The sequence below is a fragment of the Arachis hypogaea genome, chromosome 14 (genome assembly GCF_003086295.3).
Source record: "Arachis hypogaea cultivar Tifrunner chromosome 14, arahy.Tifrunner.gnm2.J5K5, whole genome shotgun sequence".
Taxonomy (NCBI): domain Eukaryota; kingdom Viridiplantae; phylum Streptophyta; class Magnoliopsida; order Fabales; family Fabaceae; genus Arachis; species Arachis hypogaea.
This window is the reverse complement of record NC_092049.1, coordinates 138,856,630-138,920,354: the sequence shown is the minus strand read 5'-3', so window position 1 is coordinate 138,920,354 and position 63,725 is coordinate 138,856,630. Positions and strand designations below refer to the sequence as shown.

At 31.6% G+C, this 63,725-nt stretch overlaps 7 protein-coding genes across 9 annotated transcripts; 3 read left to right on the top strand and 4 right to left on the bottom strand.

The window, feature by feature from the left end:
• Window positions 1-3,495: 3,495 nt before the first annotated feature.
• On the top strand, window positions 3,496-5,830 carry LOC112743370 (uncharacterized FCP1 homology domain-containing protein C1271.03c-like). The gene is made up of 6 exons (XM_025792582.1): window positions 3,496-3,688; window positions 3,909-3,990; window positions 4,190-4,256; window positions 4,750-4,935; window positions 5,027-5,087; window positions 5,658-5,830. Exons 1-6 carry the CDS (start codon window positions 3,496-3,498, stop codon window positions 5,828-5,830), a joined length of 762 nt encoding a protein of 253 aa, XP_025648367.1.
• Window positions 5,831-15,726: 9,896 nt separating this feature from the next.
• LOC112744593 (protein LONGIFOLIA 1) lies at window positions 15,727-20,889 on the top strand. 2 transcript variants are annotated; one of them, XM_025794264.3, is made up of 5 exons: window positions 15,727-16,506; window positions 17,517-17,575; window positions 17,657-19,540; window positions 19,615-19,750; window positions 19,902-20,889. In XM_025794264.3, the coding sequence occupies exons 1-5, from the start codon at window positions 16,359-16,361 to the stop codon at window positions 20,663-20,665; spliced, it is 2,991 nt and encodes a 996-aa protein (XP_025650049.1). In that variant the 5' UTR covers window positions 15,727-16,358; the 3' UTR covers window positions 20,666-20,889. The 2 variants fall into 2 exon arrangements, with proteins under 2 accessions (XP_025650049.1, XP_025650050.1); XM_025794265.3 differs by lacking the exon at window positions 15,727-16,506 and adding an exon at window positions 17,348-17,452.
• A 330-nt stretch (window positions 20,890-21,219) lies between these two features.
• On the bottom strand, window positions 21,220-23,273 carry LOC112744594 (transcription initiation factor TFIID subunit 8). Of its 2 annotated transcripts, none has more exons than XM_025794267.3 (2): window positions 22,937-23,273; window positions 21,220-22,658 (listed from the first exon to the last, which is right to left on the bottom strand). In XM_025794267.3, exon 2 carries the CDS (start codon window positions 22,636-22,638, stop codon window positions 21,496-21,498), a length of 1,143 nt encoding a protein of 380 aa, XP_025650052.1. In that variant the 5' UTR covers window positions 22,639-22,658; window positions 22,937-23,273; the 3' UTR covers window positions 21,220-21,495. The 2 variants fall into 2 exon arrangements, with proteins under 2 accessions (XP_025650052.1, XP_025650051.1); XM_025794266.2 differs by having other exon boundaries at window positions 21,220-22,745; window positions 22,937-23,272.
• Window positions 23,274-27,537: 4,264 nt separating this feature from the next.
• Window positions 27,538-30,520, bottom strand: LOC112744592 (uncharacterized). Its single transcript, XM_025794263.3, has 2 exons — window positions 29,823-30,520; window positions 27,538-29,302 (listed from the first exon to the last, which is right to left on the bottom strand). Exon 2 carries the CDS (start codon window positions 29,091-29,093, stop codon window positions 27,954-27,956), a length of 1,140 nt encoding a protein of 379 aa, XP_025650048.1. The 5' UTR covers window positions 29,094-29,302; window positions 29,823-30,520; the 3' UTR covers window positions 27,538-27,953.
• A 5,136-nt stretch (window positions 30,521-35,656) lies between these two features.
• Window positions 35,657-40,069, bottom strand: LOC112744590 (receptor-like protein EIX2). The gene is made up of 2 exons (XM_025794262.2): window positions 36,809-40,069; window positions 35,657-36,106 (listed from the first exon to the last, which is right to left on the bottom strand). The coding sequence occupies exon 1, from the start codon at window positions 40,045-40,047 to the stop codon at window positions 36,811-36,813; it is 3,237 nt and encodes a 1,078-aa protein (XP_025650047.2). The 5' UTR covers window positions 40,048-40,069; the 3' UTR covers window positions 35,657-36,106; window positions 36,809-36,810.
• Window positions 40,070-51,004: 10,935 nt separating this feature from the next.
• On the bottom strand, window positions 51,005-55,689 carry LOC112744589 (receptor-like protein EIX2). The gene is made up of 2 exons (XM_025794261.3): window positions 52,021-55,689; window positions 51,005-51,347 (listed from the first exon to the last, which is right to left on the bottom strand). Exon 1 carries the CDS (start codon window positions 55,119-55,121, stop codon window positions 52,023-52,025), a length of 3,099 nt encoding a protein of 1,032 aa, XP_025650046.1. The 5' UTR covers window positions 55,122-55,689; the 3' UTR covers window positions 51,005-51,347; window positions 52,021-52,022.
• A 603-nt stretch (window positions 55,690-56,292) lies between these two features.
• LOC112744588 (malonyl-CoA:anthocyanidin 5-O-glucoside-6''-O-malonyltransferase) lies at window positions 56,293-58,256 on the top strand. The gene has a single exon (XM_025794260.3). It carries the CDS (start codon window positions 56,678-56,680, stop codon window positions 58,046-58,048), a length of 1,371 nt encoding a protein of 456 aa, XP_025650045.1. The 5' UTR covers window positions 56,293-56,677; the 3' UTR covers window positions 58,049-58,256.
• Window positions 58,257-63,725: the final 5,469 nt, after the last annotated feature.

Here is a 63,725-nt window from a genome sequence, read left to right as displayed (position 1 = left end):
TATGTGGCATACTGCCATTTTGGTGATACATGAGGTAGGCATCATATATAAATATATATACACCTATCATCAGTTTTCTCATCATCAATATTATTGTTTCCAAGTAGTGGATCGATGGCCACTGCAATCCTCTAATTTAATAAAGTTTCATCCCTAATAACTAAATGTGTGCTCAAGCTTCAACTTTTTCAAGCTTTTGCCATAAAGATGAGAAGAATATATGATTATGTGGCTGAATTTTTTTTTCATATATGAAAAAAATATTGATATTTTTGTTGGAAATAAAATTATTTGGTATAATTATAGATATGTAAATTTTGTGGGTGGAAAGTTAATACGGAAAGGTGTGTTGAACACGTGGTAACATCCTGTCCAATACGCAAGAGACGTGTTGAATAATTTCTATAATACTATAATACACTTCAAATATTAATATTCAACCAAAACACCATCTCTATTTTCATATTAAAAATATTTTTGGTGATTATTTTATGGTAGTTATGATATTTTAAAAAGTGTTATCTAAAAAAAATGTTACAAATAAACATATAAAAAAAATATATAACTTTAATTTTAGTAACATCGTAATCACTATAGTAGTATAGTCATACTAGAATTCACCTATCTCTATATATATAATAGTATAAAAAATTTTATATTATTATTTAATAAATTAATGTGTTTATATAACTTTTAAATTTAAAAAATTAATTATGTTTCTAAAATGACAATATACAATTGAATGACTTGGTTTAAATTTTTAGTACATGATGCCTTGATTTCATGTCATCGCACGTGCGTGAATATAAATAACAAGTTTATTTAAGAAATGCTCAATTTATAAAGAATTTAATTTCACCTTCTACTTGGCCTGTTGGCTACAGTTTCATCATGTCATCATTCAAAAGACGGTTAATATATAGAAGAGGCAAAGCTAAAAATTTCAATCTTCTATGTTTTATCACCCTTCTTGCACGACAATTTCTTTTTAAGGATATATATATAACTGCTTCACGACTCTATCTCTCTTAAGTATTCTTTTTATGTTCACGTCACATACATCATTTAATTTTTACCTGTACAAGTTAAAGCTAGCTAGAATACAAATTTATCATCATGTGTATTACTAATACTAGTAATATGAATAATATACCATATATTATCAAATAAAGTACACAAATTATATACCATATATAATTAAGCTAAGTCATAGATATGTAATAAGTATTATATATTAAAATTCTTACTTTCTAAGTAACATATTATTCAACTCGAACAAGATTATTGGAAAATAACAACATAATCCTTTTGACATAAACAAAATTGTGCACAGCAGAGAAACTTCTTCAGGTGATATTATTCAAGTTGTTGAATCAATATATTAAGACTTTACTTGAGAGAACCACAATGATTATTGGGACATGAATGAATTAGGTTAGTAGAGTATTAAGTGGGGCTGTAGGAGTCAGATAAGAAGCATGAATGTTAAAACTTACCATCATATTAAAGTAATATTATATTCTTCCGTACAATGGTGGGTAATACATGGACATGAAGAATTGAAGGGCCTCTTCCTAAATCCACCATGCACGATACAAACATAAAATCTTTGACAGCTCTTGCATCAAAGTGGGTAACACTGCTAACTTAAATATTAAGCAAGAAAAGTCTTTTTGTTGTTTTTTTTTTCTTTTATAAAAATAAAATAAAAATAAATGTTTTTTTTTAATATTTACTGATATTTCCTACAAAAATGTTACATTATTGTTTCATTTTTATATAACTCATAAAAAATGCCGATATATTTATCCGAGTTTAACATTTTATGAAAAACAGTAAAAGTAATGTCTTATATTTTTATTTTTTTACTATATTTTTTTGGGCTGCAAATTTTGGGACATACTTTTTGGTCTGGCTTTTCAGACTATTTGGAAAAAAAGGACCTGTCAAAAAAACCGAAAAAAATGCCCTTTGAGGTAGCCCATTGGGCTTCTGGCAGGAGTATTGTGTTAGTGAGGTAGGCCCACTACGGATGCATCTTCTCCTTTATTGGGCTGAAGGGAGTTCTAGTTGAAGGGACCGGACTAACGGTTCCCAACAAGAAAACAAAAATTTGGGCAGACGTTTCAGTTTTCATCGGTCCCAAGAAAACTGTTTCTGTTTCCAAGAGCAAAATTAAATTCTAGCTAAAGATCAAGACCAAAAATATAATATATATATTCTAGCTAAGGATATTTATTAGAGCTTTATCTAACAACTCTTTATTCGAAGTCAGTTTGAATAAATAGTTTAATTAATTTTTTTAAAAATAGACTTAAATAATAAATATAATTATTTTATATTTAATTTTTTAATCATAAAAATATTTATATTTAAAAAAAATAATAAATTTTTTTATTATAAAAAAAATTATTTTTTTATAAGTGCTTAAATAATTTTTTATAAATTTATAATTTAATTTTAAAAGTTACATTAAATATTAATGTTATAATTTTTTATAAGTTAACAGTTAAAAAAAATTATTTATAGACCTATTCAAACACCCTTAATTTATTATGGTTTTAGAATTAATAAATCGCAGCTGAGAGCTTGAGACTTTAGTCAAAGTAATAAATCATGTGTCTCTTAATATATTGTATTTGAATTTAAAATTTGACGAAAACTAAATAGTGAATAGAAATCCTTTAGTGTTGAATGTGTGAGCGTATAGTGTGAATGTGTAGTGCGAGTGATTTCGTAATGTAATACCAAGAATTTAGGATTATTCAATTTATCATAAAAAAAGATTAATAAATTTTAAATTTAGTTAATGTGCTAAGAATATATGTTAAGGTTATTAATAGTAATTTTTTTTACTTAAATAAATATATAATAAATATATTAAATTTAAATATTTTTTTTATAATTTCTTTTAATTGATAAATCTTATAAGAAACTTGTTCAAATTATAGATTTAGTTAATAAAAAATGTCTTAAAGACGTTGGTTCAACATATAAAAGTGATTTTTTTTTAATTTTTCCAAAACTTTAATGTCTAGTAAATTTAAAAATGTTATATTATCTTATTTATATTTTTTATACGTAAACTTTTTAATTTTAATATATTTAAAATACACATAAAACACTTGTTAATAAAATTTTAAATTATTAATGTAGATAAATTACATTTTAATAAATTTTACATAACACTAAATTATACATTGTCATATCACTAAAAATAATAATATTTAATAATTAACTAAATACATAATGACGTAGGAATAAATTTTTCTATAATGAAAAAGGTGGTAAAGTAATTAATAATGAAAAACTTTTGCGCTTCTCTAACCATTGAAAGTACATTCCAACTTCCCAGTAAATTATTATTTAATAATTAATAAAACGAACCACCCTAAGTTGAAAAATCCCAAAGCACTCGATCTCTCTCTATATATATATATGTTAACGTTTTCTCTCTTTAATATATATCATAGACAAGAACAAAGTAACAATAACATGGAGTCTGATGAAAACCAAAGTAACAAAGTAGTTTCTAAGATATCAATGAAAGGTGTTGAGAATAATACTTATGTTATTAGATGCTTGAAGAAAAAGCTTCTTGTTCTTGACATCAATGGCCTCCTTGCTGACATAGTGTCTCCTCCTCCAGAGGGTTTCAAACCTGATACAATCATAGCACGGCGAGCAAGTAATAATAATATATAAATTAAAGATACATGCATAAGCATATGCTTATGATTATTGAGTTATTATTATTATTCTACGTGTATTTTTAATAAATCATGTATAATTGTTTACACACATTTTAGTTTTTACTAAATGGGAAAGCTTAATAATCTTGGTAGTAGTTAATAATGTTAATTACGATATCTATTCCTTACTTTCTAATAATTAAATTTCATTTTCAGTATTCAAGAGGCCCTTTTATTTGGAGTTTCTGAACTTTTGCTTCGATAAATTTGAAGTGGCTGTCTGGTCTTCAAGAACTAAGTATCCGTCGTTACCCATATGTTTATTTTTTAATTTATTATTATTATTAGTAACATTCAATTTTCATTTATTATTCGCTGCTTCTCAGGTGTGTTTTTTCTATATTTAGTATTTTGTTCTTCTCTTGGAATTTTTTAATTTGTAACGAACTTGTTAAGTAATGTAATGTTAACTTATGTGGCTATTACGACTTTTGTAGGGAAAATACAGATATGGTCATCGATTACGTGATGGGAAGTATGAAACACAAGTTGCTCTTTTGTTGGGTAAGCATTATTATGATCATGCTCTGTTAATTTTCTTTTGTTCTTCATTCTCAATATCTCAATATATAGTGTATTCCTAACAAGTAGAGCCTACTAGAACTAGAGTAATGGTCAATTTCATCATTTTTTTTATTGTTATTTGTTATACAATATCAACAATAGGTTAACTCTAAAAGAAGCATTATAAGTGTGTTGATTATCAAAAGCTTAAGCCAAAATTAAATTTTAAATTAAAACTTGCATTTTGCTACTTGTGTCAATTTTAAGGATTATTCATTAACATAATCATTATTATGGATTTTTATTGTATTTTATGCCTTATATATTCTTGTGATATACATTACTACTATTGCACTTGTTCAAATATTATTTTATGATACATGCCATTGGTTACATAATTGGGGATTGTATATTAATTTTAAAACTTGAAGAAATCACCTCAAGTATTAATGGTTTATTTTCATCTCATTCTACAAAATATAAACTTGGGCAGGATGCTTCTCATTGTACTAAAACAACTTTCAAGACACTTGAAAACAAGCACAAGCCAGTGGTTTTTAAGGACCTGAGGAAAATTTGGGAGAAGCATGATCCAAGTCTTCCATGGGAGAAAGGATATTATAATGAATCAAATACATTGTTGTTGGATGATTCTCCATACAAAGCATTACTTAATGCTGTAATTTAATAACTCCTTTCTTTCTTTCTATGTTACAAATAGAATTTCATTTTCTAACTCGGTTATGAATATGTTTGTGACATTATTTCAGCCACAGAACTCGGTCTTTCCGCATACATTCAGCTTTCAGAATCGGAGTGACAATTCACTAGGTATGGTGCAAAAATTAATAAATGTTAAATAAGGTAAGTTATGGCTGTTTTTGACTGATTTTCTTTGGTTACCAAATATTTCCGATATTTAATTAGGGTAAAGTATATTTTTTGTCCCTGAAGTTTGGCAAAAATTTCAAAAATACCCCTAAGTTTTATTTTGTTTCAATTTTGTTCCAAAAGTTTTCGATTTGCATCAAATATACCCTAAACGGCTAAATTTTCAAAAAATTTAAGGCTAATCTAACAATAATACATGAAAATTATGCTTGATTTGCTTATGTTGAGGGTTGTTCTTATGATATTGTTGTTGAATTAACCTTAAATTTTTTGAAAAATTAGCTGTCAGGGATATATTTGATGCAAATCGAAAACTTTTGGAACAAAATTGAAACAAAATAAAACTTAGGGGTATTTTTAAAACTTTTGTCAAACTTCAGGGACAAAAAGTATACTTTACCCTATTTATATTTATTAGGATAATTATAATGGTTAATTAAATGGAGATGATAATTTTTTACTTTTTCATTTTATGTTTTTTAAAGCTTGTGTGTGCAATTAATGTTTTAGGTGATAAAGGTGATGTGCGAAAATATCTGGATGGATTGGCGAATGCTGAAAGTATGAACAAGTATGTTGAAGAACACCCATTTGGTCAACAACCTATCACTAAAACAAGCCCTTCCTGGAACTATTACCACAACGTTGTTGCTACTATTTCTACCTCTCAACAAGGAAAGTGATATCACTTATAATACCAAAATAACAATATTATTACTATATCATAAACTTTAATTATGATATGTATGGACTAAAGTTTTATATGTTAGGGACTAGTTGGTATCTTAAACCATTTAAATGTTTTGTACTTGCTATTATTAGTTGCGGACCTTCATCTTGTGATTCCTTTTTGTTTTATGAATATTAACATGCTAATTAGTAATCAGAGTTTCTCCTTTCTTTCTTTTTTTTTTTGTCATAAAGTTTCTCCTATGTTTTTTTTTTTTTGGCCGTGTCTCCTGTGTCTGTATGATGCTATATTGAATTGATGATATCATTTTGGGCCTCATTTCCGGTCCACATAGAATTGGGCCAAATGAATTTTTGGTCAGCGCAGTGTGAGTCCAAAGTTTAGTATAAAGAACAAAGACGCATATAGTACCTTGTGGATAGTTTTTTCTTTTTTTTTGGGCTTCGGCCCCGATTACCAACCCCAAAAAAAAAAAGAACAAAAACACAAAATTTAGTATTCTTATATTTTATTTGATGATAAAATAAAACAAATTATGAAAATATAATTTATTCTTATTTTTTTATTTAAAAAAATTGAAAAAATATAATTATAAAAAATTAATAAAAATAATAAAAAATAAGTTATACTTTTTGTTAATATTTTGTCTTTTTTGTCGTAAAAGACACAAAATACACTAATTTAATATTTTTAAACACAATATTTTAGTGTTCTGTTTTAGTGTCTGTAAATAAATGCAGTCTTAAGCCTTTGTTAAGTGCCACGTCCAAAAAAAAAAAAAAAAAAAAAAAAAACTTTCTTAGATTTTCACAAAAACCAAAATATATTAGATTGGTGGTATGGAATTTTTGAATGTATCTTTGGTAGGAAAAAGTGAAATACAAATGAGTGAAGGATTTCATGGATGAATTTAGACGGTTATTCAAATATTCTTTATTAAGTCAAGAGTGTTCTGCTATTTACTATATGGATAGGTTTAATTTTGACCATATACTTTCTCTGTTTAGATAGATCATTTAGATTTATAAAGACAATTAATTATTCTAATTGACCAAATTTTTTATAATATAATATTGTGATGATAAAAAAAATTAAATAAGAATTTCTACTGTATTATACAAAAGAGTATTATACTTTTTATTTTTTTTTTTCCATAACGTATTAGCATTTGGTCTAAATTGTATATGAAAAGAAGCCATTTTGTCTTGGAAAAAAAGACAAAAAAAAAAAAAAAGAAAGAAATGATACCATTTATACATATCTAGAGGACTAGAGGATTGATTTAATATTCATATCACATTCACAACAAATTTACTTTTCATTCAAATTAGGATTGATGTGTACACATACATAGATGTTGAATGAATTTTAGCATGACACATAATTGTAGGTGAATTTTACGATTTCCCCCCCTCAGCAAATGAAGAACCTTTTAAAAAGAAGATAGAAGGAGGCAAAATTGCCTGAACCAAATGGAGTAGTTTGCCCTCAATTTACGAAAATAGTTTGGTGAGACTCATCATTATTATTCATACGTTGGACGGAACATGTGGCAAATAAGATGTCACATTATTGGAACTGGTTCACTGTTGTACTAACATGTTTTGAGCAATGATTCTAACGTATCAAAGAAAGTTGCATTATTCCTATTCATATCTCGACCTATACACTTGGTAAATTTTTTTTCATCATGCAATATATGATATGATTACGAGATTGACATGTATGTTACCAGTTACCAGCAGTGGCCATCATATTGTTGTAGGAGATAGTGGATTCTCGCGCCCCGAGTTATTTGCCTAACAACTCGCATGGTGCCTCCTCCTCTTATCAAACTATATTATACATATCAATCTTTTTGGAATTAGATGAATCCTGAGCTTGCAAGAAATTTAATTATTTTATTAACCAAGGAAAAAAAGGGTAAAAAAATCCATTGAATAACAATTGCCAAAGATGGTCTCACATTAAAAAGAAATGAAAGATTCATAAATTTAAGGTGAAAATTCATGTGCAGTCAACTTTACATGAAGTTGATGGTTAAGAGCCGTTAGATGAAAATTTAGTCAAATTAGTCAAATCATCTAACCGCTTTCAACTATTAACTTGACGTAAAGTCGACTGCACCTGAGTTTTCACCTAAATTTAATGTCTTATTAAAGGATTTGAATTGAGTTAGATGTGATATTTTTTCGTAAATTTTCGATGGCCAATAATATAACTCTCCACGGCAGCTCAACGAAAAATCTAATATGTATTTGAATTTAGAAATAAATATTAATTAGGTCACATGAAAATATATCAAATGATGATTGATGAATATGAGGACTTGAGGAGTGGTATTTATTAAAAATCCCATGACACTTAAACAACATAATTATGGTAACCTTTATAAGTACTTGTCAGTTGTCATTTTTTTAATGGATAAGTGTTTGTCATTCTTTAATTATTCTATAAAATTAAATTAGATCTATTTACATTTGAATTGAATCCACCAAATTTTAGTAAATTATTAGATAAAAATTCATGTAAAATTATTTTCATATAATATTATTAGTTCAGAATCATTAAATAATAATTTAATCAAATATGTTAAATAATCAAAGAACAACTTTACATAAAGACTATATATAAGTCCCTACTAAATTATTAACACGCGGGGGTATCTTATTATTTTGGACCGATGAGTATTTAAATTCTAATGAATCTTCACATGAAACTGTAATGAGCTTTCGGGTTTGATCCTTGGTGATCTGATCTGTATGTCTATTGAATACTATGATTTAATTTATATTTGACTTTTTATTAGTTAACAAATTATCATAAAATTGTACAGGATTTTTTAAAATATATTGCTTTGAATGTTCGTGACAATGAACATGCTAAGTAAGCACGTGACATCTATTATTGATGTCAACTTCATTCTCGATTTCCTTTTTCCATGTATATGATAGAGAATTTGTCAGAATATTGAGAAGGTTTGCGTTTGCAAGTGATCATCATCACTACTTAATTAGCCAGGTCCATAATCTTCCACGTATAAGATATGAAACTAAAGTATTTTATGCGATTCAATTATTATGTGTTATGACTTGCAATTCAAATTAAAACGAGAGAAGGAAAGAAGCAAGTTAGTGTTGATTTTATTGTTTAAGTTGTTGGAGGATATTGTAATAATAATTAAACTAGTACCTACTAACACATGTAAGATTTGAAAGGCTGTCTTCTCATGTGACATATATATGATAAAGGTCTAAAGGATAAGATGGAATCAAAAAGTGCAATTTGCCTCTCTAACATGCTTTGTCCCTAGTTTAATGCTCACACAATTTTGGGACCCTTTTCTGCATTATTCCTTAGAATGTGAACAATATTCTAGTTTTGCTCACTTTTGAGCTTCCTTTTATCATAACATCAATCTCTTTCATTCTTTGAGATTCCCCTATATTTTTCACCTCCCCCTCTAGCTACCTATATATATTGAGTAAAGTGGACAATAATAATCTCTCAATTTAATTTATTATGTAACAACTATATATATACATTTTTTTAGTAAAGTATCGTTTTTATCCCCAATATTTGTGATAAATTCTATTTGTCTCCCTAACGTTTAAATCGTCATATTTGTATTATTAATGTTTATAAAAGTGATTCAATGTTATCCTACTATCAATTATACTAACAAATCATATTATGTTTTTTAATTATTCTTACTTAGATGTATTTATTCTCAATTAGGTCTCACTTGAATGTGTTCAATTTTAATATTATACCCACTATTTGTGTTTAGATTCAATTATGTCCCTAGAAAAGTGAATTATGTAAATATTGTAGAAATTAGTTTCAATATTTGATGAGCTATTTTTCGGAGTACATTATCGATTCTATCTCAAACATTTGTATTTTAACTTCAAGAAAGGATTTTTAAAACTCAAACTAAAGCGTTTATGATGTGTAATTGACGGCAGGATAACATTGAATCACTTTTACAAACATTAGGAATACAAATAGAACGATTCAAACGTTAAGGACACAAATAGGATTTACCCCAAACGTTGGGGACAAAAACGATACTTTACTCTTTAATTTATTATGTAACAACTATATACATCTTTTTATAAACTTATTAAGTTAAATGCTTAATTTATTATAAAAATTAAAGATTACTAAAGTTGGAAACCAAACATATAGCTAGCTGAAATTATTCTAAGTCATTTAAATAAATTAAGTACCACATATTAATTACCTAACATTATATATATGTTAGTCATCAAATTAGGTAAATGTCATGAAGATAGATATTATTGGTAGATAATCATATGATATGCCAATATATATAATTATTAATTAATGGGGTCCGAATGAAGCTTCTTAATTGGACTCATTAGAGTTTGAGAGAAGTAAGATGCAGATGGCTTGCTTGCAATTCTAATTAGCCTATGTCCAATAATAAGTAAGGAACCTCGTGATGCTTCACTTTTTACATGTGATTGTGTATCCCCTTTTCCATTTCCACCTTTAACCATAGATCACCATCAATTCCTTTAGGTATGTAACGTCAAGCAATGATTAAATATATAATATAACATTGATGCTTAATTCCATATTGGTGCAATATTAGCATTATCTTTAATTTAACCGTTATTAATTATTATATAATGTTTACATATATTTGGTTGATGTGGTTGAATTAATCTATATTTAATTGTGTATATGTTATATTCAGAACCTATATATATTTTCATCATCGCGGTCACTATGATAGACTATACATTACTATATATTATATAATACTTGATGTTGAAGACTTAGTTTCTCTCATAGAACAATCCACATGACCTTCATGCAGTGTATGATTATTATTGTACTTCATCATGATTTTTTGGAACCACCATTAGCCATAAATTACTAGACACAGAATCATGAGGAATTTAGAACAATTAAAACTTTCACAATATTCGGAGGTGGCTTAGCTTATTCATATACGATAGTAATCCCCTTTATTAGCATAAGATATTTTACTTATAGATTAATTTTTATATCTTTCCTTGTTAATTAATTATATACTACATGATATACAGAAAAATAAAATAAAAAATGGGTAATGCTAGAGAGAGAAAAAAAAAAATCGGAACTTGCTTCATTTAATATTTATTACTTATCGCGACAATTAATGAATATTAAATAAGAAAAGTTATAGCTGTTTTTGGATAATATTTTTTGGTTACCAAACAATTCCGACAAAAAATATAAGAAAAAAACAAGGATTTGAACGAATGATTTTGAATTATGGTGTAGAGTCCCAAATTAATTGAAGAGAAAAATAAAATATGATTAATAAAGGCGTAGATACCTCTTTTTGTATTACATATAATAGATATAATATTAGAATTCTATGTCTAAAAAATTTAGAATTTGATCTTTAATAAATTCTAAAAATAAAAAAATAACCTAAAACAAAATAGAAACTAAACCTAATAGTATCCAATAATTCATCAATTATTTGCAAAATTAAACATGACTGTATATTTCTCTTTATAGCTGATTTAACCTAATTCTATCTTGGGAAATTGCACCCCATCTTACCTTTAATTTGACAATTATTATATGCTAATAGTGTCGATACTAAATTTTCATTATAGTAGCATTTATGAAGAGGACTATTCCATCTATATTGCATGGACATAATTAATGGTATAGTATAATAAGTTCATTATTCGTTCATCTACCTTACACATTTTGCTTAGTGCAAAACCTAGCTAGAAAACTTTATTAGGTCACCACTTGATTAGGTTAATGCAATTGCTAACAAGCCAATTTATTATGGCAACATTATTCCCCAAATTTATATCGTTACATGCGCAATTAAATGTTGTTTGGACTTTGGAGGAAATATATCTTAAGATAGAGAAAATGCATTCTTAACTAAGGTTCTTCAGCAGAGCGTGACACAGCTATTAATGTATGTTATGCAGTTTCCGGACATTAAGCTGTCCCAAATATATTATTGCAACTTTGTACCTTTAAATAATATAATTAGTAGTACAGTGTATAGGGAGCCTACATATGGATTTAAATTAATTAATAATTAAAGGTGTAGACTGTAAATTAAAGTTCATATATATAAAATCGGAAATGTTTGGTAACCAAAGAAAATCAACAAAAAACAGCTATAACTTGTCTTATTTAACATTCATTAATTGTTGCGTTAATTAATTAATGTTAAATAAGATAAGTTCTGGTTGTTTTTTTTTTTTGTCTACCTAACATTACCCATATAAAATATCTTCGGATCAGATCATTAATGCAAGTTCATATTATATACTCTTTCTTTTTCAAGTTATTAACTATTTTTTTTTCAATTAGTTGTTGTATATAGTTATTAAGATAATTATGAAATTTTACTAAAAGTATAAGTAATTAAAAAAATAGAAAAGTATTTTTAATATTATTTTTCTTTTATTAATTCTCCATTTTACAATTTTTTTTCTATTTAACAATAAAAGATATAATAGATAAAAAGTAATTAATAATTTTCTAAAATTAAACAATATACCTAATTATAAAATTCAAAAAGAAAAGAGGTAAATAATTTGAGTAAGAAGGATAAGGAAATTTATGGAAGGATATTTTAATTAATTTACTTTACACACTTTTCAAACTTAGCGGCTAACATGCACATTGCATAATAATCATTAGACTTACAAGGGGTTTTGTGAATTATTGAATATATAATTTCACGGTTTCAGAAGCTAGTGTCTTATTTATAGGATCATTATTCTGCAAAGAATTTTTCAAACTGTTGTATTACCTAAGACAATGGTTAATTTTTGTTTTAATTTTCTTGGAATCTATAAACAAATAAGTAATTAATAAAGAGCGTATATATGAAGAAAAGGTGTGAATGTTTATAAAGATTTACCTTGATGATTGATGTGCTTTAAATTATTGCCCTTGAGTATATTATAATATTGCTGCTAATTTCTGGTGTACTAAAATAATATTGAAGATCAGAACCATTAGTTGTCCTACTTTATTACCACCAACATAAAATATTGGAGGATGTAACGTAATCTCTAATTATTCTTTCTCTGATATTCATAGTATATAGATAGTATTCCAATAAAATCTCAACTTTATCTCTTATTCCAATACTATATAAAGTTCCTAGCTAGATTGTATGTGGAATATAGATGACACTCATCGTAATGTTTCATCCTATAGTTAGGAACTGTACTGATACCTCCGATACGTGTTGAGAGATGGATCGAAAATTTGCGGATCGAAACAGATATTAAATTATTTGACTGGAGTAATGTGGAGTGTTATCTACAAAAATATTCCAACGCTCAAATCAAAATAGATTTTAGAGGTATAAGATGTGTAGAGTGAATGAAATATCTGAGGGTATGTGTGGTTGGAGAAATTATAAATAATTCCTAGGAATTTTAAGATAGGAATATTATATTTCCATGTTTGGTTCAAAGTTTGAAAAGCTATTTCTAAGCAAGTTTGATTCCAGGGAATTAGAATACTATCATTTCAATTCCCACCTTCCCGTTGGTATCTTTAATTTCCATGGGAATGGAATCTTTGTAACAAAGTAATACTTGAACCACACACGTTCTGAGGGGTTTGGAGCTCCCCTTTATATAGGTGATAGTAATTATCTTATCTTATCTTATTTGGTTAAGGTAAGAGAGGTATTTAATTTTGATTATTGATTAGAAGCTCTAGTGAGCCGATTCTGGACCTTCTAGAAGGGTGAAGCGGTTCGGATTCGGATAACCAGATTTGGAGACTGTTCTGGGTGTGAAAGTCGTGAGCCAGATCCGTAACAGGAACAAAACAATTGTGATTGATGTGTAAAATTGGGTGAGGCTAATTTAATTTTAAAAGTTAATTTAAAAAGTAGAAAATATATTTATTTATAATTTTTTTAAAAATTTTATTTACAAGAGATGTAAGATTTATAATATTGATAAAATATGAAATTTTAAAGAAAAATAAAAAATATAAGAACAAACGTTTTTAATAAAAAAAAAAATAAACAAGTGACTAACTGTTTTTATTTTAAATATAAAATAAGTATAATTAAAAAATATTAATCACTTAATATTTATCAACCAAATTAAACTTGTGCCATGTGTTCTTACCCCAAGACTTTATGATGTTGTTGAATAGGAGAAAGCAAATTATCTTTTGTGCTCATTCAAATTAATTCACTAATTTTTATAATTAAGTAGTTTAATGAGAGTGTTGATGATGCAGCAATAACATGTGGTGGCTTTTATCTGCAAAAGTGGGAGCAATAATAGACCTTAACTTTGCGGCAAAAAAACTGATACCCAAAGTACTTGAAAAAGATTTGGATGGTTTAATTGAATATTATGAGAATGTTAATTAATGGTCCAATTCCACAATCAAGAGTGAGCAACTTTCTATGAATTGCATAATATTAGTGACTACACACACACATTGGACAAAGGATTTAGGACCACACTACATTTCTATGCTTCTGCTAAAATGTACCAACTAAAAAGCACATAACCAACCATGTTGCCATGGAAGTGAAACACTCTTTGATACTTGCAACGTTGGTAACTACAGCGTAATCAATATTTCCTATAATGTTTTTATTCAATTCCCATTTTTAACAAACTTTTGGAGGTAAGGTTAGTACATTATTATTGACCTCTCTTTCAATTCAGACATAAATATTAATGATTTATTATTAGGTAAAATGTAACATTCATGTAATAAATAAAAATACTTGAATTGAATACAATTAAAACAATGTTAAGACTCTTTTGCATATTGAATGGTAAAGTGAAATGATAGCAGCTCCATTTTGAGGCCAGGTCCCATGTATGGGAGAAAAAGCTGATGAAACTAACCATCCAAGGGCAATTTGGTGAAAGCATGAGCAGAGGGATATGTATGGGAATGCTTCAACATACACTTTAGATCATGCAGAATTTCACTCAGTATATGTAACAATGTACCATTTCAAAAAAATATATTAAAATTATTCATCATCTCTTGGCTTGTTTTATCCTCCTTCTTTCATTTTCTCTGACAAAGTCCACATGGTTAAGGAGAGAGGTCCAAGCCACAGACCCACCACGTTGTTTTGTCCACATGGAAGTGCTAGGAAATGACCATAGAGCAGATCTGACCCTTCTGACCCACACATTCACTTCCATTATTTAATCCAATCTCACTTAGATACTTTCCTATTTCTTTTCTTGTTCAATCACACTTGTATAAATAAATTTCAAATTTAACTATCTAAGTCTTGATCATTAGATATATCAATTCTATATGTACTTCTTTTTTAAGAACAATTCTATCTTTGTATAACATCATTGTATCAAAATGTAGATACATACTCTACTACTCCTATTTAATATCTTTTATTTCATAAGCTAATTTTAATATAAAAAGAGAATCTAGAGATGAAATTTAGATAAGATCAGAATAAATAATTAAATTAGTTTTTTCAAAAATCTATTATTTTCATGATCTATTATGATTTTTGTAAATTGTGGCAGTTCCAAATCTCCACTAAACATTTTTTGTTCTATATTATTCTCATGTTTATGTTTATAACCATCATAATCACTTTAGGAAGAATTGAATAACATATTTCTTTTGAAAAATAAAAAAACTACTCTTGAATTCATACACAGCCTGTTATCTTTCCCTGCTTCTCATGTGTCTTTTATTAAGCATATTAAATTTTTAACAACTCCTTCAGTCTTCTCTCTATCTCTGATGCACTCGGATTTTGACACACCAAATTCCACCCATTCTTTCCCTCTCTCTTACGTAATGTAATTAAAAAGTTGTCACTATTACTTTCTTATATATTCTAAGCAACCTATGTTTTTTTTTTATTTTTCTTGTGATATATATAATAGTAAGGTATACACCACAATACAATTCCTCTCTATAACACAACACACTCTGGCCTCTCTCTGCACCTGCTTCTGCTTGAGCTAACAAAAGAAAAGAAAATTAAAACTAACCCTTTGTTCTGTGTGCAAACCCAGATAGAAAACAAAGAAAAAAACAAAAACATCTCTTCTTGGGTCTATCAAATTTTCTCTTCAATGGTGGATGCTAGCTACTAGCTAGTGCTACAACAAAAACTTTTCGGATTGCTTTGTTTCCACTTATTTTTTTTTTTTTTTGGTTCTTTCTGCAGAAGTATATATTCCCTTCACACTTTCTTTTTCTTTTATTTTCTCACTCTCTTTGATTCTGTTCCAAGAACATTCTCTTTCTGTGCACATGCATACACATGAAACAAATAGTACATGCAAATTCTTAATGTACTATTCTTGTTGTTATTATTATTATTCTCTCCTTTGAGAACTCTAAATTCTTAAGGCTAGTTCAAATTCCATAACAGAAGACCTGTTTGTTTGTTCTACATTAAAGAAGCCTTTGCTTGTTGACTCTATAAGCATCATTCTTGAACATTGAAGCTTTGAAGGAAGAGAAGTCAAACAAACATGTCTTCAAATAAGGTATTGAAATCAGTGAAAGATGAAAACCCAGAATTGCAGAAGCAGATTGGTTGCATCACTGGCTTTTTTCAACTCTTTGACCGCCACCGTTTCCTCACTGCCAACACTCACCAAACACCTTCTTCAACTTCAGGTATTCTTCTTCAATATCCACTTTATTTTTCTTCTTTTTGTGTGAACATTATTCACATCTGAGTAGGACAACTGCATTATTTATATTTTCTTTTGTTCTGTTTCATTTTCAAGATTTTTGCTTCATGGAATCTTAGTCAAACATGTTTGAAGAAGAAAATTTTGATGAACATGAACATGAACATGTGAGAAGGACTAGTCTTCGTACATACATAAATTGTTTCACATATATATCACGTGTATTGAGGTGGAGAGACTTTGTTGGTTTGCTGTCCTTAGAAAAATGAAAATTTTTCACCTTAGGCCTTCATATAGTATATAGTTTTATTTCTTTTATTTTTTACTACACAAAATAAAAGAAAAGAAAGAAAAGTTCTCTAGTGAAAATGAATATTTTCTTCCAACAGTAAGGGACTGACACAATTAACCTTACATTATGTCAGTAACTTGTCGGATTGCATAGATAGTTCTGTTTTCTTTTCTTTTCTTCTTCAGTTTTCATTTGTTTTCGTGTGGAGTGATTCCGGTGGTTAAAGTTCTCTGACTCCACTTAGTTACTAGATATAAAAGCAAAGCATTTAATTTACTGAACTATTTTTTTTTTTATTTATTTATTTTTTCATTTTGGTTCCTTACTCTCCAAATTAGATTTGACAGAAGCTGGTAACTGGAGTTAAATTTTGGAGCTGAGCACTTTTTTTTTTCTTTTTGTTTTTATTTTACATCTATATATTTTCAGAAATCAGGTTAGAATACATATTAAAGTAATGTTCACATCAGAACAAAGTTAAATATTCACATTTTTTAAAGTGATAATTGTAAAATTTAAGTATTATTTGAAGGGTATGAACATTACAACTAACCTGTAATTGTTTATGCTTTCTTTGTAGCTTCAACATGAAAACATGTCCATAGATATTATAGAAGTGATCTGAAAGGAATAAAAAGTGAGTTGAAGATAATATCTGAGAAGTTCTTAGTACTATAACTGAAATTTCCTTTCTTTCTCAGGTGAAAGCAGTAATGGCATCAAAGAGCTTAATGCTAAAAACACAATGCAGAAAGCAAAGGTAAGATAATGTTAGAATAGTAGTTTAACATGAAAGAATTTTAGCAGGATCAATTAACAAACTTAATATTGTGATTTTCAGGAAAAGAATCTAAAGGGTTCCAGAGAGAAGCAACAATTCTCCACAGAGTCTTCAATAACTTCTATGACTTCATCATCTTGTTCATCTAGCATGTCGTCCCTCGAGTTCAACAGGACAATTCAGACCGAATCGCTATCAACCGGTCGAATCAATGTTCTTGAAAACTCGAATTCAGAACTATCATTGAAGCGCCTTGACACCCCAACACAGAAATCCATTGACTTCTATGATATTGTCAAAGAGTCAATTCAGAGAGAATCTCATGGATTGTCTGTGAAGACTTTGCCTAAAGAGCAAAAGAAGGGTCCCAATCACACCTTGAAATACATCGACTCACCCCGGCCTCTGCCTTCCCCAAAATCTGTCAATGCAGGAGTTATGGTCTCCAATGAAGCATTCCATAATCTTGCTAAGTCTAAGAAAGCGCCTTGGGACTCGCCTCGGCTGTCTTATGATGGAAGGGATACACAAGATAGATTCAAAACTGCGACAAAGCATAAGGAACTTCCAAGATTTTCCTTGGACAGCAAGCAAGGATCCATTGGAGGTCTCAATGAAGGAAACAAGTCTCGCAACCTATTGAAGGGTCCACAAAAAGGACATTTGAGAAACTCCAGCTCAGTGCTTAACCAGCCACAAGAACCAGATACTTCGAGAAGATCATCCAGTGTCGTAGCAAAGTTGATGGGACTGGAAGCATTGCCAGAATGGACACAAACTTGCCAGACTCCACCAGCGACTGCTAGTTGCTACAACAATAAAAATGAGCTCTTGGAAAGATCTAGAACAAGTGATGAATACAAGCAGCACCAAAGCTCTGTATCTCCAAGAAGTAGCCAGGAATCTACCTCGGCTCGATACAGAATTGCTGACTCGATCACAAACACAACACCATATTCGCGATTTGCTCTAGAATCAAGTCCATGGAGGCAAACTGATGCAAGCCAAAGTTCTCAACTGCAAGTTTCCAAGGGAAGTGAATCTGATGTGAAAGCCTCGAAGTCCTGCATCTCTGTATATGGGGAAATTGATAAAAGGCGGGCAGAACTCGAGTTCAAAAAGTCTGGCAAGGATCTCAGAGCCCTTAAACAAATTCTTGATGCAATGCAGAGATATAAAGATACATCTGGCAGTACTAGTGATCAGGCTTCAAAGTCTCCATCTTACAATAGAAAAATTTGCAGTCTCAATCAAGGATCAAAGTTACAAAGCCCAAGAATTCGACAAAAAGACTCGGAGTCTGTCACAAGTGAGACATCAAACACAAGCCAGGGTAGTGAATTGCCAATATTCATCATGAAACCGGAAAAAGTTGCTAGAAAATCCAGCAATCCTTCTTCTAAAGGAATGCCAGTTCGTGGTAATGGAAGATTGGCTGAGAAGCAAACAGGCAAAGATATCAATTCAACCATCAGAAATGTCAGGGATCCTTTTAGTCAATCAATTCCTTCAGCAAATAAGGGTAATAACTCGAGAACTTCAAAATCGATGCAACCATTGAAAGTTCATCTGGAAAGCAATGGAGAAAACACTAGTTCTGGTAACATAACAGCTGCTAGGAGTCCAAGGGTACAGAAGAAGTTTGGATTGGAGAGGCGCTCTCCACCAAGCAGCCCATCTTCAGATTCTGGTATTAGCAGAAGGCAGCAGTATAGGAACGCTTTGGGGTTTCCTTCTTCTCCAAGTACAACACCAAGACCGAAATTGCACGAAAGAAATGAATGTTTCAGCGAGCCTAGCGTCCATTGGAGGGATTTTAAGGCTCGTGTTAACTTCATTTCTCCAGATTTTGACAAGAGAAGCAGTGATAGAGAAATCATTCGCATGGATCAATCAGGAAATACTAATAGCACTTCCATCCAGCTTGGCAGCCTGAATCAAAATGTAAGTATTTCTTCATTGCATTGTTAGATTTTGCATCTAAACCAATTGCTTAGTCGTTCTTTTATTTTGATCAGTGTTCAGGAAGCTCTAAGGCTGACACAATGGTTACTGTAGAACAACCAAGTCCTGTGTCTGTTCTTGATCCTGCATTCTACAGGGAAGACCCACCATCTCCAGTGAGAAAGAGATCAGACATGTCAGATGATTTAGGTATTCAACTTATATTTCATCATGGATAATCTAAGTTCATTGTCAGATTAATTATTTAAGCTAATACACTTTTTGGTGGCATTACAACTACAATAACTCAGGAAACTCAAATCAAGTTACATTTTAATTCTCTTCAAATTTTCTCATACAGGTGAAGAAGTTCTAAGTGCTGATGAAAACAGTGAGGAGAACTCTGTTGATCTTCCTTTATCCAACACAACAAAAGCTAACTTCATCATTCATGATAGAGACTCGAATACCCAGAATTTCATTCAAATTCTTCAAGATATCAATCAGAATGATGAGAAACTCACCAGCTTCAGTGACAATAAGGATCCTGACCATAAATATATAGCAGAAATCCTGCTAGCATCCGGTCTTCTTAGTGGACGCACCTCTAGCCAGATTTCTCATTCACCAGGTTACTTGATTAACCCAAAGTTATTCTTTGCATTAGAACAAATGAAAACAAACAAGAAGGATTTTAACAGTGGCAAGATTATTAGTCCAGAGCAAATGCAAAGAAAACTCATATTTGATGTGGTTAATGACATTCTTGTTCAAAAATCATTCTTGGAGAGTTCTTATACTCAGTGGCGCCTAACAAACCAGCTACCAGGTAGAAACCTACAGGGGAAGCAGCTTTTGGATGAGGTATGCACAGAAATAGACCAGTTACAACCTCAGAAAAAGAATCTTGACTTGGCCATTGAGGATGAGAATTTGACAAGTCTCTTATGGGGAGATTTGAATTTGATGCATCACCCCACAGTTTGGACTAACAGCAGCACTGAGATACCAAATGTTGTGTTGGATATAGAGAGGTTGATCTTTAAAGATTTGATAACTGAAGTTGTTAGAGGAGAATTAGCAAACAGTGCTGGTAGGCATTGCAGGCAATTACTGTTTCATTAGCTTGACCCAAAAAGAGGAAAAATAAAAAGTTCCAATCTTGTGTGTCACCTTCCAAAACACACAGTTTGAAGAGAGGCTAATAAGCTGCTTAGTTGAGTTTAACCCTTGTTTTTTGTATAAATTATTGCACATTTTAATGTCTTTCTTTATGTATTTATGGTTCATGAGTTCATAAATACATGCAGAAATACATGATTATGTATATCAGTATCTAGTTTTCACTACAGCGCCTTCTCTAAACATAAAATGGTGTCGGTTCCTCCATCTCAACTAAACATTATTATACCCTCAACTCTTATGTTCTTATAAATACTATACTGCCAAAGCATCATTAGTTTCTGTAATGTCGGAAGTAGAGCAACTCAAAGCAAACCCCATAAATAGGCAACTCTATACTCTTTGGCAGAGAACAACCATAGATTGAAAAAGTAGTACATGACGATAAAACTGTTGTGAAATTCCCATCATTGATATATGCGAATTTTAGAATGGAAGTTGTTTTTAGTGTTATTGGCAGGATTTCAAATAATGCTTTAAAGAAGCAAAAACCAAAGTAAATCGGAAAAGATGTTATTTTGATACTTTCTATGGGATTTCAGTCTTACATGTTGCATTGATTTTTAACACACGAATTCAAAGCATTTTCCACATATCAGATTGCCTACTGGCACATACTCAGAAGATTGTTAGAGTGGGAAAATGCCTGGGGAAAAATGTAACATTCATTTCAATAGTATCAGTCGCCTAAATTTCAATATCCCAGAACTAGCTATCATCACATTGTCCTGAAAAAGTGTCGAGTATACAGATCCTAGTTGAAGCAATCTCATTTACAATTGAACAAGCTGATCTGGATTTTCTAGAGATTCCCTCAGAATTTTCTCAGCCCTTCTTTTCCTGTCATCCTTCTCATCTTCCATTGCAAACCACGGCAAAGTCCTCTGATGCTCCTTTTCAGGACTCAAACCTGTGGACCTTCCTAAGAATTTGTTTCCTACCCCAATCTTAAAACGCACCCTAGGGTTCTCATTCAAAACACGCGTTGTCTGATCTTCTCCGGAATCACAGGATGTGCTCTTCATCGCTTCAATTGCTGGAGCAAATGTCTCTAACACCGATACGGATTTATCATCAAGGAAATTCCTTGCAACAGGATTATCCAAAGTGACATTGTTGAAGAGCTTAGTAGGAGGGGCAATAGGAGCAACTTCCTTTTCCCCAACTTTCAAAGGTGGTGCAAGGAAAGGATTGCCTTCCACAGATGCTTTCTTTGCCTTGGCATCATCCGGGTCAGCGAAGGTGGGCTTCTCAAACATACCTGAGACCATCTGCTGCTGTGAACTCAACAGCGACCTATCCCCGTTATCGTTCTCTCTTTCTTGGTCAAATTTGCCATTGGCAGCATGAGGGTCTGCTCCTCTTGCATCCACTGTAGGGTCAAGTGAATACGTCTGTGGATCAGGGAATGCAGGCAGCCAGGCAGGAATATGCTCCGCAGGAGGCACTTTTCCTTTTCGTGAAAAACTTGGAGTCAGCTCACGATCTTTCACGATTGGAAACCGGGGAACAGGATGTACAAATGGAATTGGTTCAACTTCATTAACATAATGAACGATTTCCCGAACAGCACCAGAGTCCTCAAGGCAATGGTCAACATCAGAAGCACCTGAAAACCCTTGCACATATACTAAATCCTCCAACCCTTGAATGACATCAAAAGCATTGGATTCAGTCCTCCCTGCAAGATTAGCATAGTAATGAGCAGATCTCCCAATGCTCGAAGCATATCGAACAGCGACATCAGACAGCGCCTCAAGGGCTGATTGCTGAAACGAATGAAAACCTTGACTCTCCAACAATTGCGCTACCGCGATCTTCGCGATTGCCTGGGCAAAATCATCAGCACCTGATTTCCTCTTCCATGTGCTGGGCTTCTCAAGATGCCTTCCAGTCTTCCCACCACCATTGCTCATATTCAGCACACTTCATATCACTTTAAAACCCGAAAAATATTATCCAAATCACTATTTCTCTTCATTTCCAGAACTCACCAAAAAATTGAAATTCACCAACTTCGCTTCTGAGAAATTTTTTTTTTTTTTTCGGAAAAGAAAAAAAGTGAACTTCAGCTAGACAGAACTTTAACTAATACCAACAATATCTTATAATTGAGCTACAAAGCCCTAACTAGTAACTACTCCCAGGCTGAACTCTATAGAGAAAACAATTTCAGCTGAATAATTAAAATTTGAGGGGGAAAGTGAAGCTTACCACGTTACCAGTAGATGAGAAGTGCTGATTGGATCTGAGGGCATAAATGGAAGATCGGTAGATAAAATTGGGAAATTTAGGGTTTGCGATTCGGTTTAGCTTAAACCCTTTGAAACCCTTGGATCGAAGACATCATTTGACTCAGAAAGAGAAAGGAGATTGAAATGGAAAAGAGAACTTCGCTCGTAGACCCGATGCGATTTCGTCTTTAGAGCCCTCTAAAGTTTATTGCGAAAATTTCGAGCATCAATGTAGAGTGTAGTCAATAATCTTGAATCTTCGTTGTCGTGGAAAGTTGAAACGGCGTCGTCCTAAACGTATGGAACCAAGCAGCGTAAATCTAGAGAAGAAAAATACTGTGTTTTAAATTAATTATTAAAAAATTGGATAAATTACGTATTTAAAAGATATAAACAAAAAAAATCTATAAAAAATAAAAATTAGATATTAAATATATATTTTTTAAAAGTTTTTACAAATATTATTAAAAAAATAAAATACTTTATATATTTAAAAGTTAATAATTTTAAGCTAATTAATTTTTCTTGTAAATGACCAAAATTATCTTTAAAAATTAAAAAATTTTGGGACTCATCAATTTTGTTCTGAATATTTATATTTATTTTTTAAATAGTTATCTAATTTAAAAAAATAGATTAAACGCACATAGTATTTTAATAAATAAAAAAATTATTTCACTCATAAGAAATAATATTTTTTTTCATATTTTTAAATCATTTAAAAGCATTTATCATTCGTATCTTTTATTATTATTTTTATCAATAGTATAATTTTTTTAGTATCATTTTGGTAGTTTAACTTAAAAAAAATACTTGTTAGTATAATATTTTGTGTAAAAAAAATCGTAAAATCTATATTTTTCATTTTTTTTTAAATCCAAAAGAGAAGTAAAACATTAAAGGAGAAACAAAAGATATGTGCTTATTTTTAGGCTTTTCTTTTGTACCTATTTTTTTATATATATATATTTTTTGTCTACCTATTTACTCTATGATGATTTCCTTTGTTAAGCTTCTAACTCTTTTTTTTCATAGACCTCTACCATGTTAGGGTTGTTTTCTTGGACCATTATTTCTATACTAGTAGTATAAGTCCTTAGGTGTAGTCTTGTAGTCAAACTATTTATCGTCGTTTAAATTGTAGTCTTATAGTATAATTATTTACCCTTATATGTGTTATGTGTGAGTTTTACCAAAAGGACAACTTATTATTGAAATGCAAATGAAATTATATATGATTTTCCCCTTCTCTTTAAATCAATTGTAGTTCTATCCTCACAATTAAAATAAAATTAAATCCTTATTTCAAATAAATGATAAAATCATGTCCAAAATTTGAATATTTTTCTTTTCCAATCCATGCACATTTTGCATACACACAACATTATTGATGCATGACTTAACCATTCTTCAGAGTTGTATTGATTCTAATAAAAAGTTATCATATAATTCCTGCTATCATAAGTTCTATGTATAAGTGAATTTGTTCATTATTTTTCTCATGAGTTAATTGATATAATTTTGTAAGGAAGAGTAAACATGATCAACTAATTTTTCATAAAAGTAAATCTAAGCGACTAGCTAACAATTTTTTAGTCAATATTAGTTATTAGTTAATTTTTAATATTAATTATATATATTGACTAAATAAATATTCTATTGGCCAAATAATATATGACGCCTTTCGCAATAAGCTTTAGGGCTACTGTAAGACAAATGTATTACACTCTAATTATATTTATACTATTTTTAATTTTTACAGTAATATTAAAGAGACAAAAAAAAAAGTTAAAATTTATCTTATTTAATATTCAATAATTACTACAATAATTAATGAATACTAAATAAAGCAAATTTTAATTGATTTTGGTTAAATTTTTTTTGTTGTAAAATATTTTCGAATTTTTATCTATGAGTATTTTCTCAAACTCAAATCTTTCTTCAAGACACCAATGTTATGAAAAGATGTGAGGGTAAAGGGAATGAAGGATAGTGTGTAATGATGGGAGAAGAGGAGGAACAGACTGAGGTAGATTTGTTCTTTCTTTCTATTATAATTTTAAATTAATTGCGTTTAATTAATCTTGATATAAAATGTAATAGTAATTAAATATGTACAAAATACCTTTTATATCAATACTACATATATACAAATTAAATCATGGAAAATAGTTCACCTTCATGGTAATTGAAACACTGTTGTTACAACACAATCTTAGATGCTAAATTTGTTGCCTAGTTTGATGTATTTTTTATGAATACATGATGAACGTTGGAAGCTAGCTAGTGAAGGCTAGCCCCATAAATGAACTATAGTAATTATAAGAAAAAAGTTAAAAGGCTTTCAAGCTTTACTTAATTTTAAAATAGTCATGTTATTAGATGACTATTTTAACTTTCTGTATTAATTTAGGCTGAATTTATCATAAAATTTTCATGAATTAATTTAAAGAGAAAGTCTAGGGAGTCAGCATTTTTATTGAAATCTAACAAGTATTTAACCATCAAAAGAAAATTGAGTAATCTTATAATATTAGATATCATCTCATACCATTAAAAATATTAATGATGGCTAATTGATGGCTACACATTACAAATTCTGCTGACCCTACCACTCTTCTTAATTTAATACTAACTAAATAAGATTAAGATTCTCTAAAATAAAAAAAATTGATAAAAAAAATCTAATTACCCTTAAATTAAAGTAGTAAGATTCATACATGATAGAAATTATAATTTAATAGTAATTAATTTATTATTTTATTATTTTTATAATTTTTCTCACTTTAAATCATTTTTTTTTTTGCTAAATATGCATGATTCCTTGTAATTACTTATTCTTTTTTTCTGTCTTGTTTTTATTGCGTTGTACTGTATAAGAGTATATTCATCATTGTAAAAATGGTACAACTGATATATAAATAACACACCCACCAAAACAAATAATAAAAAAGGTTGAGAGAATATGTGAGATCTAACAAGCTAAGTTATAAACTCGCAAGTGGATATTTACACACAATCTGTTAGTGTAAGTACAAAATTCATCATTTTCCTGGAAATTATATTATTATAGCCTTATAGGGAATCAGTTTTTAAATACTCAAATCAATCTAAGATCATTAATTAAAAAAAGATAGACATTTGTCACTCCAACTACCATATTAGTAGTATTTCTATTGGCTAATTAGTTTTGATTAGTTAAATGTAAAGACTTTATTCATCTAATAATAACTATATATAAGAAAATCATGCAAGCCACCTAATAATAATAAACTGTTCTCTAACAACCCTACGAGAAAATAACTTCCTATGATTAATACACAATGCTAGGTAGACAAAAAAAAAAAACAGTTAAAATTTATTTTATTTAGTATTAATTAATTATCGTAACAATTAATGAATGTTAAATAAGGCAAGTTATGGCTGTTTTTGGCTGATTTTTTTTGTTACCAAACATTTCCGGATTAAAATATATGTGTCAACGTGTGTCTATTTTTTTTTCGGAAATGTTTGATAACCAAAGAAAATCAGCCAAAAACAGCCATAACTTGTCTTATTTAGCATTCGTTAATTGTTGCGATAATTAATTAATGCTAAATAAGATAAGTTCTGACTGTTTTTTTTGTCTACCTAACATTATCCTATTTAAATAAGGTAAAAATTTAAGCACACTTTATATGAAGTTAATAACTAAGAGTTATTAAATAAAAATTTAGTTAAATTAGTTAAACTATTTAACAACTTTTAACTATCAACTTTACGTAAAGTTAACTGCACCTGAATTCTTACTTTCTAATAAAATGAAAATTCCTTATACACAAGGAAATAATTATAAGAATATAACTTCTGCTTACTCTTATAACAGTAGCTAATGATAAGAATTTAATGTTTTTACAATCTATATGTCTTCATGTGCAATGCATTCAAACAAACTACATAGCAAAGTGTGGAACCTAAACCATATATAAGTCCATAATGTGACATAATATTTTCTCATCAACACTGTTTTTTCCTCTTCTTTTTCATAGACAACCCTTTTTTTTTCCTTTTTCTTTTTCTTTTCTTTTCTTTCTTCTTTTTCCCATCTCTCAAAAGGGCTAGACACATTCTGAATTTGTTCGGAGACAAAGTAGACTGAAGGAACAGTACTTTGAACTTTGTCTCCATGCGCATTTTTCTTTCTTTCTTTCTTTATAGTACGTAGTACTATATATAACGTGATTAATCTCAACAAAATTCCCTAATAATGCAAACCAACAATACCCTCTTTATGTACCTCTACCCTTTGCTTTGGCAGCATTTATATGCTATACTTTCTTCCACTATAACAACCATTCAATTCTAATTTCTTTGATTTCTATTTTTTTAAACCATAAGTGAAAACAACAAATAAAATCATATTATTTTCCTAATTAATTTTCTTTAAAAAAATATTAAAAATAATCAAAGAAAAAAAAAACTAGATAAGTCAGTTAATATTTTGAGAGACAAATTTTTAAATCTTAAACTCTAAACTATCTATAATTGATGCATTTGTGTTATTTCATCTCATGGAATACAAACAAACAAAGATTTAAGAGATTAAAGAAGTAACAACATTGTAATTAAGACTGTAAATAATGGTGCCATGTCTTACAAATAAAATGAACAAGGTGTGCACTTGTTCTCTTTGTTATTATGCAAGAGAACTATACTCTTAGAAAGCCAAAATCTTAGTTTATTAGACCATTCAACAACATATAATAAAAAAGATTCAAACTAAACGAGCAAAAATTCAAATAAATAAAGCCCTACTTAATTCAAGAAATTAAAGTAGAAAATCCAAAAACATGCATTCACAAACGACATGGTTATTATTCAACCAAACCTTGTCACTAATGGAGCTTTTCCTCACACTCCTCCTTAGCTTCATCCATGCATATATTTTAAAAGGGAAGAAGAAGAAATAAAATTTGGATTAAGTTTTGTACCATGCATGAATTCTTGTAGAATCATCATCACTTGGAAGAAGGAAAATGTTGATCTTTGTGATGAGATTGATGATGACTACTTTCTCTTGTGTTGTGAGAATGGTGGAGAAGGATTGGAGTGCTCATCATAGCCAAGCTGAAAGATGGAAGATTATTTGTCAAGAGATTTTGATGAAGATGATGAGAGGACAACATCTGATGATACTGATGATGATGATTGATTTGTTGTTCTTGTCTTGGATCCATTGCTTCTGATGAATGTGAAGGGAAGTATGACTGTGTTATATTGTTCCCACCGGTTGATAAGGACAATGTTGATGGAAAAGGCACAACATTAATGCTTTGCAAATCTGTTTGGTTTGTAATAAATCCATGATTATGGTTTCCCAATTGAGCAACATTAACATCATTTGATGAGTTATGTTGCTCAAATTGGTAGTTACCAATTGGCATAGTATTCAGCAAACCTAGGAATGAAGGATGATGATGATGATTTGTAGTAGAAACAACATTTGCACCTTCTTCTTCACCTTCCTCCTCTTCCTTGTTATTGTTATTATCCTCTTCATTAACCATTTGATTATCTTCTGATGAAGCTTGTTTAGTAGATGATGATGACTTTGACTTGTTATTCCACTTAGAATAATTCTGTGCTAAACCTTGCTGCCACTGATGAATGCTCCTATTGATATTGAACATTGAGGTGCTAGCTTCATTAGTATTATTGATCATAGAATTAGAAGATGATGATGGAAAACCACCAAGGGTAGTGAAGGGATTATTAATATGTGGCAAAGGTGGAAGCTCATCAATTTCATGCTTAGCAGCATTTAACAACCAATCAACAACCTTACTAGGTTGATTAAGCCCTAACCTATCTTGAAGATCATAGAGCTGAATTGCTGTTGGAACTGAAAGCCTCACACGCCTGTCTCTCAACCCTCTTATTGTGCAAACCTTGCTGTGCCTGTCTTTTCCTCCAAATGCTCTTGATACCCTAACAATTCTTGGATCCTTCAACCTTAGCCATTGTGATGATGATGATGATGATGAAGCAGCCTTTGCTGCTGCTGCTGCTGATGATGCCTTTTCATGTTGATGATGATCACTACTCTCTTGTTTTAGTGGAAAATCTGATGGGTCTTTTGGACTATTATTGTTATTCATCTTATGTAAATGTCAATCTCTTTCATTGTTTGTTGCTGCTGCTGGTTCTTGCAGAGTTTAGCTGTACTTTCAGTACCTTTTGATTCTCAATAATTTTCATCTGTTCCTCCATGTATATATATATCAGACAACAATAGTAATGAAATTAATTCCTAGATGTTAAGTCTCTCCACTGTTGGATTTGATGGTTGTCTCTCTTAGGTATATATCTGCAATATCAAGATAACATAAAGTGTATATAATAGGATAAGGTTGAAAAAGCTGCTTCATCATATCATATCATGCATGAAATTTTAAAATATTTTACTTAATTATTTGTAATAAACAGATATGATTCTTATACTGTTAATAAGTATATATATAAGTATATCATTGAGAATATCTTCTACTATTTAGATTATTCTAGAGCAGCAAATAATTAAACCTGATCTGTCTTGAATCATAGGACAACTACATGACTATATATCTCTCATCATGCATACAATTTTGCACAAAATTAACATAATCAAAATTAATTTTAGTTAATGAAGCTAAGGCATGGAAAATTCAAGTCTGAAAAATGATGTGGTACAAGGACAAACTAAAAATGAAAAAAAAAGAAAAGCGTTTATTAATAAGAATAACATACAAAATATTAACTATTATTAGAATAATGTGGTTTCACATAGAAAACATGTGAAATTGATACAAAGTTACAAACCCTAGTTATAGTGAGAGAAGGATACTTACTTGAACACCTACCACACTGTCTGATCTGACACCAAGGACCATAAGAGATGATGGAAGAAGTGATGAAGAAATTAAGCTTGCACTATATTACTATGCTTTGATTCAGCAAGAGATAGCTAGAAAATTCTTATGGAATTTCGGTTGGTGTATGTCATTGTTATTATTGAAGAGAATAATAAAGTTTGGGTGTGAAGAAGTTGAAAACTTGCATAGCATAGAAAAAGAAAAAGGAAGTAGATGCCGGAATTGAACCAAACCACGCCGCACTCAAAGATAAAGCAATGGCGCATGGGATGCCACGTGGCACACATCCCCTTATTGGTCAAATATAATTAAATGGTAGTCTTAGTCTCCATCTATCTTATCATTTTTTATTATGGTCAAGCATTATCAATAATCATTGCCATACTAGTTACATAACACCTGCTTCATATATTATATCCTCATCATCATCACATGTTTAATCATTAATTAATTTGTGACAAATGAATTGAATTTAATAATATATTTTCTTGGAAATTAAATCCTTATTAGGATTATTATGAAGGTTAAATAATAATAACCCTAAAGGGGACCATTATTGTTAATACTTAATAACACATAGACATATATATAAGATGTAGAAAAGCGGCTAGTCACACTTTATCGACAACTACAAAAGGTTAATTATGTGACTGAATTGCATCACATGGGGGTCCATGGGAGCAAGCCAAAACCGCATCAAGTTAAAATGTACTTACCCATGAGACCACAACTTGTTACAAAAACCAATATTCGCATCATGCCTCTATATCTATCTATATATTAGTACAAGATTTTCTGCAAATAGTATATTATTAGTACAAAATTTTACAAACTTTGTGATGTATTATTTTTTTTATATTCATCATGAAATTAGAACAAAAAAGACGTATTTTTTTTTTCAATTAATATGGGCCAATTTTTAACGTTAAATTTTAAATGATCCAAAACATAAAACATAAAAATTAGTTCTATATACTTATTTTATGAGAAACGATTGCAAAATTTTGATAAGAAAAAGTCATTACTATAATTGTGAGAGTTTTGTTAAGTTACGCTTAACTTTTTGGAAAAATATATAGAAAGAAAACGTTTGCCACATACATACACATTTTTGGAAGATATATGCATGCTTTAATTTTGATTCTTTCTTACTCAAAGGTAGGGTAAAGTTAGGAAGGGAATTGAAAAAGAAATATGAAATAAAACAAATAAAAAACACGCGAAGAGAAGCATCACGAGGAGAGGATTTAGAAGACAAAGAGAGAAATCCACTTTAGATAACTAATAGTGATACTCATAAAAGTTGTGGTGTCTAGTCCATTGCGCAATTGTCATGTCTATGTGTATGATAGCTACTTGGGACAATAATTGAAAGCTACTCGCTTTCTTAATATATGAATTTAATTTTAATGTACTAACAGCATAAAATATTTTTTTATCATATAATTATATTTATTTTTTTAAATAATTTTTTATATAATTAATAAAAATAATAATTATTTTAATAATTTGACATTATATAATTTTATATATATATATATAAAATTATTTTATAGTATTAATGTATTAAAATTAAGAGAAAAATTTAAAATAGCTTTTGACAATTACTTTGAAAGATAATAAGACCATTGACAAAAAAAAAAATCCAATTCGATTTCTGATAATTACTTCGAAAGGACAACGAGGTTCTTGTGCCAAAAAAAGTCAATGTTATTTTTTTTGGATCAGAGACTAATCTATCCCAAAATAAAAAGATCAGTGACCGAATTTGGTATTTTTTTTTTTTGGAACCGTTGTCTTTTCGAGATAATTGTCAGGACCGGATGAGTATTCGCTCTAAAATTAAATTTGAATGGAGAGAGAGAGAGAGTAAGGGACCAATTATTATGCATGTTATCTTTTATTTAAAACTCTCCACTCAACGAAATTCAGGACCACATGCAAAAAACTCTTTTGGCAGAGAGATATGCATGGAGGAGGGGCAATTTGAGGCTTTTCACTAGCTACTTACATAAAGTAGTTAGTGACACTCACATCACAATAAGTGAATTAAATCCAAATGACGCATGCTTTCTCTTCAAAAGATTAAAGTCAATTATTAATCATGCATGTGTGTTTCTGTGTGTGAGATGCAGAGAAACGTAAGCAACTTCTCTTTTCTTCTTTTTCCTTCCCCATTTGGAAATTCAAGACTAAAGTATTTACTAGTACTATTCAGAGCTAACTTAAACAATGTAGCTAATTAAGTGTCAGGTAAACTATTATTTTTGTTTAAAATATTTGCAATAAATTTCAATGTATTTTTTATTTTTTTTTTTGTATTTCAAACATTTTAAGTGATTCAATATTATCTATACCTTTTAACTCTATTAAAAATAATAATCATGTATATCTTCTAAAACTGTGTAATTTAATAAAAAGACGATTTTATATAAAAATAAGAACATGATGACAATGTACAAAGGAAAGAACGAAGACTATACTATCTTAAATTTTTTATGAGTTATTTTTTTATTCATTTTTACTATTTTTAAAATTTATTCACAGACGATAATATTATAGCAGTTTGCTAAACAATATTTATGATAAATAGTCTCACCATATTTATTAATAATTTTTTATTGAGTTAATTAATAGTGGGATAAATAATATTGAGTCATACTTAAACCTTTTAGACCATAAATATGAAGAAAAAAAATATTAGAGACAACATACATTACTATTTATTTCAAATATTTAGAACAAAAATAATATTTTATTTTAGGTAAATTATATAGATTTTAAATGTTAATGGCACGAAATCAATAATGAAAATTTTTTAAAAAATGTTTTAAATTGTTGATAAAGAATATTCTTTGGGACATTTAATTTATTAGCTCACAAGTTTATTCAAATAACAAGAACATATCATCTATAATTTATATCAATAAATTAAAATTTATATATTAAAAATATTTAAAAAATTAATTTTATATATTATCTATCTATTAATTATAAAATTTTAAATAATTAAAAAGATTAATATATAAATGCGTTGCTCTTGTTCTCTTTTATCCTAACAATTTAACTAACTTTATCAGGTTCTAGTTCATCGTCCATTTAATTTACAATAAAATAAATAAAAATATTATAACTTAAATATAATAAAATAAAAAAATACATTCATATATATATATATATATATATATAATTGAACCAGCTCATGAACTAATGAGCTGAGTTTATCCAAACTTAAGCTCGACTCATTAATTTATGAGTCCAATTCTAAACTCAAACTCAACTCACCAACTTATGAGTTCACCTTATCAAACTATTAATGAATCGAATTGGAACTGACTCATGAACTAGATTAACTCATTTTCAAACCCTAATCACAACCTTAAGACCCTAATTAGAATAAGCATGAGAAATTTCTTACTTGTTAATAAGGTGGATTCATCTATCTGCAAGAAAAAAATACCTGAAATATACAGAAAACTAGCTTGGTCTCTAAGCAAAGCTAATGACTAATAGAAATTTTAATCAAGTTCAATGGTAGTTGCAATACAATGTATGGTTGAATGCCCTAGACAAGTCTATTCATATATATGCATGCGTGAATGATTAATTTAACGGTATGAAAAAGACACCAAAAAAAAAAAAAAAACATTTAACGGTATGAAAAATAACAACTACTTAACAAAGCCCTTATCCCTTTAACCCTTTGAATTTGTCTAACTTCCAAGAAAACGAAATGACCTAGCTACCCTTCTTTTATGCCCATAAAAGGAAAATGCGAAAGCGACCCTATTATTGCTTCATATATAAGATAAAAAAATAAAATAAAATAAATTAAACTCTAAAATATCTGCTGGTGTCTTGTGTGTGTTTTTATTTGCAAAAGTTGGATGCCAATTGCAAACATCAAATCAAAGGATGATAAATTTTTCTACATTAGGAATTGAAAAACCATATCATCTAGCATCAATATATAGTATAGCATATAACAATTGCAAACAAAAAAATACTTAATTAATAATTATTCGTTAATTAAAGCAATTCAATACCATATGTATAATATAACACTACAGATCAGAAGACAGAAGTATTTATCATCCATCATGATGAAAACTGTTTCATCCATGAACAGTGAAGCATATAATTAAACTCAACAAGAAATAATAAAACTAGTATTATATATATATGAATGCAATGAAAACAGTTTATAGAGGATAATAATAAGAAGTAGAAGAAAAACACAAACGAGGGTATGAACAAAAAGGATCGATGAAGCTGATGAAGATGATGATGATGATGATGAAGAAAGACAAAATCCAAGTTCGTTCCTACTACTTAGCTTCATTCTGAAAAGGAAGAGAAGGTTAGTTTCAACCTTAGAGGCAAAGTTTCTTTGTTATTATCTGTGAAAAAGATGGAGCAATTGGTTATGGTAACTTGTAACACAGAGAGTGGCTTGGTGGTACAGAACATAGAAGAAGATCGAAAATGTTAAAAGGAATTATTGAAACCGAAGATAAGCAGTAGTAGTAGAGTGGTGAGCATCTCTAGAAGGTTCTGGCAAAGAAAAAGAAAAGATCAAAAAAACTTGATGAGTGTAATAACTGAGCTGGTTTGTGGGGTTAACATACACATTATGGTCCAAAAAATGGTCCCCAGATTGTTAAGACAAAGTTTTGGAGGAGACAATAGTTCAGAGCTCGTGACTAATCACTCTCACTTTTCTGAATAACCAGAAATGCTGCAGAAGCTATGGCAGGAGTTGCATAATGCATGAACCTCTGTCTGCAACGTTTTCTTTTACTCCTTTTGTTCAGTTATTAACTTCAATTTTGTACGTAGTTGAAACTTGAAATCACTTTAACTTGTTCAAGAGATCAGAATTTGAAGTAGTGAGCTTATTATATAAAAGTTTATTGGATTTTAGTCCATCGCTTTTAATAAGTTGACAGACAGGTTTATCGAGAAATGTAATTAACTTCAGTAACCATTTCATACGTGAACTTAGCTTTGAGATGATACAAAATCTAATTAAAGCATTTTGAGGAGGTAGTTGACTTATGTAGCTTGCATTATACATGAGAGAGTCAACAGTACCAAACATATCATATCATATGTTTAGGGGAATGTTTGGTTGGGTGTAGGATTGAAGGTAAAGTACTTTTATAAATTAGTTTTATGTGTAAAATTATATACAATTTTTTTTTTGAAGCTTGAAAATTTTATTTTATTATGGTTGTGATACATACGATTTTCTCTAAAATTTTTGTGGGTATAATGAGATTAATCTATGTAAATATATGTTTCTCTGCACGTAAGAATACAATTGTAATTTAAATCTACTTGTGTAATCATCACAAGATTGAAGTTACATCACCTCATTGCAGTCCATGATTTAAATAAAGTATAAGAGAATAGAATATTTAAAAGAAATATTTATTAATTTATTTGTCAATATAAAAAAAATTTAAATACAATCAATTGTATATTATTACTATATAAAAAAATTATTACTTTTCAAATTTTATTTTGATTGTTATCTAAAAATAGACTATTAATGTATTAAGTTGGATTTAATTAAAACTGCAAAATCTATTCGACGCTTGTTTAACGAATTAGTGAATTAATCACTAGACCAATTTAAATTAGTTTAAAACAGAGTTTTTTTTTATAATATTTTTTAACCTAACATGTCAATAACTAAATTGAAACTGTATTATTGGTGAAGAAGTGAACAAGCTTATTATTTTAAAAAGTTTATTACAATAGGCCATTATTAATAGTGAGAGTAAAACCCATCATAAAAAGAAATGTTGTAATTCAGCACAATAGATTTAGTAAGTAGGAACTGAACAAAAACCAGAACTACTAAAGCTATAAAAGTCCACAAGCACTAGCATAACAACAAACACCTTGATCTTAGCCCAAAGGCCTAGAAAGATATATCATCCTTGAAAATAAATTACAGCAATAAACCAAGGCCAAGTTCCACACCAATATAACAAACACACTGTTCTGACAAAAAAAAAAGAAAAAAAAAAACTAAACACATTGCAATATAGGTGAAATGTGAAAAAGCACCTCTTTCACAACCCACCCTGCATCTACAGCAGAAAACTTAAACATGACTAAAATATGGAAACATAACAGTAATTGCACTACTAAATGTTATTGGTCTCCTTCCAAATGGATACACATGCATGAAGATTCTGGCTATCACAAGCAAAGCTCTTTTCAACACAAGATACTGTATACTCTTTTGCCTGAAAGATATGACAACGATACATGTTAGGAAATATTCAAAATATATACAAGTGTCAAAGAGCAGAACTATACATTTAAGTAACATAAAATGCAAACCATATCCCATATATTATTAACATAAGAACAAGTTCACATGATTGCAATTGGATATGTAAGAGTACAGAATGTATATATATAAAGCCTAAATGCTAAATATATAATAAAAGAATCTGTGTTAACATGCATGTAAAAAAAGTAAAAATAGTAAGTTTCAACAACATTACTGAATTATGCACTTATCTCACTCCAAATGGATAACCATGGAAATCTTCCTTTCATCACATGAACTAGTGTTGGGTAAAATTCAACATACATATGCACTAATGTCAACAGATAGCACGTATTAAAAGTAACAGAAACGCTTACCATATTATATATGTAAGCTACTGTGTTTATCTAGGAACTAATCAACCAAACTATGCTTTAACCATTAAAAACCAATAATAAATTGTTTGGCATGTCCAATTTAAAGTTTCAACTATAAAAACGTACAGTTAACATTTTAGTAGTACAATATCTTGTTTCGTTTACATAATGTCCTAAAAAATAGAGCAGATGTTAATTTTCTTGATATACCAATATTATCAATAACAACTATATAATTGAAAGGAAGTAGTATCTCAACAAAAATATAAACTAGAAGAAATAGAAACGGTACGTACCTTCATACTTGAGATATGATCCTTTTTAATTTGGCCACCTTAATTGCTACAAATACATAGAGCTTGTCATAGACATCACTCATTAACTTGAAATAAGCATATCTCCAAGATTTCTTCAAAATCAATGAGAAGCAAACTCCCCAAAATGCCATGACAAATCCAACAGCCATAGCAATGTAGAATCCCTCGGTTACAAATTGTTCATCATCACCATCAGCATCATGTTCACTGATCTGGTGACCATGTATGGGACAAGTATTGTTGAGAGGAGCACCACAAAGCTTTGGATTTCCTGCATAAGCAGAGGCATCCCTAGTTTGGAGTTGTGTGCCAAGTGGGATTTCTCCAGATAAATCATTGTATGACAAGTCAAGAACACTGAGACGGTCTATTTGAGCAAGTTGTGAAGGAATTGTTCCTGACAAATGATTTCTGGATAGATCAAGAAAATCTATTGATTTCAGATGTCCAACAGTTGGAGGAATGTGTCCACTAAACAAGTTTCTTGATAGATTTAAAGAAACCAAGCCAATAAGACTCATCACCTCACTTGGTATTTCCCCTGTTAACCTGTTGCTGGAGAAATCAATACCTCTCAACAATCCAAGGGTTCTTTCATATGTTGACATTTTTCCTTTCCATATGACTGATGTACTATCATTATAAACTCCGAAATTTGGAAAGTCCCTGCCAATGCGCTCGAAAATACTGTTGTGTATATCGACAACAAGATAGCCATGGGTAATGGTTGCACTTGAACTTGTTAGAGTGGCCATAGCAGAAAGATTACTTATGCATGGAGGTATATTCCCAGAGAGAATATTTAGAGAGAGGTCCAAGACAAAGAGTTCATGAAGATTGCAAATGCTTAATGGAATGCTTCCATGAAGCTTATTGGAATGTAAGTTAAGTACAAGTAGCTTTTGAATATTACCTCCAATCCAGCTTGGTATTTTTCCAGACAGCTGATTATCTGCAGCATCAAAAACTCGCAGTTTTGTGCAATTATGCAAGGATGATGGTATCTCTCCTGAAAAATGATTGCCCCCCAAATGTATTGACTCAATATGTTTTAACGATCCCAGAGACTTTGGCATATTTCCATGAAAGTGATTATCTGACAAATCTAGAATGGCCAAGAACTCATAACCCATCCAACAATCTGGAAGTTGTCCTCTAATGTAGTTGTTTGACAAATCCATAAATTTTGTGTTTATGGACGAGTTTGCACATAAAAGAGGATTTGCATTTGAAAATCTGTTGCTGGACAGAAAAAGTTGTGCAGCAGTTGAAAAGAATGCTGGAATTGGACCTTCAAATAAATTGAAGCTCAAATCAATGGTTTGAACAATTACAAGATTATCAGTTAGTCCTCTATGAGGGTCCACAATTCGGTCTTCAATTTTTCCTCTAATATGGTTGTGAGAAAGATTCAAATTCCATATCTTGAAAAATTGATCCCAATGCCAATCAGGAACTGAGCTAGAGATTTGAGCTTGTGAAATATCCAATTGATAAATATTCATTTGGGTGTGAAGCCATGATGGAAAGTTAGGCCCCAAATTGCAAGAAGCCAAGTTAATGAAATGGGAATCGAACGGGGGATTCCATTCAGCGCTGACATTAAAAACCAAAGCATTATGAGACAAATCCAAAGTGTTAAGATCGGAGAGTCTTGAGAAATGAGCTTCAGTTATCAAACCTTTCAACAAGTTATTTCCAAGGCTTAACTCAGTTAAGTCGGATAATTGTCCAATACCTTCATGTATGCTTCCATTTAATCTGTTGTTACCAAGTCGTAACACTTGCAAAGATTGAAGCTGAGAGAGGTCAGGCACCATCCCCGTAATTTCATTCCATCCCAGATCCAAGATTCGTAAGGGTTTATGAGCACAACGAGAATACTCTCGAATATATTCATGAAACTCTCCTGTCAACTTGTTATTGGATAGGTCTAGTTTTGCCAAATTACAACTATGAAACAAGGATAGAGGTATTTGGCCTTTGAGCTCATTATTTGCAAGATTTAACTTCTTAAGAGAGCTCAAGTTCCCGAATGTTTCTGGAATGGTTCCTGATAAACCATTATCATTCATTCTAAGAATAACAAGGCTACTAGTGGAATTCATTAACCATGGGAATATCAAGGATGAGTCCTTTAGAGAGTTGTGAGAGGTAAACACAAATGAGAGAGAAGTGGAGAAATTAGCAGGGGATGCAAGTGATGAAATGGACATGGAATCAACAAGATTGCAACCATTCAAGTTTAGATATTGAAGATGAGAAAGGCCCCTCACTAGGGGTTGCCAATTGCTTGCACTACTGAGGTTAACTAGAGAAAGCGAAAGATGCCTCAAAGAGAAAAGCTGAGATAACCATTGTAAATCAGAACTCAACAACGCGTTATCATTGTTATAGGGACTGAGGTCAAGAAATTGTAAAGAAGAAAGATTTCTGAAATGATGAGGAATGGTTCCAGTGAATGCATTGTGACTTAGATCAAGATGTTCCAAGGATGAGAGATTTCCAAGTTGGGGTGGCATTGTTTCATTAAGTCTATTATAACTAAGATCCAAATATGTCAAGGATGACATATTTGTGAGTTGAAGAGGGAATCCTCCAACCAAATTACTGGAACTAAGATCAAGGTACACTAAATGGGAGAGATTTGAGAACTGAGAAGGGATTTGTTGCGGAGGATAAAAACAATTCCCTCCTAAATCAAGATACTCGAGGAAGAGCAGATTTCCCAATTGAGGAGGTATGTTTCCACCGAAAAAACAAAAAGAGAGATTGAGATGTGTCAAAAAGGTTAAAGAGGCAATGAAAGGAGGGATAGATGTGGTGAGAGTAAACTCAATACCGCTAAGGTCCAAGTAGTTCAAATGATGTAACTCACCCAGTGATGGGCTTATGGATCCAACAGTGTAATCACCATGAAGATCAAGCATGACAACATGGCCTGTGCTGTTGCTGCAGTTGACGCCTTCCCAGTTGCAACACTCCTTCTGCTGCTCCCCCTCTCCCCATGAAGACAGCCAATCATCATCATCGGTCACATTAAAGCCACGTTTGAGAGAAAGCAGAGCTTGCCTTTCACTCTCAATGCACTTCACGCTTGGCACCACCACTGCACTGCTCGTCCATGCAAGTACTTGCACCATCAACACCGCATAAACTACACCATTCATCATCATCACTGGAAGCATAAAATATTTCAAGTTAAGTTGTTGTATCATATATCATATGTGTGTGCTCAACAACCTAAGGCCATATTCCAATTTATAAGCAACTGATTCAAACTAATATTGATCAGTCAACAATATAATCACGCGTACGTACGTTATACTCACAAAAAATACAGAATGACGACATTCAATTCAACGAAGATTGATCCAAAGCAAAGATAATGTATATATTCGTGTGGAACGGGTAATAAATTTTCAAGTGTGGGCCAAATTCTTCCACTCACTTAACTTAGTCTATACTCATATATATGACTCATGAGTCATGAACTATCGACTTAACAAGTCAACTTATTATAACTTATAACTCCCATAGCTATTCTTGGGTGTCCCACGTTAACTCTTCACGGCCTAATAACTAATCCATCATTAATTTAAATTTAATTTAAAAGTATTAATAAATTATTATAGGTATAAAATAAAATTTAAACTTTTTTTTTTTTAACCAAAGATAGGAGACTCGAACGCGCAACCTCTTAATTGAGTATGGGAAGACTATGCCATTTAAGTTATTACTCATTGACAATAAAATTTAAACTCTTGATACTTATTTTAATAGACAAGTGATGAGTTAATAATTATCCAAAAATACTATTGTATCTTAAAATTAGTCACTAAAATAAGCTACTGATGCATTTGTATATAAATACATATATGATTTAATTTATTTTTAATATATATTTATATTTTAATATGTATTTTATACTGATAGCTGACTTTAATAACTGATTTTGATGTACATATAATATAACTCATAAATATATTATAAAAAATTTTTTAAATATACTAAATATACTGATGTTCCTATAAATGATTTTAATTATAAAAAATACATAATATAATATATATTAATTAAAATCAACAATTAAAATTATTGAAATATTAATGTTTCGGATATATTTTAAAAAAAATAGAAAAAAAGATAGATAGGTTCTTGACTTTTTAAATTTTTGACAAATACATCCATAAAAAAATTTAAATACCAAAAAAGTTTTCGACTTTAACAAATGGAAGACAATTTAGTCCTTCTGTCTATTTGCCTTTCATACACCAAACGGAACTGGTTGACGTGGCTGAACGGTGTCCAGGTATCCGTTACGGTGCCACGCTAGAAGGAGAATAAAGTTCGAAGGAACAAATAAGTCTTTGACGTCATTTTGCAAATAAAGTTCGAAGGACAAATAGGTCCTTGAGAATTTAGTTCATTATACTTCTATTATGCTTTTATTATGAGAATTTAGTTTATAAAATTATGCTTATATTTTGAAATCTAGTTAACTTGTTGTATTCTGTAATTTAAATTATTTGTATTAAAATTGCAGAAATTAGACTTGTTCTGTTTCTACTTTTTTTTTCTTAAATTGCATTAGTTCAGTTTTAGTACATCTGTGTATTATATTAGAATTTGTTAAATTGTATTAGTTCAGTTTTCATCATACCAATAGAATTAGTTAGCATCAATTCATTTATGCATCAAGTTAGCATTAGTTCATTTGTGCATTATTCATGTATTAAGTAAGCATTAGTGTATTTGTGTATTATATTAGAACTAGTATTTTTATCTATAATAACATTACGAGAATAATTTTTTTTTTAAATTATAGTTCACTTTGTTCTAACGGTATAAATTATGCATGGCACAAAAGATTTATAAAATCAAACTACTTTTACAAAAAATCGTAAGTTGACAAAAGTCTTTGGTTAAGAAGGCCAAGATATTTGCAGATAAAAAATTAAATAATAAGATTTTTAGTTATTATTTTTATATGAAAAAATTTATTTTTTTATTAATAATTAATTTTAGCATTCGTTATCTAAAATTTAAAATAATTTAATGTGTATATTTTCACATTTAAAATATTTTAATTATAAAAAATATCGGATGATATATTTTAATTTGTCAAATTACTAATATAAAATATAATTATATATAGAGTAAAAAAAGTAGAGAGAAATAGAAAAATTGAGAGAGGTAGATGAGAGAATTTAGGAAAGGAGTTTATTAATTTTGAAAAAAAAAATTTTCTCACAATTTTAATAAGAGTGTCATGTGACACATTTGATTATTAAATTAGATAGTAATATATGATACATAATATAGGTATATTTCAATTAGATAGTAATATATGATTCATATAGAAGCATAATGAACTAAATTCTCAAGGACTTATTTGTCCTTCGAACTTTATTCCCCTTCCAACGTGGTACCATAATGGACACTTGGACACCGTTTCAGCCACGTCAGTCAGTTTCGTTTGGTGTATGAGAGGTAAATAAACGGAAAGACTAAATTGTCCTTTGTTTATTAAAGTTAAAGACTTTTTTGTATTTAAATTTTATTAGAGATGTATTTGTCAAAAATTTAAAAAATTAGAGACCTATCTGTCTTTTTTTCAAAAATTTATATTATATTCATGACACTACGAATGTACAAAACTCTTCACACCACCAATTACAAATTATTTATTGTTAATTTTAAAAATACTTATTATAAAAAAAAATATTATGTGATAATAAGAGAGTTTCTCTGGCTTATAACTCCAACTTCAATTCGAGTGGTTTAATTTTTTTTGTGCCATTAAATTAAAGGAATCCACTTATGGAATAAAATTTCGGAGAAGCTTTCTTAGTTTGACGAGGTTTTTGCTAATTCATGTAAGTTGCCTTATATGAGAGTCAAAAGTTTACACCAATATAAGTTATATTTTATTACTCAATTTATATATATTAAAAAAAATAACATTAATATTGAAACTATTTAATATCATATATAAAAGTAAATATCAAAGTAAAAGAATATAAGAAGCATAAAGTAACTTAAAAAAAATAAATAATATAAGAGTAAAAAAAAAAATTCTAAGTTATAATTTTTTATAATAATTTTAAAAAAGGGTGAGTATAAAAAATAATAAATTATATTTATACCTAGATATAATATTAACATTAAAGATATATAGTATCTTATATAAAAATAAAGAATAAAAGAATATAAAGATTATAAAATAACTTAAAAATAAATAAATATTATGAGAGTGAGAGAGAAAATAAAAAAAAATCCTAAACTATAATAATGAAGCACATGAGAAGTAAAAGTAAAAAATTTAAAAGTAATCCAATTAAAAATAAAAAAATAAAAAAATTCAAGTAGATATAAGTAGTAAATAAATATTTTAATTTTATTTTTTATGACATACGATAATACTATATATTTGACTATTTTTAATAATATTATAACTAAATGATATTAAAAAATATAAATGCATGATTGAAGAAAAAAAGAAGTAATATATAAATGATATAATTAATGAATAAAATTAACCTAAAAATTAAAAAAAAAAACTAAAAAAATGGTAAATGACATGATATATAATTAAAATTAACATTCAATTTTTTAATTTTATTTTTCATGATTTACAATAGTACCATTTCAACATATTACAACTAAATGATATTAACAAATATAAATTATTAAAAGAAAAAGATATGATATATGGATGATATAACTAAAGAATATAATTAGACAAAAAATAAAAAAATATAAAGATCTAATATTTTAAGATCATGAACCGAAATTCTTCAAATACTTGTACAGAATGGAGAAAAAAGAACAAGTGACATAATATTATGTGAAAAGAGGAGATAAAAAAGGTGTGAAGTGAATATTAATTTATATAGAAAACATAAAAAAGAGTAAATATGGAAGAAGATAATGAATAATGTTTTATTACTCAATTTATATCTATTAAAGAAAAATAACATTAACATTAAAATTATATATATAGTGTTGAGTTAAGAAATTAACTAAATTAATTAGTGATAACAAACATTATTTTTGAGTAAAATAAATAATTAGTGTTGATTAATTATAAATTGCATATTACTAATTATTTATAGTTGCAGGCCAAAATTAAATTTTATAGCCCAAATGGAATGAAAAGCAAATGGCAAGGATGGTGGGCTGAAAGCAAAAAAAAAAAAAATTAGAAGTCCAAGAAAAAGCAAAGAAAGAAGTCAGATGGGTCAAATGGGTTGCTTAATGGAAAACCGATCCAAGTCCGTGTCCATCCCACAAAGCTTCTCATACAAGATTGAAGCCTTCATTTTCTCTCACTTGTTTTTACCAAAGCAACGTTCTTCTCTCCTCTGTCTTAGTCAAATCACAAACTCAGAAAAGTGAGAAAGAGAAAGAGAAAACTTCTTCCCTAAGGTGATCATCAAAGAAGTAAGAAAGAGAAAGTCCAAGCTTGAAACACAGAAGTCTAATAAGCAAATTTAAACCATATCAAACTTAGGTTAAAGGTAACCCATTTCCTTTTACATGCAACACACTTTCTTCTCTTCATCTTCAACTCTCTGTATCTCCATTTTGAGCTATATGAAAAAGAGGATTTCTGTTCCTCTTTGCTGTAAATCCACAGTCTCAAATATGTCTTGGGGACTAAGTTGGTTTTCAAGGGCTCAGATTAAGTTGACCATTGGAAGACTTTTGTGGTTGCTGCTTTATGGCTTTCGGTCAAGATGAGGAAGTCAGAAGCAAAGTTTCTACTCTAAGGTTTAATAAGAAAAAGTGAATCTGTGGGTTGGTGAAGCTCAAGGCTCAAGGTGTTAACCTTGGAAGAAGAATCCAGTAACATGCAAGGAGATAAAAGAAGCTTGCTACTCATTCAGAAACTAAGGAGAGAAAACCAGTGAATAGAGATTTTGTTCTGAGAGAGCTCTTTGAAGAAGTTCAACTAACTGGATAGTGTAACCTAATCAAAGGTGCATTCCGCCAGTATGAAGAACTGAATCAGAGGCTTGCCAATCTGGTTTTTTGCATAGCACAAAGGCTGTTGATGAAATCAATCTCCTTCATGTTTTACAGATTGTGATGTACTTTTCTATGTTTATCTTTCTGTAATTTCTTATGAGAAAAGGCATTGTGAGAAAGTTCAAGTAAAAGCCATGAGTAGAAAAAAGTTGAGTGATACACTTGAGAAAAAAGTCTAGAGTTATTTTCAGATTTCTTTAGGTATGTCTATGTCTTGTATCTTGTACCTATGAGGTATCCCTTTCTTAGTTGGGTTAGCACTAAGAGTGAATAGTTAGGTATTAGCATAGCCAATGTCAAGTTAGGTTAGAACTTGAGTGTGAAAGGATTGTGTCAATCCTGTGAAATTGGTGTATGTAATACTGATCAACTATAGTGAAAATTCTTCCACAGTTGTGGAGGAGACTGGACGTAGGTGCATAGCACAAGGCAACCGAACCAGGATACATGCTGGTGTTAGCTTTTCTCTTTTCTGCTGTGTTCTATTTTCTGATATTCATGAGACAAAAATAAATTGTCTCATAAATTTCCGCTGCTGAGTTCAAACAGAATCAAAATTGCAAGTTTGTTTTAAAAGGATCATAACAACAACTTAAAAGGAAGGCATAGATTCAACCCCCCTTCTCTAAGCCTACCACAACCTTCATATAGTATCCTATATAAAAGTAAAGAATAAAAAAATATTAAAAATTATAGAGTAATCTAAACAAAAATAAATGACATAAGATTAAAAAGGAAAATGAAGAAGAATCCTAAGTTGTAATATTATATAATAATCATAAAAAAGAACTATAAAAGAGGATAAATTATATTTATATCTAATAAAAAATAATATTAACATTAAAGGCATATAATATCTTATATATAAAAATAAAGAATACGATAATATAAAAATTATAGAATAATCTAAAAAAAATAAATGTCATGAGAATGAAAAGAAAAATGAAAAAGAATCCTAAACTATAATAACGAGACACATAAAAAATAGAAATAAAATATTTAAAAATAATTTAATTAAAAATAAAAAAATTAAAAAATAATTTAATTAGATAAGTAGTGAGAATTGTACCAAATACCTACTTATGTTAATGTGGCATAATATTAAAAAGTTAAAAGATTAAAAACACCTTAAAATATTATTTTTAATTTTATTTTAATATATTATAAATAGATAAATAAATACTACACATTCGAATATTTTATTAATTAAATCTAGTTAATTTGATCTTATTAACATCAATAAAAATTAATTAAAAATAATATTAATTTAAATTTTATTATTTAATTTAATTAAACTTTATTCATGAAAACACTTATTAGATGCACACATTACTATTATTTAAATTTGTTCAAATCAATAAGCTGAAGTCTTCTCTAATTCCGTAGTCAGCACTACACCTTTATAAAAATTGGAGAAAATGTTATCCTTGAAATTCTAACAGTTTAACGTTGACAGTAAAATATTTTAAAGGTTATAACAAATAAATATCCTAAAAATATTAATTAAAGATATCATAAATACAAAAAATATTTTTATAAAAAATATAAAATAAGCGTTAATTTTTAAATATTTTATACATACAAAAGAATTCAATTTTTTTCCATATATTCTCTTTAAACAATGTCCATACCAGTAGGACACTCTTTAATCAAACCCCATTTAAAATTTCTTTCATATGGCTTTAATATCAATACCATTTCAATTGTCCAACACCTTGAGGAATTTCATCAACTAACTATTTCCTTTGAACAATTCTGCTAGAAAACTAAGAGGAGGTTCATCCAACTCCTGCCAACTTTTTAATGGGTTGAACTTCAAAACTCATCTTAATAAAAATAAGTTAATATATATGGATATTTTTTCTGCTAAGTATCGAAATATTTTTTTTTTCATGCCAAATAGATGTTCTTTTATATATTTTTCGAATTTTTTTGTATTGCAAATGTGAATGTCTCTATTTTTTAAAGAATTTCATAATTTTTTTAAATTTTATAGATATTTAATTATTTTTGCCAAAATATAACTGGATATTTCTTTTGTTAAGTATTAGGATGTTTTTTTTCCTATAAAATGAATATTTTTTTTATATTTCTGTAATTGTTCAAGGACAATTTGTGCTCCACCACTGCTTCCTTAAACAATTCCTGAAGCTGAATCAAGTGCAAGGCAGAGACCGATTTTAAGAGAATCTACGTGATCTCTTTGACACGCACATTCCCTATGGGCGAAGCTTCATATTCTTCGCTACCTGGGAAGGCCTTCGGTTCGGGGTCTCCCATCTGGCTCAACAGGACTTTCAATTTTACGACTGTGACAGAGCTAAAGAAGCTTACATGCATGGCATCCGAACTCTCATACACATTCCAACCACTGATGGTGTTCTTGAAATGGGTTCCTACGATCTCATCACTGAAAACTGGACTCTCCTTCAACAAACCAAGTCCTTTTTTGTATTGCGACATCAGCAACTCAATGCATTACTGCGTCACTTTTAGTCTAAGAAGTTGCAAAGTCTTGGATGAGGGCAGAGGCGGAGAGGGCTTAACAGTGAAAAAGAGAGGTCTGTGTGTATGGTTGTTGGAGGTGGGTAGGTTAATGTGAGAGAGAAGATGAATGTTTTTATAGGTTTTAATTAGGTTTACTTAATCAATTTTAAATTTTTTAAAATTTGAATTTAAAAAATTTAAAATTAATTATTAATATAATTATAATTAATTAAGTTGTTCCATTCTTGACTGATTAGGAATTGATTCCATATACTTTTCCTTCCTTGAAATATTCAAAGAAACTAAACCAACAAGACTCATCATTTCACTTGAAATCTCGCCATTTAACCAGTTACCTGAGAAACCAATACTTCTCAGTAGTCCTAATGTATTTCTGTATTTTGACATTTTTCCTTTCCATATAAGTGAATCACTATCAGAATGAACTCCAAAGCTGGTAATGCCATCAAAATCATCATAGTATGTATCATAAGCATAGAATCTAGTAATCTACAACCTTTAAATTTGTTTGACTTGCCATTACAGAAAGATTGCTTATGCATTTAGGCATATTCCCTGAAAGATTATTCAAAGAGAGGTCCAACAAATGAAGCTCATCAAGATTACATATTTTGAGATAACAATGTGGGGATTGGATCTTCTTAATTTGAGGTAAAGTGTGATCTTTTACAATACATTTTATAAGATTTGATAGTAGTGTTAAGAATGATATTTTTTCTGTGAATAAGTTTACAAATTTTAAAAATTACTTTAACTAGTTTGAAAAATAAGAGCGTAAAATTATGAATACAGTTGTAATTTACAAACTAAATCTCTAAAATGGTCTTTCAGATTGGGCTCCTGCACCAATTTCACCCCTGAATTTCCAATTGCACCATTTTAGTCCTCGAGATTGAACTCCGGGCACCATAAAAGTTTCGAAACCTATTTTCGACCTGAGTCAGCAAATCGGAGTGCTGATCTGGCAAGTGACTGCCACGGTGGATGTTCCATACGGTGTTGTTTAGGGTTTTGGCGCCTAAGGAGAGTAAAACGTCACCGTTTTACATGAATGAAGAAAACAAAACGTTAGAGCCATATGGGTTTTGATCACTCACAATCTTCTCCTTCCTTTCTCCAACACCGAAACACTTAGACTCCCTCTTCCTCTGACAATGGTGAAGGCTTAGTGTGGTGGTTAAGGGTTTGCGAGTTCAACAGTTTTGCGGGACTGCTAGTGTCGCCATAGAGTTCACAGTGCCGTTATTGAGGAAACACCATTGTTATTGTTATTAAGGTGAGTACACAGTGCCCTTATTTTTTTTTCAACAATCATAGCTTGATTTTCAAAGGTTTAGTTGGCTTTCTGTTTGTTTGTGGTGGGGTATTTTCATCGTTGATAAAGGTTTAGGGTTTCATATATTGTTCTGTTAGGATATGTGTTTTAAACATGCTCTATTTTTGCCTAATGAAACAGGGAAAAGTTTTTTTTTACCATCCATGAAATGCAATCTGTTAATTTTTGGGTTGTGACTATGGTCATTGAGTTAATGTGTACAATTTTTATTTCTGATGCAGATGAAAAATCTAATTGACATTATGTTCTATCATGGGATAGCTTTGAAAAAAATAAAGAAGGAAGGATGATTTATTCTCCTAATAAGAAAAGTTGTTTGGCTGATATTGATGAAGATAGATTAGATGTTTTCTATATTAGGAATTACCATAAAGAGCTTGGGTATGACAAGATGAAGGAATGTTGGTGGCTTGTTCACCAAAAAGCTTAATGATTATTGAAATAATGATTATTTATTTGATTTTGTATGTGTGTGACTAACATTGGTTAACGACGATGATATATTGATTATTGATTCTTGAAATCAAAAAGTCTGCATAATAGCATAAGCAACCGTTTATGAGTTGTTCTTGAAATCAGTTTGGTGAATTTTATCTGGGTTGAATATGAACTGATTCTGCAAAATTGGAATGGGACCATGTTGTTTGCACGATATAAATGTTAAGGTCTATTATGGTGAATCAGTGTGAAAGTTAGGGACTGTTATGGTGCATTTTTTAAAAGTCAGGGTCTATTATAGTGCACGGGATAAAAGTTAGGGACTGTTATGGTGAATCATTATGTGTTCTCACTCAACATGGCTATGTTATTTCAATTTCTGTTGTAGGGTCTGATTCCAGCCATGAGGGAGGTGATGCCTAATGTGCATCACCGTTTCTGTGTGTGGCATTTGTGACATAATTTCAATAAACAATGAAAAGACTTGGAGCTAAGGGGATTGTTGTGGGATTGTGCATGAGCCACTACGTACCAGGAGTTCAATGAGTTAATGGATAAGATTAAGAGTCTTAACGAGGATGCCTGGGCATATCTAGAAAAATGGCCAGGGGATTCATGGACAAGGTTAAAGTTCAGTCACAAGCTGAAGTTGGACTCTATTTGCAACAACGCATGTGAAGTATTTAACTCAAAGATAAAGGAAGCACGAGGAAAGCCAATCATCACACTGCTCGAGAAAATCAGAATGTTTGTAATGCGCACAATGGCTAAGAATAAGGTGAAGCTGGAAAATCACGTGGGAATACTACCACCAGTTATCAAAAGTAGGCTTGAGAAGGTTAGGAAGGAGTCTAAAAACTGATATCCAATTTGGGCTGGTGATAATGGTTATGAGAAATTCGAAGTGCATGGTCATCCTACAAACCATGTTGTTGATTTGAGAAAAAGACTCTGCACTTGATGTTCTTGTCCAGTTCCTGGTTGAAGAGGAGTGGCTCGAACTCCCTACTGCGTGACTAGCACCACCCATCATTTGTCACAAGAAGAAGAAGAAAGAAGACAGAAGTGGAAGAAGAAGATGAAGAAGATAAGGTTCACATTGAGTTTAGAGTTTATAAATGGGAGTAGGGACTATATTGGAGCAAATTCACCAAATGTCCACATCATATAGCCGTTTCCACATTCACCGTGGCAGCTACTTGCCAGATCAGCACTCCGATTTGCTGACTCAGGCTGGAAATAGGCTTGGAGATTTTTATGGTGCTCGGAGTTCAATTTCGAAGACCAAAATGGTGCAATTAGAAACTCAGGAGTGAAATTGGTGCAGGAGCCCAATCTGAGAGGCCATTTTGGAGATTTAATCGTAATTTACAACTACTTATTTAATAACAAACTTGCGTTGCATAACCTAATTGCAGTCTAGCTATGGATAAGAAAATAGATTATTTAAAAGAAATTTTTATTAATTTATTTGTCAATATAAAAATAACTATAGATGCAGGGAATTATGTATTATCACTATATCAACAAAAATAAGTAAATAATTACTTTTCAAAATTTATTTAGATAGTTAAATAGTTAATTGAAAAATTAAATTAAATATTTTGTACTATTAATCTATCAAGCTAGATCTAATTTAAATTGCAACATATATTGGACTTTCTAAATTTTTTCGAAGACTAGTACTTGATATATTTACTTTTAAATATTCAAGTTTTAAGTAGACTAGCCCATTATTAGTAGTGATGAAATGACAGTATAGCCATTATAAAATAAGAAAAATACTATTTATACACCAAAATAAATATGGTAGCTCAGCCTAATAGATTTGTTAAGCAGGAACTGAACAAAAACTGAACTACCACAAATCCACAAGCACTTCCATAATAAGTAATAACTAACACTTCATATCGTCCCTGGAAATAAATTACAGCAATAAAACAAGGCCAAGTTTCACAATCACACCCATTACCCATATAACAAATGTTATGCAATACAGGTGAAATATGAAAAAGCATCCTCTTCCACACTCCACTCTGCAGCTACAGCAGAAAACCTAAAGAGGGCTAAAATATACAAACATAACACTTATTATATTAACAGCATCACTAACAAATGGATCCACATGCATGAAGATTCTGGCTGTATCACAAACAAAGCTCTTTTAATTTTCAACACAAGATACTGTGTACTCTCTTTTGCCTGAAAGATATAACAAAGTTACATATTAGGTAATATTCAAAATACATAGTGTCAAACAGCAGAATTGCAGAAATATATATTTAACATAAAATGCAAATCATATCCCATACACATACATATATATATTATTAACACAAGAACAACTTCACAAGATTGGAGTTGTATGTGTAAGAAAGTATATGTATATATAAAGCCAAAATATATAATAAAAAGTCTGCATGTATAAAAACTAAAAAGTGAGAGCAGTAATGATCCATATATAAATATCCAATTCAAAAAATCAGAAAGTATAAACAGAGTGATATGAAAAAGCATCCTCTCCGAATTTCATCAAACCGCACCAACAAATCTATAACAAATGGAAATCCTTAGCATACATGATACTTATTTTCAACAACCTTACTGAATTATGCACTTATCTCACTCCAAATGGATAACCATAGAAACCTTCCTTGCATCACACTAATGTCCAATTTAAAGTTTCCACTATAAAAAACGTACAGTTAACATTTTAGTAGTACAATATCTTGTTTCATTTACATAATGTGCTAAAAAATAGAGCAGATATTAGTTTTGTTGATATGCCGATATTTTCAATATAACAACTATATAATTGAATGGAAGTAGTATCTCAATAAAAATATAAACCAGAAGAAATAGAAACGGTACGTACCTTCATACTTGAGATATGATCCTTTTTAATTTGGCCACCTTAATTGCTACAAATACATAGAGCTTGTCATAGACATCACTCAATAACTTGAAATAGGCATATCTCCAAGATTTCTTCAAAATCAACGAGAAGCAAACTCCCCAAAATGCCATGACAAATCCAACAGCCATAGCAATGTAGAACCCCTCGGTTACAAATTGTTCATCATCACCATAAGCATCATGTTCACTGATCTGGTGACCATGTATGGGACAAGTTTTGTTGAGAGGAGCACCACAAAGTTTTGGATTTCCTGCATAAGCAGAGGCATCCCTAGTTTGGAGTTGTGTGCCAAGTGGGATTTCTCCAGATAAATCATTGTATGACAAGTCAAGAACACTGAGACGGTCTATCTGAGCAAGTTGTGAAGGAATTCTTCCTGACAAATGATTTCTGGATAGATCAAGAAAATCTATTGACTTCAGCTGTCCAACAGTCGGAGGAATGTGTCCACTAAACAAGTTTCTTGAAAGATTTAAAGAAACCAAGCCAATAAGACTCATCATCTCAGTTGGTATATCCCCTGTTAACCTGTTGCTGGAGAAATCAATACTTATCAACAATCCAAGGGTGCTTCCATATTTTGACATTTTCCCTTTCCATGTCAGTGATGCGCTATCATTATAAACTCCGGAAACTCCACGTACAGCATAACTACGGGAATAAACACTAGTGTCAAATTCATAATGATAGTCATCAGAATTTGCTTGATTGGCCATAGCAGACAGATTACTTATGCATTTAGGTATACTGCCAGACAGAATATTCAGAGAGAGGTCCAAGACACGGATTTCATCGAGATTGCACATGCTAAATGGAATGTTTCCATGAAACCTATTGGAATGTAAGCTAAGTACAAGTAGCTTTGAAATATTATCCCCAATCCAGGTTGGTATTCTTCCTGACAACTTATTATGTGCAGCATCAAAAACTTGCAGTTGTGTACAATTATTCAGGGATGATGGTATCTCTCCTGAAAAATTATTCCCTTCTAAATGTATTGACTTGATATTTCTTAATGATCCCAGAGACTTTGGCATGTTTCCATAAAAATGATTATCAGACAAATCCAGGACGACCAATGATTCGAAACCCATCCAACAATCCGGAAGTTCTCCTCTAAGGTAGTTGTTTGACAAATCCATAAATCTTGTGTATTTGGACGAGTTTGCACATAAAAGAGGATTTGCAGTTGAAAATCTATTATTGGACAAAAAAACTTCTGAAGCAGTTGAAAGGAATGCTGGAATTGGACCTTCAAATAAATTGGAGCTCAAGTCAATGGTTTGAAATTCAATATTTCCTCTGTGATGGTTGCCTTCAATTTTTCCTCTAATATGATTGTGAGAAAGATTCAAACTCCATATCCGGAAAAAGCCTTCCCAAAACCAATTAGGAACTGGGCTAGATAATTGAGCTTGTGAAATATCCAATTGCTGAACATGCATTTGAGTCTGAAGCCATTTTGGAAAGTTAGGTCCCAAATTGCAAGAAGCCAAGTTAGCCTCACTTAAATTGAAAGGGGGAACCCATTCGACACTAACATTGAAAGCAAATGCATTATGAGACAAATCCAAAGACTCAAGATTTGAAAGCCTTGAAAAGTGAGCTTCAGATATCAAACCATGCAATAAGTTATTTGCAAGGCTTAACTCAAATAAGTTGGATAGTTGTCCAATACCTTCATGTATGCTTCCATTTAATTTGTTGTTATCAACTCCTAATGCTCCCAAAGATGAAAGATGTGAGAGGTCAGGCACCATCCCTGTAATTTCATTCCATCCCAAATCCAAGATTTCTAAGGGTTTGTGAGCACAACGAGAAAATACTTGAATAAATTCTTGAAATTCCCCTGTAAACTTGTTCCTGGATAGGTCTAGTTTTGCCAAATTGCAACTATGAAACAAGGATACAGGTATTTGGCCTTTGAGCCGATTATTTGAAAGATTTAACTCCTCAAGGAGGCTCAAGTTCCCAAATGTTCCTGGTATGGTTCCTGATAAACCATTATCATTCATTCTGAGAATAACAAGGCTACTAGTGGAATTCATTAACCATGGAAATATGAAGGATGCATCCCTTAAAGAGTTGTAAGAGATATCCACATATGAGAGAGAAGTGGAGAAATTAGCAGGGGATGCAAGTGATGAAGTGGACACGGAATCAATAAGATTGCAACGACCCAAGTTTAAATATTGAAGATGAGAAAGGCTACTCACTTGTTGCTGCCAATTGCTGGCACTACTGAGATTCACCCAAGGAAGCGAAAGATACCTCAGGGTTGAAAGTTCAGATAGCCATTGTAAGTCAGAACTCAACAACGCCTTATCATTGCCATAGGGACTGAGGTCAAGAAATTGTAAACAAGAAAGGTTTCTGAAATGATGAGGAATGGTTCCAGTGAATGCATTTCCATGTAGATCAAGATGTTCTAAGGATAAGAGATTTCCAAGCTGAGGAGGCAGTGTTCCATTGAATTTATTAAGACTAAGATCCAAATATGTCAAGGATGACATATTTGTGAGTTGAAGAGGGAATCCTCCAACCAAATTACTGGAACTAAGATCAAGGTACACTAAATGGGAGAGATTTCCCAATTGAGGAGGTATGTTTCCACCGAAATAACAACGAGAGAGATTGAGGTGTGTCAAAAAGGTTAAAGAGCCAATAAAAGGAGGGAGGGATGGGGTGTGAGTAAAACGATTACCACTAAGGTCCAAATACTTCAAATGATGTAACTCACTGAGTGATGGGCTTATGGAGCCAAGAGTGTGATAACCATGGAGATGAAGCATGAGAACATGGCCAGTTACATTGCTGCACTTGACGCCTTCCCAGTTGCAACACTCCTGCTGCTGCTCCCCATCTCCCCATGAAGACAGCCAATCATCATCATCATGGGTGACATTGAAGCCACGTTTGAGAGAAAGCAGAGCTTGCCTTTCACTCTCAATGCACTTCCCACTTGCCACCACCACTGCACTCCTCGTCCATGCAAGTACCTGCACCATCAACACCACATAAACTACACCAAAGCTCCTCGAATTCGAATTCATCGTCATGATTGGAAGCAGAGAATATCAGAAGTTGTTGTATCATATGATATGTTTGGTCAAGATTCAACAAGCTCAGGACATTATGAATTAATAAGCAACTGATAGAAATTAGACTGATCAATGCGTAGGTTATAATCACAAAAAATAAATAATGACGACAGGGAATTCAACAGAGACTAATTCAAACCAAAGATAATGTATTATATATTCATGTGGAACGGGACATACATAACAATACATAACTTGTCAAGTCTGTGACAAATGCTAGCTTCCAATCACTCAACTTTGTCTATACTCATGACCTCATGAACCATTGACTTAACAAGTCAACAGATGTAAACTACTTTAATGTTTATTATGAAATAAAAAAAATAATTAGAGATAGTTCCGTTGGCTTATTGCTCTAAATTAATTTTTTGTGCAGTTAAACTGAAGAATTCCACGGATGGAATCAAAATTCAAAAAAAAGCTTACTAGTATGAGGAGGTCTGGCTAATTTATGGAGGTTGCATTATGTAAGAGAGTCAACAGCAAACATATATTGTTAGAGGAATGTTTGGGTGAGTGTAGCAGTGAAGGTAAACATTATATGAGTTTGTTTTATATGGAAGCATATGCATAAGGAAATTTATATATATGTCAAAGACTAGTCCAAAATTAAAGACGTGAAGAATGGAGTTGAATTCATCAACGCGTTTTAACACTACTAAAACAAAATAATACAAATTCATCAATGTTAAGTTTAAGTAAGCAAGAAATAGTAATAAAAAACAGCAACAGTTGGTGAACGACTGAATAAAGATTAGAGTATTATGTTAATTAAGTAGTCCAAATAGTGCAGTGAACAGATTGAGATGAATGAAGTTGATCAACGCGTTTTATTGACATGAAACTATGAAAGATATTGGGCCATATTTCACGTAATGGAAATGTTATTGTTCTTTAGTTTCACAAATTATATATACTTTTAGATACTTAAGCTTTGAACATTCTCTTCAAATTTAATTTAGCCATCTCAATGGCTGCCAATGCCAATACATAAAACTTGTCATAGACTCATAGGTGTCACCCAATCACCAGGGCAATGTAAAACAAGGTAAATTCTATAAATAGTTTATAACTTAAAACAAGGTAATTTACAAAGTTAGAAGGAAAATAAAATGCAGAGAAAAGAAGAAAGAATAAGATTTGTCATAATTATTTTATAAAAAAGTCGGTCGACAAACTTTAGTTCTCAAAATTTGTAGGGAACTTGTGTAATAATCCCAATAATCTGGTCCAACAAAAGCAGAAGGAAATTTTTTGTCACGTATGATCTTTGCCACACAACAATTTGGTTAAGGAAACAAGAAATTGAGTATCTAAAATTAGAGATAACTTGGCTAGAAGACTCCAATATTAAAGAGGAAGTAGGTAAGACGTTCAGTTAGAAGAAAACCATTTTATATTGTGGCGTGAAACTGAAACATATGTCGTGAGAAACGTGTTTAGGCAATTTTTACTCCTTAAAATTGAGGTTTTTGTATTCACATCACCTATCTCTGTTTCTTTCCCCTTTCACCATGAAAACTCCACAAGTGTTCAAGGCATCACCATCTTCATTGGGACCACAAAACTTGTTACATTCATCTTCCACTTCTCTTCCTCTAACCTTTTTTGACATATTATGGCTAAGGTTGCCACCAGTTCAGCGAGTTTTCTTCTATGAATTCCCCCACCAACCCTCACTCTTCTATGATACCATTCTTCCCAAACTCAAACACTCTCTTTCTCTTGCACTTGCTTACTATTTTCCCCTTGCTGGAACCCTCACCTGGCCTCATGATTCCAACAAACCCATCATCACCTACAACGTTGGTGACACTCTCTCACTTATTGTAGCTGAATCTGATGCTGATTTCAACCATCTTTCAGGAACTGACCTTTGTGAAGCCTCAGAGGTTCACCATCTTGTTCCTGAATTGACCATTTCAGATGATCAAGCCACTGTCTTGGCCTTGCAAGTTACACTTTTTCCAAACCATGGATTCTCCATTGGAGTCACATCACACCATGCTGTTCTTGATGGAAAAACCTCAACATCCTTCATCAAATCTTGGGCTTATCTCTGCAACAAGCTAGGAGATTCATCATCATCACCTTGTGATTTGCCTCCTGAATTGAGTCCTTTCTTTGACAGAGAAATTGTGGGAGATCCCAAAGGAGTTGAAGCAAGATATCTGAGTGATTGGTTAAAGCAAGGTGGACCCAACAACAGAAGCCTCAAGGTTTGGAATCTTCAAGTTCCACAAGATTCAGTAAGGGGTTTGTTCAAATTGTCTAGATCAAACATTGAGAAGCTCAAGAACTTTGTAGCTTCAAGACAGAAAGGGAATAGCAATCTTCACTTGTCAAGTTTTGTTGTATCTCTTGCATATGCTTGGGTTTGCAAGATGAAAGCTGAAGAAACTAAGAGCAAGAAAGTTGGTATGGCTATAAATGTTGATTGCAGGAACCGATTAGATCCACCTCTTCCACCAACATACTTTGGAAACTGCATCGGTGCAAGAATTGCATTTGCTGAAACAAGAAAATTCTTGGATGAAGATGGTGGAGTAGTTGTGGCTGTGGAATCACTGAGTTCTGCTTTGGAGACACTGAAGGATGGGGTTCTGAATGAAGCTGAGACTTGGTCATCACTTTTGCTTGATGGGCTGCACAGTGATGAAGAAATGAAGCTTACTGGTGCTGCTGGCACACCAAGGTTTGAGGTTTATGGAAGTGATTTTGGATGGGGAAGACCAAAGAAAGTGGAAATGGTGTCTATTGACAGAACTGGTGCAATTTCTCTCTCAGATAGCAGAGATGGTGATGGTTTTGAGGTTGGTTTTGTGTCCAGTAAACCTTCAATGGAAGCATTTGCTTCCATCTTTGCCAAGGGTCTTCTTCTTTGAGCTGAGTAATGATAAATCATAAATGTGTGTATAACACAAAAATGTTTTGTTCCTATTCACAAGTTTGGTTGTTCCTGATTTGTCATTTTTTTTATCATGAATTCTTGTTTGGGATATCGCGTACTGGGATTAACGTTTGGATGTTGCTATATATGTGTTTTTTTAGATTTTATTTTAATCAAAATTGGATATAATGTTAATAATGTAATTTGTATTTGGATATATTTGTTTGTCAAAAAGGATTTTTAAAAAATGAATATAAAAATTGCGTTGGAACGTAAAATTGTTAAACAGATTCTAATTTATATCATTTTTTATATTAAATTTGTAATTTAGTTTTACCAATAAAGTGAAATATTATTTTAAGCAAAATTATATTATTTTATTCAGTTATTTATATTAATATATCGTTTAAAAACCTAAGTCTTGTGCATAAGAAGTGTTCAAATTTTACAGTAATTTTAATCCAAACCAACAATTAAAAAGTCATTTTCATACTATTAAAAAAAATTAATAAATAAAAGTGAATAAAGATAAAAACAATATTGATTTTCTAATTTTATTTATTATGAATAACAACTGAGAGATGCCGAAGTAATAAAAGTCGAGTAAATACCCATAGTAGTCCCTGAGATTCACGCAATTACTCATAGTAATCCCTAAGATTTCGAATTCCCTATTGTAGTCCTCCAGATAGAACTCCGAGCACTCAAACTAGTCCCTGGCCATATTTCAGGTGATGACTCATCACCGGAACGCTGACGTGGCCTAAGATTGCCACGCTAGACTGCTGCCAACGGCTAGCTGAGCTGGCTAAGTTCCAATTTTTACCCAGATTGGTCCCTCGTAGTATAATTAACCCTAAATCCCCAAATTCTCATACACCTCCACTCTTTGTCTTGTTCACCTCTTCTTCTTCCTCTTCCATACACTTGTTCCTGTTCATGCACTCTCATCCGGGGCTGCTACTGATGTCGATGATTGGTGGAGGTAGCACTGGAGGTGGAAGCTCTGTTCGTTCCCCATCTAGCTGGAATCGGAGTAGAACGCAAACGAAGAGCAGAAGATCGGCGCCGCCAGAATGGTGCGGCTGTGGCTGTAGGCCAGTTCTCAGATGGTCTGGCACAGATTCGAATCCGAACAAACCGTTCTATGGCTGCCCCAATTATAGTGTAGGTTAGAGTAATCACTTTTGTTGCTGTTATTCTCCTCCCCTGACTGTTCTTGTGTTGTTATGCCTCCCATGACTGTTCTTGTGCTGTTCCTCTCCAAACTTTGATCCTTTATTGGTTGCAGACAAGTGGGAAGAGATGGTGCGGGCTTTTTGTGTGGGCAGATTCTGTGAATGAGGAACAGGTTGAAAAGTCAGAATCGTGTGGTGATGAAGTGAAGATCAACGTTGATTGGAGGCTTCGAAGGTTGGAGGAGGATGTCCAGATGCAAAAAGTGATGACCCAGTTGTTAGTGTTAGGTGTGTGTGTGTATTGACAGTGTTGTTGGTGATCCTGTATTGTAAATGATGAATGAATTGGTGGTTTTGGGTTCCTTGTTATCAACATTTGTAAAAATCTGCTTCTTGATGGAATGAAAAGTGTTATTAACTATGAAATTGTTGTTAATTTAAATTCCATTGTGTATGAAAAAAAATAAAGAAACTGCTTCTTGAATGGTAAAGCACATAGCATAGCATATTAACATAAATTCCATTGTCTATCAAGAAACAATAAAAGTTGACTGTAAAAGGCAGCCTAGAAACCATGTTGCTGCTATCAATAGTTTCATCAAAAGCAAGGCCAAGGCATACCAAAAAGGCCTTTGCATCACAGTTTACCATCTAGTCATTATACGATGGAAAATACTAATAACAAAACACAAAACAGAAACTCCTAAGTACATATATCTAGTATTCAATTCTTCTTTCTTGGAGGCCTAAATCCTGGCGTTGGGATGAACTGCATCAAGTTGGCAAACTTTGAAGATGTTGCTGAAGATGCACCCTGCAAGGGATTCACTGTTGGTGCGGTTGGCTGATTAGAGGATCGTCTTCGTGGTGACAGCTTGGAAGGTCTTTTCGGTGCAGGATCCTATAGGAGAAATAAGTGGCATTAACTACTATTTATGCATGGAAATAACAACATACTCAAATGTAAAATTTTAGTTACCTTTTCAGAATCCTCTTGCTCAGAAGCAGAAGGCTGAGTTAATTCGATCTCCTGGGGATTGCTTCCCAAATCTGCTTGGCCAGACACGTCTTGGGGCTGATGAACCGGCTTCTCAGGCACAGTATGAACTTCATCATTTTTCTTCTTCTCAGCTGCCTTGGCGGCAGCGGCAGCGGCTGCTGCTGCAGCAGCAGCAGTAGCAGCATCAGCATCTTTTTTCTTTTTGCAGCCTCTCTTTGTATGCCCCTTATCACCACAGTAACTGCATGTAAATGCACCCAGCTGTCTCTTTAGGTGTACACCATCTGCAGTGTTGCCTGAGAGTTTTGGGTCAACTTTAGGCTTCTTAGTTCCAGAAGCACTCTTCTCGTCCGCATCCATCCTCCGCTTCATCTTTAGTTTTCCAGGTTTTGTCTTGATTTTAGGGGCATGTGGCCTGTTACAGTCCTCTGCTTTTTCCCACAGTGGTTGACCCGGAATTGGATTAATGTGGTGGTTATAAGTTTCCTTGTATGAGTCCATGGTCAGCCATCTGTGACAGAAGTCTTCTGGCTGTTTGTTCACACGAGACAGGGCAGCACAAGCGTGCACACACGGGATACCTGCAGGTGCCAAACAGTGAGAGGAACCATGATAATAGTTATGGCTGAAGAAAGTAAAATGCATAAACACAATTAACTTACCCGTTAGCATCCAAAATTGGCATGTGCACAGTCTCTTTCCTATGTCCACAACATGGTTGGTTGGATGTCCGTGCACCTCAAATTTTTCGTATCCGTTATCCCCAGTCCAAATAGGCTTCCAATGCTTGGATTCTTTCCTCACCTTTTCCAGCCTGCTCTTTATAACAGGTGTGAGCTTCCCAGTGTGATTCTGCAGCTTCACCTTGTTTTTCGCTATGGTTCGCATAACAAACATCCTTACCTCCTCCAGAAATGTTATGATGGGTTTGGCTCGTGCATCCTTGATCTTAGCATTGAACACTTCGCAGGCGTTGTTACAGATGCTATCCAATTTCGGCTTATGGCTGAATAAGCTTCTGGTCCAAGCATCCATTGGCCACTTCTCTAAGTATGCCCAGGCATCCTCATTTAACCGTTTGATCTTCTCCATTCCATCCCTGAATTCTTGGTATGTTGTTGCCCTTGCACATTCCCACAGAAGTCCCCTTAGCTGTAAGTCCTTCCAGTTCTTGTTGAAATTTTTCCATAAATGCCAGACGCAGAAACGGTGATGCACATCAGGCATCACCGCCTTCACTGCTGATATCAGTCCCTGCCAGATTCAGTAAATGTTAGACACATAATCGTCCCTGACATTATAATCGTTACACATAATAGTCCCTAACATTTAATTAACATCCCCATAATAGTCCCTATAATTGAGGGTCGTGACCCATAAAGGTCCCTAACGTTTAATAGAACAACTCGATTAATGACAAAACCAGTAATTACAAGTTCTCTATAAGATGCACTACAAGCATAATGAAAGCACAATTCTTCAAGCAAGCATAACAGCACACCTAATAAGTAACCATGAAGATCCAATCATCTCACAGTCTATGCAGATAAGCAAAACAGCAAAATTCTTAACAAAATAAATAACCATCATACTCAAATGGAAGCTACAATTATTCAAGTAAGCATAACAGCAGAAATCTAAATTCCCTTATAACTAACCACCAAAATCCAATAATCCAATGATCAAAAGTCTTACACTAAAAGCTAACCAGCCAAATCTAATGAAAGCACAATCATTCACAGAAAGCATAACGAAACAATTCTTAATATAAGATCACATAAAATCAAATAGAGACATTCAAATTAAGTCACACCTTTTGCATATCCGATATGAAGCACCAGTCATGCTCTTTATAATGACCCAAGTCCTGATGAAGTAGCTCGAGAAACCATCTCCATGTCTCTGTATTCTCCACTCTGACAATAGCCCAGGCTATGACATAGATATGATGATTAGCATCTAACCCCACGGCTGACAAAATCTGTCCACCAAACCGGGTCTTCAGGAAAGCACCATCCAAACCTATCAATGGACGGCAACCAGCCTTGAACCCATTTTTGCAGCCACTTAAGCATATATACATTCTATCAAAGGTAACTTCACCATCTGGTTGGAGGGTGGTGCATATTTGTATAGTGGAACCGGGATTAGTCTTCAACAGCGTCATACCATAATCCCTAACCATCCTATATTGTTCTTTCTCATCCCCATACACTACACTTCTTGCATCCATTAATGCCCTGGATATTGAGTTTTTATTCAGAGCCAAGTCAAACCGTGTCTTGAAGTAAGTTGTAGCCTCGCAGTGTCTAAAATTTGGATACTTTCTCACCTTCTTCACAAGCTTGCTGCATACCCAATTCCTGTTGGCAACCCTATTCTTGTCCTCTCTTGGGCAAGTGTGGTCATCATTGAATGTCTTAATTTGCCAACATGTGTCTTCATGGTCTCTTGATGCATAAGCCACCCATGGGCACTCTTTCACCTTACACACCGCCCTGCACCTAATGTTATCATTTTTCACTATCTTTATGCTCCTTCCCTCTTGGATTGTATATTCTCTCACAGCTTCTCTAAATTCCCATTTAGTTCTGAACTTCATGCCTACCTCAAGGTGCAGCTCTCCAAACCTTGCACCCTCCCTAAACAGCGGACTTGCCTCTTCAGATTCATTTCCTTCCTCCAGCTCATCTTCTGAGTTTGGAGGCGTCTTCATCTCCTCCGAGTGCCAAGAATTGGTGCCATCTGAGTCAACACCTGGGTCTAGGCCATCCTCTACCCCTTCATGAACACAACCCACAAACCCAAGGTCAACCTCAGCGTCGCTCACCTCCTCAACCAAACCATCGTCTTCATGTAATATCTTCTCCTTCCCTTTACCTAGTGGACTAATATTTCTCTTACCCACCGTAGCATGTATCATGTTTCTCCTAATCCTACTCCCAGTTTTAGGATCATTCCCTGTAGCCTCAGATTCAGAGGAACTACCCTCATCCGGACCTGGCTTGAACATGCTATCCTCTTCACTATCAGAGGAATCAGAAGATACATCAAATGGAACTTCATTGTTAAACACTTTGCTAGTAAATCCTCTAGCAGCAGACCGTGTGCAGGGTCTCCTGGAAATACTTGGTCTCTTGGACAGTTTCTGCTTCTTGCTCCTATCTGATTTGGTGTTCTGACTGGATTTCGTGGGCTGGCTGATTTTGGTGGGCTTGGTGAGCTGGGTGGGCTTCGTGAGCTTGGTGGGCTTGGTGGGCTTGGTGGGCTTGGTGACTTTTGGGGAGTTGTTCTTCTTCACAGGTTTGGTTGTCTTGGAAGGATTGGCAGTTTTTGAGTGTGATGGTTGTGATTGCCGTGGAGATGTTCTGTTTTTTTTGGGACTGGATTTGCAAGAAGTGTTGGGTACAACCTTAGGGATAGGAGGAGCAACTATGATTGCATGAGTCTCTGTAACTGGGGGACTCACATCAGTATCTGTACCTGCATTACAT

Excerpts from the sequence above, each read along its gene's own strand:
- LOC112743370 (XM_025792582.1), top strand. The coding sequence starts at position 3,496 with ATGGAGTCTGATGAAAACCAAAGTAACAAAGTAGTTTCTAAGATATCA. Across the intron at positions 3,689-3,908 it reads AATCATAGCACGGCGAGCAA|TATTCAAGAGGCCCTTTTAT; the intron begins GTAATAATAATA and ends TTTCATTTTCAG. Across the intron at positions 4,936-5,026 it reads ACAAAGCATTACTTAATGCT|CCACAGAACTCGGTCTTTCC; the intron begins GTAATTTAATAA and ends ACATTATTTCAG.
- LOC112744593 (XM_025794264.3), top strand. The coding sequence starts at position 16,359 with ATGTCTTCAAATAAGGTATTGAAATCAGTGAAAGATGAAAACCCAGAA. Across the intron at positions 17,576-17,656 it reads ACACAATGCAGAAAGCAAAG|GAAAAGAATCTAAAGGGTTC; the intron begins GTAAGATAATGT and ends TGTGATTTTCAG. Across the intron at positions 19,541-19,614 it reads TTGGCAGCCTGAATCAAAAT|TGTTCAGGAAGCTCTAAGGC; the intron begins GTAAGTATTTCT and ends TATTTTGATCAG.
- LOC112744594 (XM_025794267.3), bottom strand. The coding sequence starts at position 22,638 with ATGAGCAATGGTGGTGGGAAGACTGGAAGGCATCTTGAGAAGCCCAGC.
- LOC112744592 (XM_025794263.3), bottom strand. The coding sequence starts at position 29,093 with ATGAATAACAATAATAGTCCAAAAGACCCATCAGATTTTCCACTAAAA.
- LOC112744590 (XM_025794262.2), bottom strand. The coding sequence starts at position 40,047 with ATGATACAACAACTTAACTTGAAATATTTTATGCTTCCAGTGATGATG.
- LOC112744589 (XM_025794261.3), bottom strand. The coding sequence starts at position 55,121 with ATGACGATGAATTCGAATTCGAGGAGCTTTGGTGTAGTTTATGTGGTG.
- LOC112744588 (XM_025794260.3), top strand. The coding sequence starts at position 56,678 with ATGAAAACTCCACAAGTGTTCAAGGCATCACCATCTTCATTGGGACCA.